At 44.0% G+C, this 60,948-nt stretch overlaps 1 protein-coding gene across 2 annotated transcripts; it reads right to left on the bottom strand.

The window, feature by feature from the left end:
• Nucleotides 1–30,922: 30,922 nt before the first annotated feature.
• On the bottom strand, nt 30,923–58,367 carry barhl2 (BarH-like homeobox 2). 2 transcript variants are annotated; one of them, XM_030727443.1, is made up of 4 exons: nt 58,312–58,367; nt 33,120–33,757; nt 32,311–32,536; nt 30,923–31,541 (listed from the first exon to the last, which is right to left on the bottom strand). In XM_030727443.1, the coding sequence occupies exons 2-4, from the start codon at nt 33,670–33,672 to the stop codon at nt 31,229–31,231; spliced, it is 1,092 nt and encodes a 363-aa protein (XP_030583303.1). In that variant the 5' UTR covers nt 33,673–33,757; nt 58,312–58,367; the 3' UTR covers nt 30,923–31,228. The 2 variants fall into 2 exon arrangements, with proteins under 2 accessions (XP_030583303.1, XP_030583302.1); XM_030727442.1 differs by lacking the exon at nt 58,312–58,367 and having other exon boundaries at nt 33,120–34,056.
• Between the last annotated feature and the right edge of the window lie 2,581 nt (nt 58,368–60,948).

The following is a 60,948-nucleotide window of genomic DNA, read 5'->3' on the forward strand; positions in this document are numbered from 1 at the left end:
AAGGAAGTAATCTTAATATAGATGCAGTTGTCCTGCTCTTGCCATAGTGTTTAATACTAACGCAGGCAGCCAGGCTTGCTCCATCACGACGTCTTCCCCTAATGAACAGTGAAGCGCTCCATTGACCAGGAGAGGGGAGGGCACTGGTTTGAGACCGCAGCAGATCTGTCTACAAGGCTAATGATCATTGCAGTTAAATTCAACTAATTAGCCACATGCATGCCTGCTGAATCTGCTGCTGGTTTCAGATATGCGACAAGAAACACTGAGCTGGTGGTTTCAAACACGGAGACATGTTCAAGTGCAGGAAAAGATTTCCCCCAAAGGCTCCTGTGGCCGTGTTCATGGCACCCAATATAAGTTAAAGACATTCTCATGCTTATGAGAGAGAGCGGGCAGTGTAATTTAAATTCTGTTGACATTTACTGTCAAGGAGTATTAATTCAGAGGCATCCTTTGCTGCATGGGCTTACTCAGCACCAGCAGGCCGCGGGCTCTGGAGAAAGACAAGCTCCCTTTACTGTACTCTTAGCAGATTCCCCCTTAGACTGTGATCAGAGGCACACAACCCCCAACCCATAGGTCACTAGAGGAAAGCGCAGGGATATAGCCCGGTGGAATGTCATACATACAGGTTGTGTCCTCTAAGCACAGAGACACCTTCAGACTGCATTTCAGGGGCTGTTTCTCATCATCTCCAGTCACAGTGAGTCCATCTTTGGTTCCATTTAGAGGAAAATATCCAGCTACTTCTCTTTGTGTGTGATCTGTTTCTGGTCAAACATGACTATTATTGGGCTAAGCGTTGCAACAATTTCCACAGGGTGAAAGTAACACAACAATGCATCCATGAAGGGCTCGCAGCTACGATCTGCTATCTGACTGCAGCTTCAGCTTGTGGAGGCTTTTTTCAGCAGAGCTGGAGAGAAAACGTTCAATGAGATTTGACCTGATTTGATTCCTTAAAAAACACCACATGCAGATCAATTCTTTGAGCTCCTGTTGCTCCCATTTATTATTCCATTTTATTTACTTCTTCCATCCCATTTTTTCATCAGACTGTGGCCGTGATATGTCCCTAAACAAAATACGCATGCTCTTTACAGCACAATTTAGGGCGTGCACATGCACAGTTAAGCACTGAGATAAAGTCCATTGGACAAGGCTCGTGCACGCTTTAGCTTCTAGCGATGACACAACCTCGAGTGAATAATTCAGCCTTAATAAGCAGATGATCTGGGGCTAAAAACTTGAGGGGAAAATCACAAGCTTTTAAATGTAACGGAGAGCAATTATTTGTTTGCGCAAGGCTAATATATAATTGATATTTAAGGAAATGTGTATTATATGTGTAAAAAAGTAGAGCTTGGAAGGAACCAAAGAGCATGGGGCTCCAATAAAAGACGTGCCTTTGTTACTTAGACACTGTGTATTTGAGCATTTAAACCTTCATAGCCAGGAAACAGGGAAATATTAAAAACCAAAGCTGATAAAAGCTCATTTTTTAACTAGCGAGGGGAATTGTGCTCATTCAATTTTCTTAAATTAAGAGGCTTGTGAATATAAACCAGCTTTCTTGCTGTTGAATTGTGACCTAAATGGAAGATTAAACTGCATATAACAGAGCCTTTAACTGCCTGTGCTGGAGCTGTGACAGGTCCTTGGGAGATACACAGAGACTGCTTGCAACACATGTCATATATCATAGCTTCAATCTGTACCCCAACCAGTACCTGCAAGCTACAAATGTGCACTTCTCCTGTCATTTCTGTGGAGACAGAAGAGGAGAGAAAAAAGGGGAAGGGGGGGTTGTGAACTAAAAAAGCCAAATAGCTTTGCATTGTTTGTTTTTGTCTAGCCGGCACTGTTTGAATCTAGGAGAACGCTGTGATTTGAAAACATAACCATGCATTTATGTTTTTCACCAGAATGATGCCTCCAGACTTTGTCTCCTCTGTGAACACTGAATATAGTCGCTTAGATGAATCACAGTCATGAGAAAGAACAGTTAACATCCATATTGATTGTCTTCATTTGTCTTTATTTTTCTTTTATGATTCAAAAACACTGCTGCCCCCAGCCTCAGTGTGTGCAAATTAGAGCAAAGATGATTCAGGGAGAATTGTACATGAAGCTAAGTAAATATGATTTTTCATTCCTTATCTTCATCACCATTCATCACAACGGTAATTTCCCATTTTTGCTTCATATATAATGTTATAGCTGTTCAACTGCTCAGTGCCTCCTTTGTCATATTTTTCATGTCATAATGTGCCAAATGTTTTCAGTGTGTGGCAGATCTGCTCTTCTGAGTCATGCAGAGTGCAGAGTCTGGCTGGAATAAGCCTTTTGCACTCTTCAGCGTAAACGTGGCCTTCACACATGTGCGAGTTAGTAACAGCTTATCATGTTGTACCACCATCCAACCATCCATCCATCCATCCATCCATCCATCCATCCATCCCCCACTCCATCTATCTATCCATCCAACCCCCACTCCATCCATCCATCCATCCATCCATCCATCCATCCATCCATCCATCCATCCATCCCCCACTCCATCTATCCATCCATCCATCCATCCCCCACTCCATCCATCCATCCATCCATCCATCCATCCCCCACTCCATCTATCCATCCATCCAACCCCCACTCCATCTATCCATCCATCCATCCCCCACTCCATCCATCCATCCATCCATCCATCCATCCATCCATCCATCCCCCACTCCATCCATCCATCCATCCATCCATCCATCCATCCATCCATCCATCCATCCATCCCCCACTCCATCCATCCATCCATCTATCCATCCATCCATCCAACCATCCATCCATCGATCCATCCATCCATCCATCTATCCATCCATCCATCCATCCATCCATCCATCCCCCACTCCATCTATCCATCCATCCATCCCCCACTCCATCTATCCATCCATCCAACCATCCATCCATCCATCCATCCATCCAACCCCCACTCCATCCATCCATCCATCCATCCATCCATCCATCCCTCACTCCATCCATCCATCCATCCAACCCCCACTCCATCTATCCATCCATCCATCCCCACTCCATCTATCCATCCATCCAACCCCCACTCCATCCATCCATCCATCCATCCCCCACTCCATCCATCCATCCATCCAACCCCCACTCCATCCATCTATCCATCCATCCATCCCCACTCCATCTATCCATCCATCCATCCCCCACTCCATCTATCCATCCATCCAACCCCCACTCCATCCATCCATCCATCCATCCGTCCATCCATCCATCCATCCCCCACTCCATCCATCCATCCATCCATCCATCCATCCATCCATCCATCCCCCACTCCATCCATCCATCTATCCATCCATCCAACCCCCACTCCATCCATCCATCCATCCATCCAACCCCCACTCCATTCATCCATCCATCCATCCATCTATCCATCCATCCAACCCCCACTCCATCTATCCATCCATCCATCCCCCACTCCATCCATCCATCCATCCATCCATCCCCACTCCATCCATCCATCCATCCATCCATCCATCCATCCATCCATCCATCTATCCATCCATCCATCCATCCATCCCCCACTCCATCTATCCATCCATCCATCCATCCCCCACTCCATCTATCCATCCATCCAACCATCCATCCATCCATCCATCCATCCATCTATCCATCCATCCATCCATCCATCCATCCCCCACTCCATCTATCCATCCATCCATCCCCCACTCCATCTATCCATCCATCCAACCATCCATCCATCCATCCATCCATCCAACCCCCACTCCATCCATCCATCCATCCATCCATCCATCCCTCACTCCATCCATCCATCCATCCAACCCCCACTCCATCTATCCATCCATCCATCCCCACTCCATCTATCCATCCATCCAACCCCCACTCCATCCATCCATCCATCCATCCATCCCCCACTCCATCTATCCATCCATCCAACCCCCACTCCATCCATCCATCCATCCATCCATCCAACCCCCACTCCATCCATCCATCCATCCATCCATCCCCACTCCATCCATCCATCCATCCAACCCCCACTCCATCCATCTATCCATCCATCCATCCCCCACTCCATCTATCCATCCATCCAACCCCCACTCCATCCATCCATCCATCCATCCATCCATCCATCCATCCATCCATCCATCAAACCCCCACTCCATCCATCCATCCCCCACTCCATCCATCCAACCCCCACTCCATTCATCCATCCATCCATCCATCCATCCATCCATCCATCCATCCCCCACTCCATCCATCCATCCATCCATCCATCCAACCCACACTCCATCCATCCATCCATCCCCCACTCCATCCATCCATCCAACCCCCATTCCATCCATCCATCCATCCATCCATCCATCCATCCATCCAACCCCCACTCCATCATCCATCCATCCAACCCCCACTCCATCCATCCATCCAACCCCCTCTCCATCCATCCAACCCCCACTCCATCCATCCATCCATCCATCCCCCACTCCATCCATCCATCCATCCATCCAACCCCCACTCCATCATCCATCCATCCAACCCCCACTCTATCCATCCATCCATCCCCCACTCCATCCATCCATCCATCCATCCATCCATCCATCCATCCAACCCCCACTCCATCCATCCATCCATCCATCCATCCATCCATTCATACTGACCTTGTGACATCATGATTCAATGAATGTAATAAGTAGGGGTGGGACTTTAATGCGTTAATTTCGATTAATTAATTACGGGGAAATTAAGGAATTAAAAATTTTAACGCATTTTAATCGCACTTTGCACCGAACGTTTCTCGGTGCACGAGTTCCAGGCATACAGATTATATCGACGCACGATGTCAAAAATTCAGGGGCCACATCCTTCGCAGCCCACAAAGACCACAAAGGCCGGAAGTGAGCGGCTAGCCTTCATATCAGCGTCACCTGCCCTCACCTCTGTGTAGCTCATGTCGCCTAGCAACCGTGAGTGCGAAGCACAGCTGTGTAAAAACAGCTGGTTAAATGGAGAACGAACTTTTTCTCCTTTTTGTGGTTTAATTTAAGTCTTTAATTCAAAATAAGCTGTTAAAACAAGCATAACACATTTCAACATCAAGGAATACAGCTGAGAGAATGATTAATTTCCAACTATATTAAGTGAGACATTAATGTTGACTAAAACTATCCAGTTATGATGCTTAACTTTAATTTCAGGAGTTTGCTTATCACAGGAGCACTTCCACCCTTCATTGGTCTGTGTAGCAGACTGGTGGGAAAATAAACTAAATTTTGAAGTTTAAGCTTATGTATATTGATTCATTCATCAACCAAACTTAAATTAATATTTATCCTGTTAAATATTTAAATGTGATTAATTTTGATTAATTAATTACAAAGCTCCTAATTAATTAGATTTATTTTTTTAATCGAGTCCCACCCTTAGTAATAAGATAATATATTTAGGCCTTAGACTGAAGACTAGGATAATAGTGTAGTCAGTCATCTAACATAGCTGACCTAATTAGGTGTGGGGTGTCTAAAAGGTGTTGCTGGCATCAAACCCCCACACCCCCCCAATCAGCATATTTGATCATTTCTGTAAAAACTGTTGTGTATCAGTGAGAAGAGAGCAAAAAGATGAAGGGAACTGAACGGTCTGAACATCTGGCGATCACTGTGTGTCTGAAAACTTGAATTTGTCACATTTGAAATGAAACAGGATGTTTACCCAGATCTGCCTGACAATCACCCAGAAAGGACGGCTGTGAATGACGACACTCTCAGGTCAGTTTGTGATGTTGCTCCGCAGCGTAATTCACCGCTGCCACACCTGCAAATGAGATAATTCACTAACCAATCATATCACTCAAGCTTCGAGTGCAACATCAGTCACACTGAAAATCCCAATCCTTTCTGGCAGACCTTACACCTGACAGTTCACTTAACATCTCACTCAGCATCCAGGAAGGGCCATAAATATATCATTTCTACGGCTGGATGAACAGGTGTTATGGCTGAGTATCATCGCAGCTTCAGACAGGGACTTCAGGACTACACTGGAAAAATTAAGCTGGTATTTTCAAAAACATAATTAAAGAGACGCCTTTCAGGAGGTCCTGTGTTTTAAACAGGAATAAAGATGCTGATTTACAGTCACTCTACTGTGTTTAAATGAACATACCTTTAAAATGATGCTCCCGTCTCTGTCTTGTTATATTGTGCTTAAAATGATGGCATGTACAATGAGATGAAGTTATGCTTATAATTTAGAAGAGGAAAAGCTTTGGTGGCATTTACCTGAAGCCCAGGTAGTGCTGTTTGTGTGTTGCTGAGACTCTGCAAACTCTACTGGCAAAATGATAAAGTTACAAGCAGGTGAAAAACAGAATCTGAAGTCCTGTACATGCCAATACTGTTTTACTGAGAAGGATAGTTTAATCATTTTAATAGTTTTTCTTTATTTGTTTATATTGAGTTTTAAAAGCTGATGCCCCCGTATCCAGCATGCTGGTGTATGGTGGTCCAACTTCTTTTACCCTTTAAACCCTTTCTAGTGAACCTGTAACATAAAGCATGGGTTTGTCCATCAAACCAGAATCATGATCTAAATGTCCTCAGCAGGTCCTCATTGACACTTCTGTTTGGTTTGTAATACTGCTACCTGTGTGTGTGAGAAGGATCATCCACTAATCAAAGTTTTAAAGTGAGGGTTGTGGTTAGTTCTGGTTGGTTCTGGTTGGTTGCTCCAAGCGTTTTGCTGCCTGTCTCTTCAGGACAGTCTCCGTGCTGCTGTGTTGAACTGAGGTTTGCTGAGGTGGGTTTGAACCCAAAACCGAGCAGAAGCAGCTGATCTACAGGCACTCAGACACTGTCCAGATGTAGCAAACAGCAGCGTATTTCAGATGCACACTGGTATGTCTGAATGACCTGTAGCTGTGTGTCAGGAAATCTTACTCTATAGCAGGACGAATTGCTAGCTTGAGTCCTGTTGCCATGACTGTATGCTAGTTTCCTCACAGCCTTCATATTCTATTTTTTTAATTTTAAAGCCAGGTGATAAGTTGTCTTTAATCCTTGTGGAGACAAACTCACTGACGCTCTCTGCTCTGAGACACATACCAACCTGGTTCATATCTGTTCTGCTTAAATCTGTTTGTTTTCTACTTGATTTTATTTGTTGTTTCGAGCTTGGAGTTCAGATGAATTCTAACATTTGCACACAGTTACAGTAATCTGAGATATGATCATTAATTCAGTGATGCTGCCTTTCATAACGTTGCACAGGAGCGACTGTTCTTATTTTAATTAAAGGCTTGAGTGACACGATGATCATCTCGTGGCAGAAAACTTGTATTTCATGAATTCTAATCTGATCTCTGCCACAGAGAATGAGTAGGCTCACGCTGGCTTCTTAACTGCTGACACTGCTGGTCAACAAGACCATTTTTTCCCTCTCCACGGGTGTTTCCCGCCTGGAAATGGAGAACATTGGCAGGACTTAAATTGGTGGCATTTTGTGGTCTTTAAAGAAAGGGGACTCATTAAAAGTAACCCGGAGAAACCTTCAAGTTTCCTCCATCATTAGCCGATGTAACAGCATATAAAAGAAATATAATTATAGATCTGGGTAACTTGTGTTGTCAATTTAAAAGTGATGGAGCTGCATAATCCCCAACCTTGTAATGTGACCCTCTACCCTGCAGTGTTACCCTTGTTTTAATGAGTGTTAGCCTGAACAGAGGTATAATCACAGAGATGGTCACTGCAGACAGCATGCATGATATTACCTCTGTCATAAATCACAGGCTGCTCATTGTGTCACATTCAGGTCGTGTTACATACTTTGTTTAATAAGGCAAAATATCTTTGAATGACAGACTGTAACTGTGTGCACGGGTCCAGAGTGATCTACATGAAGTTTACTTTAAATGATGCTCTGCTCTGAACACCGAGACTCTGTTTGATAATCAAAAACATTTTTCATGAACACGGGCTAGGCAACCACCCGAGAATTCAAACGGGACACTTCATTCATGCTTTTCTGCAGTTTGTGAAAGCAGCATCAGTCAAAAATCATCATCTGCTCCGTTTAGACTTTTAACAATTATATTTTCATTTTTTAGGGCAAAATGTGAAATTCCTAATAAAATCAGCTCTACTAAGATTAACTGTGATTATTTTACAGTCTGCACACTGGACGACACAAACAGAGATAAAGCCGAGCTAAAATTCTGCCATAACTGGATCATCCTGATGCCCCTGCAGCTGGAGCTATACAGAAATGAATCCAAATCAAAGAACCTCCTGGGAACGTGTTACTTCCTGGTTCTGCTTTGGAAGGAGTTCGTTCCATTACTGAGCTGTGGTCCAAACACGCTCCGGTCAATGTATGTGCACGAGTAAGACGAGCTGAAACTTTGCTTCTCGTTTGTCCTAAGCACACATTTATGTGAGTCAAAGGTTATGATCAGTGAAAGCACTTATCAGAATAAAAGCTTCTGCTCTTTCTCTGCCGTCACCTCATGAGGAAACAAAGAGGAAGAACGGGGTCTTTCAGAGTCCTGAGAGTAGGAAGGTTCAGGATTCATGACAGGCTGCATTTTTATTAAACTTCAGTATAAATATGAGTTAATTCAATACAGAAAGTATTTACTGCTGCAGTTTATTAACTACTAAAGATATCAAGAGTTTTTCATGCTACAACCAAATAAGCTGTCCCACTACAGACTGCATTTAATAACACAACCCATATTAAAATTTCACATAAACCCGCCTCTCGCCCTATGACAGCTGGGATAGGCTCCAGCCCCCCCACAACCCTGAAAAAGAATAAGCGGAAGCGAATGGATGGATGGATAAAATGTACCCCGCCTCTCACCTTGTGACAGTGGGATAGGCTCCACCCCCCTATGACCCTGAAAATGATAGGCTGAAGAAAATGGATGGATGGATGGATGGATGGATGGATGGATGGATGGCACCCATGGAACTTATTTATTTATTTGTTTGTTTCTAAATAAATGCACCTTAGCTCAACTCTTATTAAGAAACAGGTTCAATGGAGGACCAAACAAGCTGATGAAATTAAACCATCAGGATGCCATTAATGTGCAGATTTAATTCTTGCATGATTGAGGTGTTAGACAGCTGGTCTGTCCTTTCAAAGTCTAATCTGCCCTTTCTATTCTTCAGACTGATCAGTGCACTCTGCAGTAAACCCTCTGTATCTGTGGCAGACTAGGACAGGTCCTAGAACCAGGTCCTAGAACAGGTCCTAGAACCAGGTCCTAGAACCAGGTCCTAGAACCAGGTCCCAGAACCAGGTCCTAGAACCAGGTCCTGCCATCATCCATCGCTGTGATCTTCTGTTTATTTCGTTCTTTTTCCAGAATGTACCTAAAATGTTGATGTTCCCATTCTCTCTCTCTCTCTGTGCTGTTTTTGCAGCTTATACATGCATCGGCCCACTAACTCTGAGAGCTCATTTGACACATGTTGTGGGTTCCCAGAAACAAATGCAGATGTCACATGTGTAATCCAGACCTTTTACCTGCATCATTTATGAAGCAGGTAATGTAGCAACAGCTCACACCTGTCTATGAAGCCGCAAAATGAAGCCCCCCCCGTGCTTAAAATGGTTTCAGTTAATCAAAGTTACTTTAGCCTGAACTTAAAGCAGCACTTCATTTGCATTTTGATCATGTAATTTCAAATTTATGGTGGTTGCATAAAAAGGAAAACTTGTCCTGTCAAAATAAAAAAGTAAGTGTTAAACTACACCTACTCGAACTTATTTCCTCACCTAATTTGGGAAACACTAAGCATGATTAAACATTAGAGGATATGGCTCAAGTAGGCATTTTAAACCCCCCCTCCCCAAAAAAGATCAAAAAGACAGGAAAAAAGGAGCTGCACAGTAGTGCCACACATGTGGTCGAGGGTTTAAAACATTAGCAATGCTCAACTGGAACGGAAGTATCTTGTGGTGAGAGTTCCTCTAATCATATGTAACATCTACCTTTGGAACGTAGCTGAGAGACTTTACAATAAGCTTAACCCCTACTTTGATATTGCACTCAGCAGGTCTCCCCCTCCATGTTGGGCACTTTGAACACTAGTTTGTTATTCTGACTTCACTTGCTTTAATAATCCGCACTTCCCTGGCAATACTTTTTTCTTTTAAATCATAACTTGAAGGCCTTTGATGTTTTGTGAAAACACGCAGATGCTGCTTTAGCGTGCTGCTGTTTGTGGGGTTAACTCATGATTTAATATCGAGGTTCAGTTTTCTGACTTTTCTGACTGGCTAAAATATAACCAGAGTAACATAAGCGTGAAAATGGAGTTTTTTGTCCGGTCATGGAAGTAATTTGTTGATGTTGAGAGAGTGCAGGAATTAGGAGCGTTCCCTCCCACCAGCCCATTTGATACCACACAACAGAGGCTGCTGGAGAATTTGGCAGCCGTCATTGTGCGGTGCGTTTAGGAAGGGCTGAACTTTCAGGAGGTCTGAGTAAACGTGGGAAAGACAGAGAGAGCTGTAAAATGGACGTGAATGAACTGAAGTCTGTCCATAATTCTGCATCAATGGCCTCCTCTGTCCCCGCGCTGGGCTCTGAGAAAGAGACCGGACTCCATCGCTCAATATTCATCTACATTTTTTTTCCCTGGATGGGCACAATATGGCAGGCTTAATTAACTTCTCTCAAAGGTGAAGCAGTGCGCACCATCTGCTGTGAGACAATCACATTTGTATGCTTCTCTGAATAATCCCGTTACTCCATTAAAGCAAAGCAGAATGCAGAGAAAGAGAAGTCTGCACAGAAAAGACTAAACTTCTCAATTAGATATCACTTTGGAAAGCTTAACAGCATTTGCTTGTGTGAGGATCAATTCCTCAAAACCAACTATCAAAAAAATAAAGTAGAAAACTCCAGCAGTTATGGATGAAATGTCCAGCTCAGATCGTTCGTCCGGTCATTTCAAACATGTTACGGAGAGACAATTTCATTCTTTAATATATCTGAAGGACCACACATCGTAATCAAGGGCCTGCTGAACTTGCCCTAAAGCCGGGTCATTATTTGATCTTTGTGCATCTTAATCTGATTATCTCATTGTGGAGGTAAACTTCAGACTCAATCTTGTTAGCAGCTGGCCGAGATGGATTACGATGGCCAGTGAGGTGGAAAATGAACTGAGCAGTTCAGCTTTGGCCTTGCTTTCTTTCAAGATACTCACCAGCACTACTTCAGCTCCTTCTGCTTTTCTTTCTGCTGGCCCTTCAAACGAGATATTATCCTCAGGAAAAGCATTGGCGACCCCCCCCCGCCCGCCTTCCCCACACCCCTTTTCTTTGTCTGTGATGCTTTAACTAAGTGAGCACAATAGAAAAAAATGCTGACCTCTCCTAAAGATTTTCAGCGTGTTATGAGGAGACCCAAAGCCTGGGCCTGGAAAGTTTCGATATGAAGACTTTCTGTTTTAGCTGTCGTTGGACCAAAACACGCAGTAACCCGATAGGTCGACAGAGGTATGCATCGCCTTGATTCTCATCTTAAATGAAGAGGGTTGGTTTTTTGCCTTTTCTCTTTTCCCCCTCCTTAAATTATGCAAATGCCTCAGATGTGTGGTCCCGCTTAAGACACTCAGTTTTGCTTGTGGTCTTATTGCGGCATTGAGTGCCTTTACAGTGAATGCACACCACAGTCCGCAGCACAAAAAGTCCCCCTAAAGGCTGAAAGGAGTTCAAAGCATTCAAAAGACAAAAAGGACTAAGCTGGGATTTTTTTATGTACACTGAAAAGAAGAATAAAATATAAGTTCCCTATTGGTGCCTGTTATGGCTGTGGCAGCCATATTAAAGCATTATGTTAGGACATAAAGGCTGCCTGAAATTTTTCTTGAGCACCATATGCAAAGAAGAAATGAGAATAACTTAGAGAAGCGGTGATTTTGTAACACGAACCACTGAATGCTCTTTTTGACACACCATTGAGGGAACAAGGAATTCAAAAGAGGTTATATTCGATCAGGTTTTCTGCCTCAATAGGTTATAATCACTCCTAAAGTATTGAGCACTACACAGAGAAGAGAGCTTCTAAGGAGGCTAATCAGCAGGTTTTCTCCCTATTATCGTTTCCCATCTGAGGGTAACAGCGCACAGAAGTACCCCCTTCTATTGATTATCTGGACTGGAATTTAAATATTAATACACTGCCCGGCCCTGCTTGGCACTCTCTCTAGAGCTGGGCTGCATGGCAAAGCACTCATTCCCCAGATTAAAAACCCCTTCTCTCTCCCTCTCTTTTAAAGCACAATCCTGCTCTCTTTTCAGCTACAAGAAAAAAACTTCAAGGGGGAAGTTGAGAGGAGAAAGGGGCCAGAGCTCTGTGTCTCTGCAGTGAATTCAAAGACGACACTTTTCCTTTAGGCCTGGCTCTGCTGAAGATGCAGGAATCACATGGCAGCCATTTAACCACTGCTGTCTGCTGCGGAGAAATGGAGACTGAGGAGCTAGCTTCCCTTCTTGGCTGGTTCACTGAGCTTTTACCACTTTATATCACACAAATTATGTTAAAAATAAGGCAGGTTTGGGGCAAAGGTTGGTGATGTAAGTACCCTCCACAAGAGCAGGTCACATAAATACAGCACGATAGCTTTTCATATTTGCTGTGCATTACATCCATGAACCCAAAGACCTTTGTCCACTCGACCTTAAGAATGTGCACATTTGCCTTCAGGGCTTCAGTCTGCAAAGAGGGGACAAAAGTGCAATGACATCAATACTGCTGTGGAACCCAAACACACAAGTTATGGCCCCACTTGACACGTGAATCTTGAGCCACAACACAGGAAATAATATGTGACACAGTCTGAACATGAGCAGGAACGTTGGGAGTATGCTGAGATGAAGGCACTTTATTCTTTGCACTTATCTATCACAAACAGATGGATGCACTGGGGACAATTTGGAGTTTACGTGTCTTGCCAAAGGGCAATGTGGCACATGGACCAGAAAAGCTGTAGATCTATTCTATCCTTTTCAATTACAAGTCAGACAGATTGGTTAAATCCTAGAGTAATCACCTGAGAGCTATATAATGAAGAGATCAGCCCAGAGCACAAGGCAAACAGTTTAGCATGGTGTTAAGTCCCTGTCTCGTATAGTGAGAGATATCCATTAATATACCTGCTGTGATTTGCATTCATTGTAGCTGGGCTGCAGCGTCAGTCAGCTTTCTTCACTCTGAAATTGGTTCCTAAGATACATAAAGACAAGTATTTAGGCTGGAACAGAATCTGCTGCTGAATTTGGAACAGCAGCCTCCCTTCTGCATCACACAAGGCTTTTATTATAATGAGAAAAATAAATAAACAAGCATAAAATCTACTTTTCTACACAGAACCTGCCAAATGCACACTGTAACAGGATCTCTGTCAGTCACATGTCTGTGCTTTAAGCACTAAGCTGAAGTTTACATGTAGCTAGCCTGGATTAGCATTAGCCTGGAAACAGAAGGCACTACAATCATCAGTGTCTCCTGCCATGTTATTTAGCAGTATGAAAAAGGATCCCTGCAAAACAAGGTGGGGATCAAATAACCTAGCTAGCAGTACCGCTTGTCGGCTAATGTGTTAGCATGTTTACGGTAAGCTGATTATTACAGGGACGTTTTATATACAACAGGAGAGATTTAAAATGTTTTAGAGACAATGGTGACATTTCTTCAGCTGGAGAGAACAGAGCACATTAAAGAATCAGAGGATTCAGAAATGCAGAATTTGGAAAATTGTATGTGCGGGTAAACTGCGGACAGATGCAGGGCTAAAGGCCTTTTTACAAAGGAAGCAGTATGCACTGCACTGACTGCAAGGGTCAGTCAGCAGTCCAAAATTGGCATTGTGCTGCTTGTGCTGCGATTACGGTCTTCACGTGCCCGTTCTTCATCGTTCTGCATTTGTTTTGGCCGCATGAATGTATTTCACACTGCACCGCACATGCGAGTGCTCCCCAGCTGGTGCAACAGGAAACGTTATTGCATGGTGTAAGCAACAGAAAAGAATGGGTTGCAGATCACAGGGCACCACATGCTGCTTCCTCTGTGAAAAGGGCTTTAACACAGAGACAACCATTCACGCTCATGCTCATACCTACGGCCAATTTAGAATCACCATTTAACCAAACGCACGTCTTTGGACTGCAGGAGGACGCCGGAGTTGCCGAGCCCGCGCAGTCGTGGGGAGAACAAAGTCCATACAGTAAGGCCTCAGCCTGGATTCAAACCCAGAACCTTACTGTGAGCCAGCAGTGCTAATCACTGCACCACCAATCTTGGTGTGCTTTTAGAATACATTTATTCAAGTGTTCAAATATCTGTAAAGGATGTAATGTCGTATTTTGAAGTTTTTCTTTCTCATATCCTGGTTGCAGCTGCAGTGTTGGTCCACTGTAATGTGATTCTGCACTAATGGAGCAGCTAAAAGTTACGTCTAGGCCTTCCTCTGTTTGTGCCATGACCCTAAAGCCTGTGAAGGATGGTGAACTTACAGGTGCATGATGGCTACCCCACTGGATCACTGCATGAGTGTGTGTCCACATTACCAGTGTTGCTGCTGCCTTTCTGGAATGAGTTTGTCTTTGCCAACAGATATCCTGGGATTCTCCTAAGATTAGGCTATCCAGTCCACACACGCAGCCCTCACTGTCATAAGAAGAGTCAAAGACTGGTGCTGAGGGTGTTAATGCAATACAAAAGCTAAGACAGCGAGGCTTGCCATCTCTGCTCACTGCCAGTCTTTATCCACAGTATTCCTGACTTCGCGCCATTACCCATAATTCATAGCGGAAGCCGGTACTTTACTTCCGTTTGCGCTGTTGTTCACGGTTGCGGGCTTACACACCTGCCGTTCATTGAAACATTTTGACACTGCAGTTTCTTCTACCTGCCTAAATGGTACCACATCAGAGGTGGATACATTGCAAGGATGTTTTAAAAAGCAGCGAGGTAACAGTGCCTCACCCGTCACTTGTGTAAATGACATGAAATTATGGCCTGAAGTCGCTACATCCACATTATCAGGTACCTTGTTTTTTCCAAAGGTGTTGATGGCGAGGAATCACGTAATTATAAGAGCACCAGATTAACTTCAAAGCAATAAAATCAATAAAGTAATGCTGAACAAACATTAAGGGAAAGTGGACCGATGGAGACAGTCAGCTGTTCCTGTATGGCTGATCAGGGAAATCATGCAGTGATGCTGCAGCTATTCTGTGGAAGGTAAATCACTGATCTGGATATCAGAGTGTTCAGATCACTGAAACAGAAACACTGGACTGGCTGAAGGCTGTGATCGAGGAGACACGCAGCTGTCATCCTGCTACGTGTTTACATGAAGGCAGGCACTGTTTAAGCTTTGTGTAGGCTGTATGCTGTAGTGTCACACTATAAATAAAATAACGTAAAAAAATAAGAGGCTGTACATTAAAGGAAAACTTAAAATATAAGGAAAAAATACAGTAATAGGATGTGCAACTGGGTAGTATAATTTGGGGGAAAAAGAACAAATTTACAGAATAAAATAATTTGAAAAAATGTACAGACTGATGTAGTGACACCCAACAACAGCACAAGTTAATCCGAGCTCATGTTCCAACTAATAAAGCCGCCTGTTACAGCACAAAGTAACCGAATTTTGTCATTAACTCTGGCTCTGACTTTGGGTAACCGGAAGTATAAAACCGAACAGTGGAAGTAGCCGTCTGTCATGGCAGCCTACGTATGCTCTCACAGAAACCTGTGGATAAACTCACTCCCTGACTCCAGCATAAGGAGTATAACTGCTCAATATTAAGAGCTAAGTCTGCTTATTACTGAGGAATCATGTGCCCTATAGCTAACTCTATGGTCCTAAGAATATCCTGTCTCAAACACTGTCTGACTCTGTTATAGGTGATTATGTGAACTTTTGGTCTATCACCGTCATCCCTGCTCATCCCAAACTTCTAACCTCATTCCGAGCACGAGTAGAGCTTTCCTGCTTAAACTGTTTCAGAGAGGTGAGCACCTTGCCATACACATGATCCGCCACATGTTAATGTGACAGCAAAGGCCATTAATGCAAGAGCATAGAGGTCATTAGCATCACTCCATGGTGTAGCATAAAGTAATCACCTCCTGAGATCCGTCTCCTGTGACGGCTGTACTGTCTGTTCTCCCCCTGTGGTTATTCCCTACATGTGTAAGGTCAGTTAATGATGGTGGACAGAGATATCTGACCAGGGGAGCCGCTCTGGCAGCTGATTATGCTCTGCGCCTGACACTTCTTAATCAGCCACGAGATGACAAGGCCGACACTGTTAAGGATTTTAAACACTGCCCGCTGCTCATCAAAGATTTTGCAGCGAGGGCAGGCTGGCTGTAAATTGAACAAAGCGTGTAGGTGTGAAACTCTGGCTTTCCTTCAACATTTCTGCCTTTCACGAGGCTTAATGAACAAAGCGTGAGCATGCCAGGACATCCAAATATTATTCCTGAGGAATTATCATGGAGAAATAGAACTGAACCCTCCTACCACCTGAATTGTTGTTTCTTTGTTTTAATATAACATTTTCAGTTGGATTTGAAATAAGCAGAGGTGGGAAGTAATGAAGTACAAATACTTCGTTATTGTACTTAAGTACATTTTTCACGTATCTGTACTTGAGTATTTTCTGACCACTTTTTACTTTTACTCCCTACATTTTTACACAAGTATCTGTACTTTCTACTCGTTACATTTTCAAACAGACTCATTACTTTAGCTTTAACGTCTCTGGGAAGTTTTTATTTCCGGTCAGTGCGCCATCAAACATCCAACGATCTGAGCCTAAATGGAGGAACAATAACACATAAGAGACCATCGTATCCTCCATCACTTCATCGCATACAAACAGATTAAAGAGGCAAAACCGTATAATTTATGTATCATTTATAGCTCTATAATCAGGGCTAACAGGGGGTCGAACCAAGTCCGTAAGTTGTGCTTGCTGTACTTCAGCATTTAGCTAGCGCTACAGAAGAGGGGCGAGCATAAAGAGAGTAACGTTTGGCAGGTAATTTTAAATGCAGTGTTTCTAAATGCTCAACAAATATCAGCAAACACACAAAGTGTGTGCAGTTTGTCACACAGTGTGTCTGCTAGCTAAAAGAAGAGCTGCTGTATTTCAGGGAGAGCAAAGAGAGAGAAGTTCACTCAGAGATGGAGAAAGAGGAAGAAGAGAGGTTAGATTTAAAGGTAAGGACTGCAAAACAAACTGAAGTATGCTGACTTTGTGTTATTCAAAGTGTGTAAAAAAAAGGTTAGCTTGTTGTACTGTATTTACAGTAAAGCTCTGTGTTGGTGCACAGAGGCTGTGTTCATGGTCAGAGTTACAGGTTACATCAGTGCAGCAGAGATGAGTCTGAATCAAAGCTGCTGATGCTGAGATTCATTCACTGAATCCAACATTTCTACAGCCTGTATGCTGTCAGTGTAGGGGATGGAGATCAGCTCAGAGCTGTGAAATACTGGGTTACATCTTTGTGAGTTCACTTCATCCACACAGAGCAGTAAACCTCAGAGCAGCAGCAGCAGGTCAGCTGATCACAGCCTGCACACCAACATCATTTACTGCAGCTACAATAGAAAGCTGTGATTCTTCTCCCCATGCAGAGCCACTACAGCTGATCTTAGGGTTCCTCCACCTTCTGAATCCCACTGTAACCCCTGAGTATCCTCATGTTGGTGTTTAGGTGGAGGCACAGTCACCCTCTACTATGGAGGACACAGAGAACAGAGCTGTGTTTAAATTCCCTTTAACAGTTTGTGTCCTACAGAACAGATTCAAGCTGAGAGCATTCATTAGGATTAAAATTTAGATGGGAATAAAGTTTGTGTTCTCATGTATTATTTTATATTATTACAATAATATATCATGAGGTTCAGTTAGCTTTACATTTCAGAGCCTGTACTTTTTACTTTTACTGCAGTAAAGAAGTTGAACGAGTACTTCAACTTTTACCAGAGTAGTTTTTAACACAAGTACTTGTACTTCTACTTAAGTATAAAATGTCTGTACTTTTGTCACCTCTCAAAGTAATACAAAAACGATCCACAGGATTACAGACACCAAATTACATCTGTATTGGACTGTTCCAGACTTCATTTTATGTCCGACATTCAGTGGCAGCACAGGAAGTAATGCACCCCACATGCAGCGAGGTGGAGTGGCACTTAGTGACAATGAGTTTTCAAAGTTCACATCCTGTCGGAGACCTTTTTATCAACCATAACCACAATAACCTTTTCCCAGTCTTAAACAAGTACTTTAGTTTCTGGAGCTTTAGGGAAAAGGAGGCGAGATGCACTCACATTTACGGTCTGTGCTGGTTGGAGAGCAGAGCCAGAAAACAAAAATGAAAAATGCAAAGGTGGGACCCTCAAAAGTCTCGTGCAATTGCTGGCAAACAGTTTCCTTCCCGATCATTCAAAAGAATTAAGTTTAACCTCAGACTGCATGTAAAGACCAACCAGAAACAGGATGAAGGCACATGGACACCCTGAGCAGACCTTTGGTCTTTAAAACAAAACTCTGGTGTCAGCTTTGAAAAGCTTTTATGCATTTCCTCCTGTTTGGTTCAGGATTTATGCAGATATGTAAACAAATTATGTGTAACACATGACACCAAAACTGACCATAGTTTAACTGCAGTTCTCCATATTTCAGTTTTTCATGCACTTCACTGCTTCAGTTTTTATTTAGCTCATGTTTCCATCCTTGTGAAGAACAAGGCCTTCGTAAGTTTGAAAAACGTTATTGGCAAATAACTAAAAGTTTAGTTTTGGTAGTGGTGCTGCTGACTGCAGTGATCAGGACCGTCAATGAATGAATGATGTGGAGGTGAATGGTACCTAATTGTATAACGTGCTGAGCTGATTGCATAAAGATTTTGATGGATTTGTGCTGCTTTAGCTGTAAAGGGACCGATCAGGTGGCACCGTGGCGTGAAGAGGGTGATCTAACACCCAACTTCCTTTAAGCACCTTCAAGAAACCCAGAGAGGCGTGTTACCATCGGTGATGCTGTGAGGAGACCAAACAAAAGGAGACAGCAGTGACAGTTTAAGCTCGGATGATGAACAAAGATACAAAAGACAACATCATACCAGAACCATATATCACTACAGCTGATGTTTCTCCTTCACACACATGGCATCGCAGTCATTTTTCTGTGAGATGTGTGAATGATGTTTGCTGCCATCCATCATAAAAGGACATAATGGAGGTTGGGGAAGTCTGAGAGATTTGGACACTCAGGGGAGCTCATTACCGGACCTATTAATCTGTTATTTGACCCCTGCGAGAGCATTCCCAATCTAAGAAAGACCTAACCTCTGCTGTGTCTCAATGCTCCAATTCAGACAACAAAGCAGAGAAACAACATCAATGCCTTAGATTGGCTTGTTCCCAATGTTGGATAAAAGCAAGTTCATACAGTTTTCTTCATCTAACTGAGCCCTTTGAAAATGAACTCCAAGCAAAAACTAAATTATTGATATTCAAGAGAAATCTTAATGTTGATGTTGATGCTGAACCAGTGCAGTGCAAATATAAGATGAACTGAGTATGAAAATCGCTGTCCGGCAGACCTTTGTTATGACGGAGGAACAAACCACGGGAGGATTAAGCAGTGAGTGCTTTCCACTCTCCCTTTAAAGACGAGTCCTGCTGCCATTCTGTGTATGCATCCTTCCTTCAGGGGTGATTGTCTCCTTGTTAGTGGTCTGCTGTTGAGCTCAGCACTTTGCCAAGTCAAAAACAATGTCATGCCTTGGAGGGCTGTGTGTCTCTCTGTCCTTTTGTAAGGCTTCTGCAACACGCAATTAAATATCCGACACACAGCAGGCAACAGGCGCAGGTATTATAACATAATTCATATTTTCTATCATTTTTTCAAAGATCTGTTACATGCACTCCAATAATTTAATCCCAGCAATGCTTAAACTCATATTCTCCTTTATCTGATCTCCTTCTGAATTTTATGCAAATTCAAAACTATAAATCTACTCAGATAGGCCAGTTTCCAAAAAAGACGGTCCAGTTCTGTGATTTGAATTAGCAGAAACCTACAGACCTGTGTCGGGCTCCATCGTTCCAGCCTCAGCTGCACCTTTGAGTGTTACCAAATGAGTCACCTATAAAGACCAACCTGAACCTTTTCTTTCTTTTAGCACCAGGCTGCAAACATGCTTATTTCTGCTGTAAAGTTGGACTTTCTAACGCAGGAAGATATCGACACCAAAGCACTTTGGGAGTCACCCTCTAGTGGCCAGTCAAGGACCTGCAGTTTTTGGCACTTCCCTCAGTGGCTTCATTTCTCAGTCGTGGATGCTGCAGGTTGTACGATGTATAATATATTCTTCTAGAATTAGGTTATGTTAAACTCTTGTTAAAGTATCTTAAAGGATCCATATAAATGGACACACTTTCTTCCAATAACGCAAATTTATTGGTATCATAGCTGCGCTAATGGTTGCTGATTTCTACTATGATAGCAAGTTAGCAATAAAGCCTTTTGAAAGCATGGTTTTACTTGGTCTGCTAAGCTACAGTATATTTAAACTGATACATCATGAACAGAAGTAGTCAGAGTGTTTTTCCAGACTGTGAATCCAAATCTGATTCCCACCTCATCACATAAAGATGTGTTCGACCTCTTAGCATCACGTGCTAAAGCACTGTCCACCCTTTAATGTAACGTTTCCATGTGCAGAGTGAACACTGTGAACATTTGAACCCAAACTGATCTTTATCTAACACTCAAAAATCACTTTATATGTGTAAAAATAACCAAATAACAAAGAAAAGAAAATGCACCCCCCCCCCCCCCCCCCCCCCCGTGTGGACAGGCGCATTTGCCTCTGCAGTACCGCTGTCTGTGTGGCAGACCTTCTCCCTGCTTCTTTTCTGCAGCAAAGACAGAACTTCAACGTTTCTTCAATGGAAGCAAAACACCTTCATGAACCTTCAGGAAGGTTTCTGTGAGGAAGAAAGGAGGGGAAACTAAACATCTTCATGTCTTAAAGCACACATAACGTTTGAACCATGTGGAGCACTTTGTGAGTCACATCATATCGGCTCGTCGGCCACGCTGGACTCTATGAAAAAGTTTAGATTTTTCTTCAGACCAGAGCAGGTGTGTGAACTCTGCAGCCTTCCTGAAGCCGTCTGAAACGTTTGCGCTCCAATAAACAAAAACACTTTTTTTCCATCAGAGCTTTTTGCCCCCTCGTCGCTGCTTCCTGTATGTCTGTATATATGTGGCTATCTGCTGTGACTGTAGTCCACGCTCATGTTTTGAAGGTCACAAAGGGTTCTGTAGGTATCAGGTTAAGAAGTGATGACACCATATGGACACTCCATTTCAAACTGATTCACACAGAAACTTCTGGCTTTGATTTCCCCCTCAGATGGCTTCAATGAAAAGGACAGTTATACATATTTCAGGGCCCAAGGCTTTACAAAGGGACTTAGGAATAAAGAGGTACGAACCTTTGAACTAAACAAAGGTCCATCACCCACATTTCATATCAGATGTGCTGTGTAGCCCTTGTAAAGACGTGGATGTGGAAGAAAAGAAGAGAGGAACCAGCATGGCTGTGCAGACAGGTTGTCTGAGTGTTGTCTGCGTCTCCGTGACCCCCATCTTCCCCGTTCCTCCATCTAACCCCCACAGCACTCGTTGGCTGGCAGAGGTCTGCGGAAAAGCCTCCACAGCGTTGTCCATCTGTGGGCCTCTTTGAATCGGACCGGAGGCTCATAACAACAGGCAGTATCGGTTGCATTAAGTTGATTAAAGTGGTCGGCGTACACAGGCACTTGTGCTCTCACAATGCTAGATGAAAGAGCCGCGTGGCGGCGGCCCCTCTCCTGGCTGAATCCGCCTTTGCTCTCAGCAGAGGTCAACAAAAGACCAAATAATACCAGAGTGAAAGCAATCGAAAGCTTCTTTGCCAAATGATCTCTAATTGGCCCTTTCTTCCTCGTGGATCAGTCGTATGATTTTGGCGGTGACTGTCGACTTACCCACAATTCTACCTTTAAAAGCTTCTCTTGAAAGTGGACTACTTGAAAGAAGTGACCATTACCTAAACTACAACTGTAAGAGCAAAAAAAAAGATTTCCTCTGCTGAGTTACATCCATCAAAAGCAACAGATAATTGAATGCATTTATCAAATAATAAAAAGGGAGCAGATGAATTACAGTTAAAAAAAAATCCTGAATTTGATCAAGATGTGAAAGTGCTTCGGCTTCATTTATGAGCGCTGCGCGGTAATTTATTCCAATAATCACGATGCCAGATGCCATCCCCTCTTTAACCATCAAAACAAACTACAAGCTTTGTCCCTCCCATGCAGCTGAGGAGGTGTCAGTGAGGCAAGCTTTTCTTCTTATTACAGCTACCATTTGAGGAACATGCCATCTTCCACTTTTAGAAAGAAGTCGAGACAGAAGCTGACAGTATTGTTCTAGTATCAGCGCAGGAAAAAACGGCAGCAAAAACAAACACAAGCTTTGGCACTAAGGAGCTGTTCCAGGGATGAGAACAATAAAAAATGAGGGGTGATCAATGCTGTTCTGGATTTTGATAACACAATGCTCATGACTGAGACAAATGATGGAAATTCTTAAGGAGAGAGGGCCTGCAATATGCCAAATATGCTCCAAATTAGCCTTCAAGAGCAGCTCTCAGCGTGTATATGGAAGCTGCGCGCGTAAATAAAGGGCCAGCATAAATTACCTTTGGATGTCAATCGTGATAGCACACCCTGTTTTCTTTTTGTTATCGTGTCGCCTATTCGTCTCGCTGGCGGATGACATGAAATGAAAGTATTCTCTCTCTAGCACCAGCACCAGTACTCAGAGCGCTTTCTGACACTTGAAAACGCTACGGGTTGGTGAAACCACAGCTGGGCCCCTGCTGATTGGCTCGCACGCAGCCTGCCACTAAACTTTGGCTGCTTGAGGAGTTGTCTGTGCCGGGACAGGTGGTGCTTATGCAGATGAATGAACACATTACTGTGTGCTCTTCCTTTTGGTTTAAACATTAGCGTTTCAAATGTGACAAATCAGATGTTCATCTTCTTCTATATGCAGCTATTGTGTATGCTACTAGAAGACCTTTGTATATGAATCCTCTAGGTGTTGATGTGTGCATCCATAAAGCATGGACAATGCACAGAGACTCTGATATATTCAGGGAATTCTCTTTGAATTTTTGCATTCGGGCATATGGTAGTAGCACTTTTTTTCCAGCTAGTATCTCACATGAACCTGATCTCACAGCCACGGTTCAGTGTGTTGCAGCCTGGCTCTGCAGTCTGCAGGTACCTTTCATTTCTCACAGCGTCTCAGTGAAGAGCTGCTGCCTCTTAAAATGAGCATTGTGAACATCGTGCAATTATCTCCCTATTATCGCACATATGTTCTGCTGTAATTGGGCCTCTCCCCTGTCAGAGGAGCGGATCATTGTCAGTGAAAGACAGACTCTAATCATATTACAGCATCCGAGGTGTTGGCTTGGCATTCCCTGGATGGTCTCTGCATGCACGGAAACCTGAAGGTCACACAATGAAACGCATGTCTGTGTAGGTTTATGAAAATAGGTATGGGAGCTGCTGATGATACGTTTATTATCTATTAATTTACCCGATCGTTTAAAGCAAAACCGCCCAAAGTCACCCATCCTGTTCTGCTGGCCGAAAATAAAGTTACAAAATTAGATTCACACCAGTGATTTCTCAGCATTTGAACCATTATTTTTTTAATGGATTCTATTTAATATGCTTTCTTTTCTTCATCATCAGGATTTAAATGAATTTTATTCATGTTTAAGAAGATAAAACATTTCACGTTTCAAACAGAAATCTTTTTTTTTTACTTCAGTCAGAGAAAAATGTCAGAATCATTACGGCTTTACTTCAGTGAGAATCAAATATAATATGAGACCGTTTCAATGCTGCGAGGCGTCTTATGGACCCTAGTTTTTGTATCCATGGATGAGTAAAATGACCAAGCTTGGAAATAAATGTCCTGTAATGTAAGAATCTGATTTGGAAGAATAATTTTCCAAATATTGATATCTATTCAAAGTGCAGGAATGGATGAAAGGCCTGCTCGATGAGAAATAACAGATCAGACGAGACATTTATAGACTGAGGCCAGGACTTCATGAAATGTTTGCTCCACTTGCTGCGAGCTGCTTTGTTTCTGCGACACTCGGTGCTGTGGGTGAGACACTAAAGTCCCTATTGTCTGAGTCAACTTGACCTGACCTAGCTGGTTAAGCTGAGGCATTGTGAACAGCAAATCGCTTCAACCAGGGGGGTAGCTGCTTTGTGTGACTGTGGGGAGAAGAAGTATATAAAAAGCCCATAGCCATAGTTAATGCAGAGAAAGGCCAGTTTTGTCCCTGAAAAAGCTCTGTTTATTTCCAGCTGCAGTGAGAAACATAACCATTGTTCTGCTGGACCGATCCGACTCCCCTGGTGATCTGATCCTTCCTTCTCCATTTAGCAACTCTGTGCGCGCATGCATACGTCCAAGTTTCTCACCACTCTGCGAGTATGACATACAGACGTATGCCTGCATGCATGTGTTAGACTTCTTGCAGGAGGAGATGCTAAAAATGCAGCGCCAATCAACAGCTTGCATTGTGAAGCCTGCAGCAGCGAGAGGGCCAGACAGTGCTTAACACGAGCTCCTAATCACATCTCGGCACTCGGCGGGCCCGAGCTTGCACGTCGCAGGTACTTCTCTTCACACCCGGCGCTGCTCTTAATGTCGATCTTCACCGAGTTGATCTGGAGGCAGCTTTCATTTAAAAATGTAATTAACTGTGGCGTGACACGACCTCCGGCGAGCGCTCGCCGCTGCGATTGCAAACAAAAACAAACGATGGAGACGAGGTTAACAGCATCGTCCTCATTTTTCCATCTGCAAAATCCCATCACAGGGTCCTCATTAGGACCCGTTTAGTTATCGTTAACAATCAAAATGCAACAAATCACCTTTAATCACTTTGTCCTTCTCCATCAAACGGCGGCCTTTAGAAGAACAAACCTTGAAGAAATGAAACCTTTATTAACAGCAGCTGTGTGTCTTCACACGTACACACCTCAGCTGTGAAAACCAGCGAAAGCAGAATTAACTGGTGGTTTTGTCTCGACCAGTCCGAACTTGCATGCTTGTCTGAACTGGGCACAGCTCTTGTTTGTGGTCTCCCACTGAATACCGAGTGGGCCCAGAAGGAGGGCAGCCTTTTTCTCCCCATAGGCCCACTGCCACCACCTCATTTCCTGCTGGACCTCTCTCCTAGACGCCTCCCTGACTCTAATTACCACAGTGTTAGTTGCAGTTCCAGCAGCAGCAGCCATCCTCCCCAACAGCACCTTATCCCTGCCATGAACCACGCTGGTAATTGTTCCATTACATCAACAATAACGCATCTTAAGAAGAACAAAAGATGAAAAAAGGAAAGAAAAGCAGTGGTAGGGACTAACTTGACATGCTAATTTTCATTAACCCTGATCTCTCTGTTCTTTCATCATCCGCCCGCCTCCCCGTCGTCTTGCTGTTACAGGGTGGCGAAGCACTCAAATTATCCACAAGCATTCCAGCTATCACTAATTATCCAAAGAGTTCCTCATTAGGCTATTTCAGATCCAACCTTAGATCAACACTTACTCAGACCTCAGGGATTCTTGATTCCCGGCAGCGGTTAAACAAACAATCGGTTCAAAGGATCAGGTATTCTCCTCTAAGAGGGGGGAAAAGCCAAGGGTAAACAACTGCTCAGCTCAAACGACTGCAGCAGACTTCTCCGCCACGCACGCCCCGATCCATATTTCATTTTGCTCCAAAGCGTTCAGTTTCTGTCTTAAATTGGGGTCATTAAGATATGAAAAGGTCTAAATGTAAGAGCGTTAGCTTAGCCCAGACAAAAGCTGGAGCTCTCAGCTGCCTCCACTTCCTGCTGCCACAGTCGATATCTCACATTAAGAAGGGGTCACATTTGATTGTCTGTATGCAAAATAATGAACTGCAGTCTTTTATACTGTGGCGTCTTTCAGCGGATTGTTTTGGTTGTCGTTCCTGTAACTTTATCCCCTTTGGTCACGAATTCATCTTCTGCCTACATAATCTGTCAGGAAGGAGATGTCAGAAAATGTAACTACAGAAAATGACGTACACAGGTGTGTACACAGGTGTGACTGAAGGCGTTACACTTTTCGTTTGGTCTCATGGATCTTATCGTGCTCATATCACCCAAAGCAGGAAACTGCTTTCAGTGACAGAGCTCTGAAAACCCGAGAAAATGAGCACGCCTGATGGTGAGCAGCCGAGGACCCGCCCGGGTTATTATTTCTGAGGACCCGTCCAGGTTTTTCTGAGGAGCTGGTGAAGAGCTAAAATATTTCAGTATTTTGAAAATATTAGGCCAAATGAACGTTAACGTTCCTCCACATGCTGGAAGAGTGAAGTTGCCGATAATTGAGCCGTATCAATATAAAGATGATTTTTAGAGCTGTTTGCAGCTGATTTCTGCTGCTGAGAGACAAAAATGGATGTTTTCAGGCCGACATGATCATTTCCCATGATGGTGGTCACAAACTCCAGAACCTGGATCACAATTAATCTGCTGGGTCCTGATATTTTAGCTCAGATAAGAATGTTAAGGATCAAATTTTTGGAAGATTTTGTTGTTTTGTTATGGCTGCTTCTCTCTGGTATCATTTCCTGGGTTTTGGGATATTATCTCACGATGTCGTCTTTAATAAATTTTGACAGAGTCGATGTCAGGAGTCATTATCTGAAGGTTTGTGAGGTTCTCAAACAGGTAATAAGCTAATAATAAAAAAAAATCAGGAAACTTGCTTCTTTCCTGTGAACGTGTCAGTCGGGGTGGAGGGGTCACAGTTTACTGCTGTACACTCTGAGATGCAGATATTAGAGTTTCCACTCGGTGGATGCTTCATACCCATGAGAGCAAACAGACAACTGCAGAATGATGTTGTGGGAAATGTGTGTGCAAAGTACAGTGTTACATTGTCCTTTGTTTCCCCTCACTGAGAAAGACCCAAACAGCAGTAAGCAGATGTTCCTCGGAGAGTTCCTACCACTCTAACCAATCACAGTCCTAATGTGCAGTAATTTCAGTGCTTCTCAGCCCCATCCTCCTGAGCACGATGTCAGAGCTGTGCTCTGTGAAACACCAGCAGAATTTGAGTCTGTCACTTAAAATATAATGCCGTCAGATCTGTTACTTTAACCTTGAAGCAATTAGCTGTTGCTGAGCCGTAATGAATCCTGACATCACTCTGCTGTGATGAAACCCCTAATTGCTCTGTAAAAATTGAAGCTTTTGACATCACTGCTGACAGACTTTTTTCTTCCTGGTTGTGCGGTCGCATGTGACGGCGCCTGGTTGAAACTTGAAAGGTAGCGGAGCTTCTCTGCCATCAGCTGTCCTGTCACTTGACAAAAAGAGAGAGGGAAACTGGCTGGATTTGCTGAAATGATGAGGCCATTTAAACTATGATATGTCGCAGCTACACGGCATCATTCAGACGGGACTGTTGCAGATGTCCGTTCCAGTCTAGGCTGAGCCGTGAGGTGGGTGTTTGTAAGGATGATGAGTGGATGATCTGCTCGGGGGGCGCTCACTGCTCTTAACAGCCAAACTTTAGTTTCATTTCAGTCACAGAAAACCAGAAAGCACTTTTTAAAAATAAAGAAATAACAAATGCATCCTGTCACTAATTTGTTACATCAGCACTATGGAGGGAAAGGAGGGGAGCTTTAATCTCAGCTGCGTGCATTAAAACAGCTTCTACATAAACTTATAGATTTCCAGACATTACATAGGTAATAAAATAATGTGTGTGAGGTTTGTCCTGTTTTTGAACAGAAATCCTAAAATTTCATCCAAAGATTTTCTGAAACATTTTCAATTATCAATAAAAACAAATCATTTAATGTTTAATGTGAGTGAAGCTCAGCAGCATGTGTAAAACCATGTGAGCTGTTTTAGCCTGTAAATGAACATAAATCTAATAAAGTTTGAAGTTGGGAGGATTTTTCTGTGGATTTTAAATCAAATATATTACAAATATATTATTTCCAAGCATTTTTCTGATCAGTGGGAAAAATCATCCGCTGAGTAAAAACAATAAAGGCCGGCCTTTTTTTTTTTTCTCTGTGTATTTGCTGTTTCTACCCCCCTGAACAGCCCCCACCCTCAGAGTCCCACTGAAGCTAAAATCTAAATGTGACCTTCTTTATTCTCCTGCAGGCTGTTAAATAATGAACAGTGTTTTACTTCCATCAACACATAAACAGAAGCTGTGGTGAGGATGTAGATGTACAGATCTTAGCCACCAAGATTTTCTCTTTTTTTTTTTTTTTTTTGGAGAAGGTGGTGGTGCTGGGATGGGGGGGGGGGGGGGGGGGGGGGGGTAAATTTGTGTTTAGTGAGTGATGTAGGAGCTGTGATAATGAGAGGCCAAGGAGAGCAAGTGTTACCTCATTATTGTAATGAAAAAGATATCCCACCATTACATCAGTTGGAAAAAGTGGCAATTAAAGTGCCCAACGAGGTTCCTTGAGGCAAGAAGAAGACGAAAACGGCTCTCTAAAGCCCATCTGTTCTGGATAATATGCGCCATGTAAGAGAAAGGCCTAATCCTCTTTATTCAAGTCTGCTGCCCTTTTTTCTCCAGCAGTCACTGTGTTTCCTCATCTTCGCCCCAAAAGTCCGTTTGGCCTCACAAGCAAATTCACGGCCTAAATAATAATAATATTATAATCTTGTTCCATCCGGACAGTTTTGGGAGACATTTATATTTAGAAAATATTCTTAAATGTGCTACAAACGTTTCCAACCAAATTAAAAGCATAATAATAAATCCATAACGAACAAATAAAATGGAAGTAAATAAATGCAGAACACACTCGGAGTATCGCAGCCAGCCTCGGGCTGCAGTGCGCTTTAAACTGGAACAACTGCTAAATACAAATCCTGAAACGTGATGAAAGCAACGCCAGAAATTAGCAGGTAGTGTAAGATGGTAGGAGGATATTAATGCAGCGCTGCTGTATGGTTCATCTTATTATTAATGAATTGGAAACAGCCCCCACCCCTCCCACCCGCAGAGTGCAATAAATAAATAATGCCGTAGAAGTCATGCATATGAACAACATGCGTCGGCACTGCACCGCAGTAATAGGCAGAAGCTGCAGGTCAATATGCTGGGCTAATATTTTTCAGCATTGCTGATACAGGACACACTTGTTTTTGCAGTCATTGCTCACAAGGCCGAGCGGGGGGCGAGTTCTCCTCCATCGGCCCCCTCTCCGCGGCTTCACCACGGAAACCCGAGTTCTGGTGAAAGTGGATGCTGTGTTTGCAGGAATTACTCTGCACGCAGGGACCGCGCTGAGAGTCAATCAGCATCCCGGCCTCGTCTCAGGAATGTGATTAAAATGGGAAACACGCGTTAGTTGGTCTAACAGGTCCTAACGCGCTGCTGTCCACGCGGGACTGAATATGTGAGAGATGCGGATGGTTCCAACACGCAACATTAACAGCTGAACTGAAGCCGCGTTTACGGCCTCCACTGGCAAAGTGACAGTGCTGACCTGTGTGTGTGTGTGTGTGTGTGTGTGTGTGTGTGTGTGTGTGTGTGTGTGTGTGTGTGTGTGGTGTGTGTGTGTGTGTGTGTGTGTGTGTGTGTTAGAAGACAGGAATATAATAACCCAGGAGTGGGATTTAAATGCGGGACTGTGGGCCGCTTGTCTGAAATGCGACTGAAATGATCAGAAATAAAAGAAGTAAAAACTTCCGCGTTTCTCTGTAAATGCGTTTGAAATAAAGGCGAAGCTGCGGCTGCTGCAGGTCTGCACGCACCGCGGCAGCAAAGGTCACTTTGGCCCAGATAAGTAACCCAAACAAACGGGCCCCGAGGCGTTAATTCACACCGAGCGCCCCCTCGCCTTATTCTCCAGAGGGCCCGCTTAGATGAAGCTAAATAAAATCAAAGTATTTTGTTAACATTTCATTTCAGCCCATCTTCACTTTGGCTCCTGCTGCTTTCAGGGAACGACAGAAAAACACGGCTCCCCACCGCAGAAACGAGCGGAGGCTGTTTTTAGTCAACGCTGCAGAGGATTTAAGACTGATGCCAAACTTCTAACGAGGTCACCGGACATCATTTCCCCACAAACCTGCAGAAATCAGCTCACTAACGGCTGCTGCTTATCGACAGCGAGTTTTTCTTGTTGCTGATCCGCCGCACTGACCGTTCACGCTGAGAAATTCAGGCCCATTGTCTGCTGCTCTCCCAGGGAACAGCTGCTAAGCCAAGGCCGCATTCCCAGTATTCCCAACTCATCAAAACCATTCATCCCACCACCAATCAGCTGCTGCGCATCCATATGCATATGTGCTGGTAAACATAAATATAAAGGGGTGGAAACTGACCTCCAGTCGGTGATCACCAGTTCTGTGTTTTCCAATTTAAAGACCATATGTTCCTGTAACAAATTATTTACCGTTAAATTATGTCCGCGGAAAAAGGATTCAATTCTGCTGCCGAGCCACCGCAGTGATGATGGCACGGCAGATATTAATGTGTGCACTGGAATAAAACAGGCGCGCATAAAAGCTGCAAACCTTTTTCTATGATGTGGGAATGAAATGTAACTGCTGTGAGTCCGGCATCTGTCGCTGTTTCAAATGCGCTTTAGAAATTAATTTCACTCGGGTTAAAAAATAATTTGGACTCAGGTTTCAATTAAAGCTTCTACAATTCAATTAGTATCATTACTTCTTTATTCATTCAGTTCTTCTCCATCTAATAAACTTTATAAGTTTATTTGCTAATGTAAGTGTATTTGTACAAAAGACAAACAAACAATCAGACATGAGCAGTCCTCGCGGCGTGTCTGGGCCCGGACAGGAAGTCTTTAGGACCGGGTTCGGCTGTTCGGGCCCATATTAAATACCTCCTTTACTTCTGTAAATGTCTTTAAATGTGTCTTTTTGGGTGGAGAGAAAAAGTCCTGCAATGTGGTTCCGAAGCAGTTACTCACATCACGTGTTCAACCAGCTTTCTGGTCAGCGTCTTAATTTGGCGTTTTACCGCGGGTGCGGCGTGCCGGGCATGGGGTTAGACATGGGGTTTAGTGCCGGCTGTCCCCCGGGCCCAAGGCCGTGAATGAGCACCCTCGGGACAAGAGGTCTCTGGAGGCTGGGGTGCGGCGAGGAAGGAGTCCGGTACATACTGCTGTACATGGCTGCGGCCGCCGCGGCCGCCGTCGTGCTGTCCACGGTGCCCAGCAGGCTCGGGTGGTAGAAATAGGGCGACGGGAACATTCTCTGTAAGGCCGAGTAGTTTCCTGCTTCCGCCAGCAGCTCTAATCCGACCGCCGTTTGCCTCTTCCACTTCGTCCTGAAACCAGATCAAAATACAGCAGATGAATTATTTAATCACTCGCTGATTCCCCGAACGCGCCTTTAATTGGTATGCAGAGGCCTAATTATTGCGGGCACGAATATATGGTTATGGTTTAATTAGGCAAAAAAAAAAAAAAAAAAAAGCTTCAATCCAGTCACGCTGAATATACTACAAAATATAATACACGCAGCTTCTTTCATAAAGTTCAAATAAAGATTTATTTTGAAGGCTAAAATGTAAAGAGACGTTTTTAGAAGCGCATGTTGAATATTTACCGCGCAGTAAAATACATCAGGACACTGTAATTAAACAAACGCACCAGTTCATTAACGCTGACATCGTTTATGCCACAAGACTGCGTGAAGCTAAAAACTGGATACAAATTATATACTTTCATATAATCTGTAACTCAGCCCCACACGTGTCTGCAATTATTCAGAAAATCAAACTTAGCGGGGTTTGTGTCGTTTCCACAAATAAAAATAAAACGTGATCAAAATCAGCATTTTTTTCCACAACAAGAATTAAAATAAATTTTTTTTAAATAATATTTTGTCCGTGCACGGGGATTAGAAAGATCAAATATAAGTATATTAGTGCAGGTCTTTACAGCTGGAATTTAAGTAGCTTCAAAACAAATTCTTGAAAAACAAACACGAATAAACGTGGCGGATTTATTTTAACTCTCATCTTTAAGATCCCAGCCTGTGAACAGCGCCATGAATCTGGTTATTGTGTCTGAATGAAAACGGTGCTCGCCTACCGTCTGTTTTGGTACCAGGTCTTCACTTGTGTGTCTGTCAGGTTGAGAGCCGCGGCCAGGTCCATGCGGTCCTGCACGCTGAGGTATTTCTGTCGCTCAAAGCTCCTCTCAAGCTGGTTGAGCTGGTGGTCGGTAAAGGCTGTCCGTGCTTTGCGAGGTTTTTTCGTGCGCACCGGTGGACTGTCTCTGCTACTGGAGATTTCTCGATCACCCTCTTCTTTGGCTCCTACAGGCGCAGAGCAGCGGATTCATTGTGGTTAACCAGAAAAGGCCAGCTGGAAACTTCCTTCACACATCAATATTTTTTTCCTTCGTTTTTTTTTTTTTATTTCGTTTTCCTCTCAAATAAAAACCTGGCGGAGGCGCGCGTGCACCAGCCCCACTCAAACTTTGACCAACTTGCAGAAAGACTTCCTGCCGCCACATGTGAGGCAGAACAAGAGCAATAAAAGAAACGTGTGTATTTGTTATCTGAAGTTTTCTTCTATCAGAAAACGAGAAATCAATATATCAATCCATCTCTATTTGTAGTTGTGTTTCAGTGCGCCATAATCCCCCCTCCAGGAAGAACAATAATCTCTCTAATTGACCCACTAGGGAGGCCCGCGCACGGGGAGAATCACCAGGCTTACATCTGTTTTCATATCTATTAGTCTAATAAAGCAAGCTGGTCCTAGGACAAAATTATTATTATTATTGTTATTATTATTGTTATTATTATTATTCAGTCCCTGGCTGCTCATTAAACTCAGCTGCACTGAACATAGGATCTGATGTTTCTGTGTCAGATGGAGGTGCTGAGCTCTCACCTTTGCATTTCATTTCCAGCTGAATCTCGTCTCTTTTGTCCAACTTGCTTCTGTTCTCGTCTTCTTCCAGCTTGGGCCTGAAGCCGTCCGGAGCCGTGGCACTTTCTGGTTTGGGCGTGTGATGGGGTGAGGATACGCTGGTGCTGTAAGGTGCGCAGGCAGCCAGGGGTTTGCTGTCGCCTAAAATGTCTTTGATTAAAAACGAGGAGGTGGCAGTCCTCGGGGCGCAGCCGGCCCCAGCGAGCGGCGGCTGCTGCTGCTGAGGCGACAGCGGCAAACTCTGCGGCTGGTTGTGGTGATGGTGGTGATGCTGAAGGCTGTCCTGGACCAGATGCGGGTCGGCGGCGTGCTCCATGGTGACCGAGATGGGGGACGAGGGAGCCGTTCCCACAGTGTCTATCTCCGAGCATGGCGACGGGGTGGCCTGGCTCCTGAAATCCGCTGTCCTGCTGTCGAGCCGAAAATCTCCGTTCATTAGCACAGGGTTACCAGAGTTAGACGCGCTGGATAAAATAGTGTCTATCCCAAAACTCGACCCGCTGGATCCTTCCATATTAAGAAAGGACGGATGAAGTCTTCATAACAACAGTGAGATGCTTCTCCTCCGGCACAAATCACAGGAAAGTCAGCGAAATGAACTGTGAGTGAGAAAAAGAATAAAAATAGCTGCGAAATAAACCCAGGAGAGAAGCCAAATCCACGTTTACAGGCGGCTCACACAGCCTATGGTCCAAGGAGTTACATTCAGGGAAAATGCGGAAAAGCAAAGTGTGGGTCTGCGTAGTCCACGTCCCTTTTTGTGTTTGGATATTGAACTTTGTGTTAAAAGTTGAGGCGTATAGAGAGATATACATAGGGCTGACTCCTCGACATCAGGCTCCCCCTTTTTGCTGCTAATCGCTTCAGTGTTGCTCTACAATGACTTCCTATACTGACGTCACGGCCCACGGCAAGGGGGAATTAATATTTTCTCCTTTATAATAAACACTCGACGCCTTTTTCTCTCCCCCACTCCGCACCCACCTTCCTGCGCTCCCATTGGCTTGTATCCTGACCGGCTCCGGCACCTCACCAATCAGCGAGTTGTTTCTTTATCTCGGTAGTTCAATCCAACCATTGCACTGAGTTTAGTGCAGCTCTTTAAAAAAAAAGGAGGAAAAACACAGGCGTGAGCTTTAAGGCCAAGCTGGGAACATTTTAGATTAAATCCTGGCTGCGAAGAAAAAGCTACAGAGGTGGGAATTTAAAGGAAAAAGACTAATTTAATTCAGAGCTTGAAATAATTTCATAAAGCGCAAAAAGTCCTCAGTGGCAGCTCCAGCGCGCTCGGACGGAGAACAAACATTGACTTAATTTCCAGACGTCAAACAGTTTTGAAATCTTTCCTGTTAAAGGTGAGAGAAACGTTCAAAAAGCGCAACTGTCGCCAGATTTGAACTCAGCCAAATTCCAAATTTATAATTTTATAAATAGTTTCTGTGGATGAGAAGCAGATATTTATCTGCTCAGATATTTACGGCCGCGGTGTCGTCGGTGGTATCTGATCTGTCTGTATGGATGTATTCTGAGAGCCGCAAGGTCGACATATTTAGGAGCGGGAGGAGTGGTGACTGTCATGACAGCGCATCTTGTTAATAACCATGTCACCCTAATTAGTAAAGTAATTATGAGGTGCTAATGAGCGTTCAAAGGCAGCAGAAATTCAGCACTTTTTCCCTCCCGATGCGGATCTGAAGGATGTGGAGAAATAAAAAAAAAGTCTGCGGCTGGAGCTGTCAGAGTCTGCGGGGAGAGGCCGACAGTCTGCGGGGAGAGGCTGCACGCTCTCCGGATGATGTCAAAGGTAAGCGCGCGCAGCAGCACAGGTTTCCCTTCCGTGTAATTCCTCTCAGATGGATTGTTTTCCTCTCCTCACAGCCGCTGCGACCTGCTCCAGAATTTGTTGCTGGGCCATCGAAAACGGTCCATTTATTATTATTATTATTGTTATTATTATTATTATTATTTTCTCTACTCCCTCAGCAGGTTGGCATTGAAGACTGTTGATTCTTCCTGTGAAGCGGATGAAGATTTTTGCTGTTAGGTTTGTTCATGTTTATTCATTTTTAAAATTCTTCCAGGGACCTTTACAGTAAAATTATTATTTTTTTAATTATTAAATTGAGCTCTGAGTTTAATAAATTCGGAAGAAATTTATCCTAAAAACTTTGCTTAATTACAAAATAACCAGAACTATATTTAATTTTTTTTCCGGGGCTGCGTCATAAACTAAAATTTAAATGTTCATATTTATTAGCAATTTAAATACTTATTATTACCGTCAATATTTTAATTATTCACGAGCTGAAATGTTCAGTGCTGTAGTATTTTCATTCCACAAAAAAAAAATGTCGATTTTAATTTAAGCCCTTTACACATATATATTTCCACATACACACACACACATATATATATACAGTATATATATATAATATAGATACAAATTTTCCATGCTTTTAAACAAAGTCTATGAAATGTTCTAACTCCAGTCTCCTGAAATGAAATGTCTCGGGCCGCCAGAGGACTGAGATGATGCTGGGTGTGTGGAACATGTCCGCGGATGCGCGCCTCCTCCTGCAGGCGGAGTTTGAGCAGCAGGCGGCGACAGAGCGAGGCCAGCCTCTGCTGCTGCACTGAGGCTGCTGAGCGCACCGGGGCCTCAGCCGCCCTTTAACGAGCCGAATTTCTTCACATTTAACTTACACAACTTCATTTTAAATAGTTATCGACCGCTGATGAAGCTCAACGACATCCTCAAAAACACAGATTTGGAGAGAAGCATGGCACACATGCATCATCCCGCAGTGGAGAGCCAATTAGAATATCCTGTCCGCACGCAGCCTGTAATCAGGCCTTTTCTAAGCCTTATTCCCTACAAATCGCTCAGATCAGATCAAAGCGATGCTTAAACACGTCAGTCAATGCGTGCAGAGGCGCATGGGCAGCTCATCAGCTGCAAACAGGAACAATCAATCGCTTTATTGGGTTTAAGGCGCCGCGGGAGCAAATTGAATGCTACCAGTTAGAGTATCGTCTTATTGGCCTCAGCTGATGGTCGATGATGGGACGGTGTAACGGTGGCTGGCACCATATTGATTCTCTGGCGGCTTTGCGTGTAAGCTGTCACTTCACCGCTGGCGACCTTTAGGTTGCACAGTTGCAGCATTTACGCAGAGACACCCCCGCATTTAGGCTGTCAGTCACTGCGGGACGGAGGTGGTGGCGCTGGGGGAGAGGAGGAGGAGGACAAGTTAAAAAAAAAAAAAAGTTAGCTGTAGCGTTTCTGTAATTAGAATAAATTCATGGGCTGCTGCCTCGCGACCATCTCACTCATTTATATATTTTTAATTTTCATGAGCGCCGTCATTAACAGCAGGATCCAATCAGGGCGGGAGAGCCTGCTACAGGTTTTAAAATGTAAAATGAGATGTTTCCATTTTTAAAACTAAATTTTACATGTTAAACGTCACACTGTGTCTATCAAACAATAAGAAAATATTTTACGAACATTTAAAAATTCAGGGGTCATAAAAAGGTTAAAGAGCAGCTGAAAAAAACAGGAACTGAATAAATTTACAGTTAAATTTCAAACCGACTTCATGAGCTGCTAAACTGATTAACAGGTCATTGTGTGTGTTTGTGTATGATCTAACCTGCTACTGTTACTCACCAATAAATACATCTGAACACGAATCTGAAGCATTACAATCATTTTTGAGAATTTCACTAAAACAAAGTGCTGCACTCAGACCTTCACGTTGTTATGGCATGAAAATGGTGTGAGTGTGAGTGTCAGCAGGCTGCGACTGCCCGAGTGGGCTGGGAGCATTACACTGACTCAAAGCTGCAAGAGGACAGCAGGTATGCATGAAGCCAGAGCAGCACAATGATAAATGAAGCCTTTATTGTCACCGATGTTTTTAATCTTTGAGTCCTCAGAGGACCAACCGTACGAGTCCTCACAGATCCTTCCCCAAAATCTTTAAACGCTGGAGCTCGTCAGCCTGTTGCAGTCACAACTTCTAGGAAAGTATCCAGCAAATATCACACACTTAATCTGTGTGTGTGTGTGTGTGTGTGTGTGTGTAAGATAACCCATGAGAGGAAAAAAAAAGAAACAGGTGAATTTAATACCATAAAAATCAGCTGCTTTTCTCAAAGTTTCTCCTTTTTTATGACGGACAAAAAAATATGTTTTTAGTCTTTTTTAAATGAATGTTTTGGAATTTACAGCTGTTTCGTTTTCTGATGACAAACAAAAACATCTGGATATAAAACCTCCACAGTTACGAGCACGTTTCTGGTATTACTGTGTGGGTTTGGAAATAAATGCAGGCACACTTGAATCTGACCCGGCCTGACCCTCTGTGAGCGACGCTGTGACCTCACAGCCAGCTGACAAAAATGGCACACATGAACTTTTGACTGCTGTTGTTCAGAGACACACAATAAACGTGTTCACAAAGTTATGCAATCAGATCTCAGAGCTGCAGAGATCAGTAACACCTGGTTAAAATGTTACCGTCTCCATTGAAAAATACACAACAAATGGTTTATGACACACGTTGTTACAATGTAGCTGTAATCACATATTACATAATAAACACTAAAGACATTTTTGCTGTGTATTGATGTTAGGCTTGTCTATAAGCATGAGTAACATCTGCAGGACTTCATATTATTAAAAAACATATTAAATAAAAACATAAAAAAAAACGTTTTTAATGATTTATTTGATTTTTGATTAATTTTTGTTTTTTGAGTGATTTTTCCCGCGATTTCAGCCAAATCTAACGGCATCAGAAAATGGAGTTTATTCACAGAAATATAAAAACAATGATATATAATAAATGAAGACTTGGACATCTGATATGAATCCAGCTAAATAACAGAAAACATTCACGACTGTTTGACATAAAAAGCAGATGAGTTATCCAGAGAAATGTGTGGGAATGTTCACAGCAGTTCCTGGCTGTGAGCCCACATGGACGGCCCTCTCTGGGAAACATTTCTCATTCTGGAGGAATAAGGCAAAGATGAGATGTTGCTATTTCAATGCACAATGACATCCTGGGAGCTCTGGAATTAAAGGCTGCACAGTTAAAGTGGCCTGACATTTAAGATGGACATACTGCATATTATTGCAACTTCTCCACGTCCTGCAATAACGAAACATGTGACATTCAAGTTCAGAGCTGAAGTGCAGGTTAGCATTATTATTATTATTATTATACGCCGTGACTGATACAACAGGAAGCAGAGTAAAATCCACTTTTATTCATTGAGTGCGAGCGGCCTCGAAATGAGCATTTTTGGCCTCCTGTGATAAAAAATCTAAACGTGTTAATTATATGTACGTGTATGTTTACAGCCATATTTGTGCCACGCTGAACATTCGAGGAAGCAGCATCAGTGCACGGTTACAAAGAGAGAGGAGAACACAGGGTCTGAGCGTGCTCCAAACACAGACTGGCCCTGACAAGGTTGTTATAACAGTCGGAGGGGTCTATACAATCACTTAATTACCAAAGCTGTCAGTCACAGAGGGTCGCTGCTGGCTCCATCCATGGCTGCGAGCGGCGTTCCACTCGCAGCCTCCCTGAGTGATTGATCCATGCTGATGGCATCGCAGAAATAATTACAACTCGTCTCCTGATGTGTGATTCCATACCACGTTCACGCTTCACAAAGGTAATCGGGGGGATCAGGAGGGGTCAGTGCCATTTCCTATTACCTGAAGTCCGAGCAAAAGGGTAAAACAATGCAAACAGAGACAGAGGGGGAGAAAAGACAGAGGGGGAGGTGGACGCGGACGCAGGAAGCTTATGTACACTTTGTCAAATTATGCTGTGATTTTTTTCCCCCTCCAGAAACGGCACATACCGCAACAGATTGATGTTGTCCAACACGGGCGAATGGAAATGCAGAACAATCACCGGGTCATTAAGCTGATTGGCATCACAGTTGTCAAGCTATTGGAGGCTAAATGGGGGGGGGGGGGGGGGGGCTCATTCACAGGAGTCTCCCGCCTGAAGTCACTTTGAAAGCAGTGATGGAGTTTAGTTTGAGAATGTGTGCCAGCATTTCCACCTCTGCAGGGGGCACTGAAGAAATGTGATAACACCCGAATCATCTCAAACTTCGGAAAGCTTTCAGTAAAACAGCGGAAATTTGTTCTCTTCCTTTTCCAGAGAATCCAGTCAAACGCACTTCAGTCTCAGTGCCACCTGTGATTTTCTCCTCTGGAGGGTGTTCAGAGGAAAGTGGCCACACATCAGTCCACAAACCCTCCTCAAAGTTTCTGCCTTCCAGTTTCGTTCATTATTATTCGTGATTATTCTCTGACAACATATCGATCTGATGTTCTCTTCATAGATGCTGAGAACGAAGCATCGCTGGCTCTGAGTTAACTGACAGCGAGAAGGAGCTCAAATTATGGAGTCTGCCACACAGTTTCAGAAGCTCTGTGTGGAGGCGTTCATACTGAGAGTGAAGCATTAACCAGTTTAACGGGTTCCCTGGGACGACTGGCAGAGACACGGCGCGTGTGCGCCATCCTTCAGGTCCCGACAGCATCGTCGTCGTCACCGCGGCGCCGTAAACAAAAAAAGAAGGCGCAGTAAACACAAAGAGAACAATGTAAACGAGTAAACAATGTACATATGCTATCTGCACCTGAAGGGCCCGTCCCGGTCTACCTGTGTTGCTGTGAGCAGGCAAAGAGGGGGGATGATGTCACTAATGAACCGTGCAAAATACGGCGGTGAATAATGAAACACAACACTGCATTTTGCAACAGAAAGAATAAAAGGTGAGATCATCAGCAAGCAAGGGAGGCAAGAGTGAAAGAAAGCAAGCAATGATTAAATGATCAAAAGCTGGCAGAGCGAGTCTATGTGTCACTGCAAGGCACACTCATCTACCCACAAGTGAAAGTTAGGTTTCAAGCACAGTGTAATTATAGCTGGGGATGTCAGTTTGACATTAATGCAGCCAGCAGAAATTCTCTAATTGGCCTCAGAGGAGAAAGTGAACCAGAAAATATATTAACATTTTAAAAAAGCATATTTTGCCTAATCCTTTCACTTTCCAACAATATTTGAAGACCAAAATGCCCCAGGCATGAGAATTTAAATGAGCAATTTTGTTTTTGAAGGAAACGGCCAATGAGACAGAAAATAGACTAAAGGGAAATCATTAGTGTATGAGAGATCCTGACAGGCTCGCCTTGCTGACTGGCTGGCCTGTCACTAGGAGTCTGTGTTCTTCAGCTCCACGCTATGAGCTAAGCTGATAACATGAAAAGACCCATAAACGTGCAGCCAGAAGTCAAAGCCTATTATCTAGAAATTCAAATGCAGGGGTAAGGATGAGCGGAAAAAAAAAAAGAGAGAGAGAAGTGAGGGGTAGGCGGAGCTCTCCGTGTCTCCTGTAGGGGGAAACTGGCCAGATGGAGAGATCTTGTAATGGGCCCTGTTATCCGACACAAACGTGTGGCAGCAGCACTGCCAGAAAATACTGCAGCAAATCACAACATCACTCAAAAAACGGGGACATAAAAGCAGAGAGAACGTGGATGGCAACAAACTGCTTAAAGTTAGGGAGCGATGCAATGTCACATGTGCCCGGGCTGATGTGATATGACCATATCAGAGAAACACAGCTAAGTGCAGTCAGGAGACGTTAGCCCGGTCCCCCAGTGATGAAGCAGCTGAGGCAAGCATCGCCCCTGGCGTGGGACTGCAGGGCAAACTGCTCAGGCTGGAGAGCCTTGCCCTTTTGAAACAAAACAGAGAGGAATGGCCAGGGGAAGCTAGCCGGCATCAGCAAAAGGGGCCAGGTTTATTTCCTCCAGCAATAAAGAGAAAAAAGAATGATTGAGAAGACAGAGGAAAGTGAGAACAACAACAGATCTCAGAGCCTGCGTCTCTTTTTGTGCGACAACAAAGGGCATATGATATTCCAGCTTCCTTACAGCTGGCTGGTCAGAGGTTTCTTCTGGCACCTAAACGTGGCCTGCTTTATTCTGCTCACAATCATACAGGACTGCTTGCCAAGGTATGGGGCTTTCACTTTCCTCCTATAAGGCTGTTACCCTGAACACAGCAATTTAATCAGACCCTTTGATAAACATTTGACACAAAGCAGTGGGCTTCTGTCTCTGCTGCCTACAGCCCAGGGCAAGAGATTGAGACTGACGAATTTTCATCCACAATTTTCTCTATTTTAACTCCACCTGTCAAATAGTATGCCAGTCAGTGTGACACAAAGATGGGGGAAATCAAAGCCTCTCTCATCTTAAAGGAACACAGGCGAGCAGAGGGCTGCGAGTTTAGTGGGGATTACATCCTGATGACGAGCACATGCAAATCAAATGGAATTTTGGGGGCATGAAATATAAATGAAGATAAACAGTGACATAACGCTAATCACCAATCAGCACTCGGCTCACGCTGTATTCACAAGCAGCACAAACAGAAGCACAATCATCACCTTGAGCAAAATGTCAGAAACATCCCAAACCCCTCCCTGCTGGAGATCGCAGCCCAAATCCTCCCTGTTCTCAGCACTCATTTGCAACAAACATCTAACCAGAGGAAACTACAAACTACAGAAGCATTTGACCCTGAAGCACAGAGTATAGTGCAGCCCTTCCTCACCCAATGGAAGCAGGCTCAGGTCACCAGGGTCAACACCTTCTACGCTGAGCCTACAGCAGGATGGAAGCCGCAGACTCGTGGAAGCATCGGGGGACTTAACATGGCCTGAGAGCTTTGTGGACCAGCAGCAAAGCTCCCCGGACACCACGGAGGGAAAGTGGGCTACAGTAATGCAACACAGGCAGCAAATCTAAATGCAAAATGTGATTATCTGTTCATTAAGTCCCATAAATGAGGTGAGCAGCGCCTCTTACTAGACTGTCATTGCAGCAGCTCTGGACCCAGCCTGCACAGTAACACCAAGAAGCATCATATCCAGCATTCCAGAGGCATCAATGCTGAGAATTAAATGATATGACCTCTGGCTATGCTATGGCCTTCAAATCTAAATCCCTACCTGACCAGCAAGAATCATCCTCCTTTAGTCATTCCTCCTGCATACCAAACACGCTCGGCACTGAATCACATCTCCATGAATCTTTTGATTCCTTTCAATCAGTTTCAAGGACTGTAAACAATGGAGCCGCGAATATGATGGGGAAGTAAATCTACCTCGGCTCAATTAAGGAGCTGCCCCACAGCCTCCTGCAGCCCTCAGAGACAGAGGCTATAATTAGAAGAGGGCAGTAAACTTGCAGACATTATTGATGATCTGCTCCTGACACTTTCCTCGTGTTAGCATTAGCATTTTCCCTGAGCTGGGGCTCATGTCGAGAGAGGCTGGTCTCTGAGAGTCCATGTCAGCAGGGGGGCTATATACGAGCTGCACAGCAAAGCCACATTATGGCTGCAGAGGAGAGAGAGAGACAGAGAGAGAGAGAGAGAGAGAGAGAGAGAGAGAGACACCTGGGCTCTCCTTCAGACCCCTCTCCGAGCTCGTCCACCTGATGGGAACACGGAGACTTGGCTGTTCTCCCTCTCATCAATACAGCCGGGCTCTTTGTCAGTAATTTGCAATAAGTGTCCACGCCACATCTTAAGGGACCTGGAAATCATTACTGGCTCAGGCCCTACTCTGCTACTAATTGGATGCGTTGGGCCTTATCAGCTGAGGATTTTCGAGACCTTTGACAGATACCAATTCGAAAATCATTGTTCAGTTGTCAATTTAAGAGACCGTTAAAAGAGCTTATTTTAATTTTAATTGGAACTTCCTCCTGCCTTCACAGTGAGCTGTGAGGATTAAAAATGAGCTCAGTGTGTGTGTGTGTGTGTGTGTGTGTGTGTGTAGAGGTAAACTATGCAGGTTAAATTGACGGGTAACAGCTCTGACCAGGGTACGAATGAAGACAGCATGCGTGCACATTTAGTTTACAAGAATCTCACCGCCTTCCTGGGACTTCATCATCAACATCAAATAAGTCGGAATCTGAGCGGCAAAGCTCCCAATTAAGCAAAAGCTGCATCCGCTTAAGATGTTTGTGCGAGTGTGCCGCGACCATCATCGATCACCCCCAGTAAACTGAGCGGCTGATAGTGCTGCCCTAACATATTTATGTGGTGCGCTCTCTCAATGACCCTGAACTGAAACTCTCTTGGTTTTAATAAGGCCTGGGAAGGCTCTGCCCTGACTAGATATGCAGCTACGCGGGGGAATCGCTGCGAATGCGGCCAGATGAGGCAAAAAAGCTAATATGCATAAACAGGCGTATGGCCGGGATGAGCCGCTCGTGGTGACACGGCCACCCAGGAGCAGAGGCCACGCGACCGAGGGCGACAGGCAGAGGCTCGGCAATGAAAGGGAAGCGAATTGTTTTGACACCACTGATGATTTAGGATGCCAGAAATCCCGTTTTAAATCATGGTGACTTTATTTGTGAAGTCAAATATCACCCCGACATGCTGAAACGTGCAGCGCGGTTCACACAGAAGAAAGTGTGCAATGTTTGAGAAAAAACCCTGTTTTTATTTTATTTTTAAGTAAATAGAGCTGTCATGTGATAATAAAGCTGGCATTAATGTTAATTCTCCCATCCAGTATTTGCAGTATTAGAGGCTTAGAGCAGAAGAGCAGTGCTGTTCAGAGGGTAAAAAGTCTCTAATTAAGGAGTAGACAGGAGGAAAATTGCCAAGGTATAAAAGAGCTTTCTTCCTGCCTCTCTCTCCTGCTTTTTCACAACCACGTCTCTGGGAGCCGGCGTTGTGTTTGCCGGCTGTTTTACTCGCTGTCAGAAAGGATTTGAGGCGAGGAGCCATCTAAGCATGCGTACGAGAGGATTCATTTGACCTCATTATACATCAATAAAGAAGGAAGCCGGTTTACTAAATATCACCATGCTGCCCACACTTCATGTCAGATCAGGCAGGAGTGTGCGAAAAAGATGATTCCAGAAACGTCTGGTGAGCGGGGGGGATGGGGAGGGGCGGGGGGGGGTGGGGTGGGGGTGGGGGGGGGGTTGAACCCTGACTAGCCAGGAGGGATTCTGACAAGCACAGGAAAAAAGCAGGAACGCAAAGCCCTGTTTAAGAGCAGAGCAACTGAAGAAAAAGATTTATGCTTTTAATTAATGGCAATTAAACCATGCCTGTCGGGCTGGCCTATGGCAATTGTTCTCAGTAAAAAGGAGGCCGAGCTGGTGACAAGCATTTGAATCCACTAAGTTCTACCAAGGGAGCTGACACTGCAGGCATCAAACCTAAACTAAATCAATAAAAGAATTAAACTTTCATAAATTGCATTTTGACAACTATCAGATAGCACTAAGCTTTGATATTACGAATTCCTCCGAGGTGATGCAAACAAGGAGAGGCGCACTTAGAGATCCAAACAATCAAAGGGTCTCGTTAGCATGCGCTGTCAGATGCAGCAGTGCTATTAATTACTACAAATTAATGTGACTCTCTCCACCTCTGCTGATTGGAATGATAATCAAGCTCGGCTCTGCACGGGGAACATATGCAACCCTGCCAAAAATAATAAGGGCAGAAACCAACAGACGCTCCTCTATGGGTGTGTTTACAAGCCCGAAATGCTTGTTGCTTTATCCTGCAGCCACACACACACACACACACACACACACATACACACGTGCACGCACACAAAGCTGCACTGCTTTTTCTAATTTGCTGTGTTTGTACATACATGTACATAATGTTCTTCTTCATTTGATTTTTCAATGCAGCCCTGCATCAGTCGGACACACAAACAAGACTTCAAGTTTGCTGATCATTTACAGCTTCTCTCCTCACACACACACACACACACACACACACACACACACACACACACACACCATCTATTTGTAAGAAGAAAAAGTAGCAGTTAAACTGAGCAATATGTGTTCAGACAAATGTAGGCGTGACACCGTCTCGCAGAGAAAGGGAAAAAATGGGGGGGTTAGTAGGAAGTGCTCAGAGCTGACAGCTCAAACATCCTGTCACTTAAATCAGTGTTCATATCTGCGCATCACGAACCCAGAAACAACAGCATCCAGCGCCACTGTGCTCCCCAGCGCCAACAGGCTTCCTAAATGAGACTGAAAGCAGTAATTACTGCACGCCCCCACGCTAAATTGTTTACCATGAGACTGATCCAGCTTGCTGGTGCTGCTTACTCACCCAATTTTTCATCCTTAATATCAAACATCTTTCATGGCATTCAGCTAACACTAATGCACTGGAGCTCACACCAGGCTAATTTGCTCAGCGGTTATGTATTATTCATAATTATTCAATGCATTTTCAGAGTCAAATTTGCAAAATTCTATCAGTATACTTAAGTTTACACACATAATACAAAATGTAAGATTTTATGTTTCCCTACAAGACACAATCGCTTTAAGGGAAATACATTTTACAGAAGTTGGCAATGTAAATTTAATGGCACAGATAAATGGATATTCTGCCTTGTGAGCATTAACATGTGGAAATTATTGTAATAACTGTAAATGCCCAGCAACGCATTTTAAGGGAACAAAGCGAGGATGATGAGCTGCAGTGGAGACAAATGTCTTCACTCTTTATTGGCAGGTGAGTGCTGTCAGTGCCACAGAGCAGCAGCTGGCCTGCATGCGTTTGCCCTTGTTGATGCTACCTTAAAGTGTAGCTTACATGATCTCACTCCCCTGATAAATTTGTCCCAGACTCCACCTGCCTTTGGCAGCCCCCTGACCCCGGCCTGATCAGCGGCGCACCCCCGAGGACCCTAATCGTGACCTGATGGCAGCTGGGAGAGCGTTACTGGCTGCTGTTTGTGTGGCGGGTGAGACTGCAGCCATTCGACCGGGTAAAACGGAGCCCGTCGAGAAGCTAACCTCTCCTCATCTGAGGAACGGGACGGGGATGGAGGCACTCACTTCAGACTAATTTTTATGCAATTCTCACTCTCTGATCTCAAGTTAAAAGACAGTGTCGACACTCTTAAGAGCACGCTCAACTCTTTTGTGCATAATATGCCTAAAATTCAGGTCATCTGTTGTATTTTTAATTTCTGACAAAGTATTCCACCTTCATGAGGAAATATGTAAAACAAAGGTGTGACACTGTGCTCTGTGATTAACCTGTTCCCACCGTCACAGAGGGATTTTAAGAGTCGTGAAATGTGCTGCGATGCAAATGAATCCTGCAATATTAAGTGAAGAACCTATGGACAGATGTATAACGGTGCCTGGTAATAAAGAATGTATTGCATTATGTGTAACCCCTTCTCTGATTTTAATGCTCAGCATTTATATGCAGTTAGACCTCATTATGATAATTTGATATTTTGACTGAATGGCTAGAGGCAGGATTATAAGAGAAGTCTGTTTTAGAATGTTAATGTCTGCCTTTGAAACTAATGCATGTATTTATTGATTTTTCACTCCTAAATCTATCCTTCTTAAGTTGTCATGGTTTAGTTGGAGGGGGTGGGGGGCGTGATGGGAGGAGGGCTTCTTCTTTAACAAAGTGGTCAGGGCCTGAAGTGAGGAATGCAAGCTATGCGTAATCATTAACAGCGAATCCCTCACAATCGTGTTTTACGCCTCATCTTTGTCTTCTTCTTTTTTGTCCCCTTCTTCAATGTCACATTTCACAGATGTAGCATTAGCTACGAGACACAAGCACAGGCAGGAACAAGGGAGGGAAAGGGTGGAGAAAAACCTGGCGGAGGAGAATCTGAGAGACAGATTAATGCCTTGCTGGTACTTCAGTGTATCAGGACAAGGATTACGGCGGTAACAGCTGTGCCCATGAGTCCCCTGACTGAGAAGAATTACAAGTATTATCACCTACATCATTAAAGTAGGGTTCATAGATGTGGAATGGCTTCAATCAATTCATCCCCAGATAACACCGAGCCAGCTGGACCCCCTGCGTGAGAACTTGACTTAATTGGCCAGTAAGTGGCGGGGAAGGGTGCATGCTATTTGATCAAATTACGGGGGCCCTGACTAAGGGATTACAATTTTCAGATGAGTGCAGAAGGAGGTGATCTGCGATGGAGACAGACTGCGGGTCGGGGCTACGGTTAGCACGGGCCCGTATAAGGCTGTCCGTGGCTAAGTGTGAGGCCAGTGAAAAATGGTGGCCCACTTGGCACTGGGGAAGGGGAGGAAGAAAGCCGTATCCAGGTCAGCCGTTTGCTGGGGGAAATATACTCATTCATCATCCCCCCTTGGCCTCATTTCTGGATGGTGATACTTGTAAACTAATAAGTTCCTTGTGCTATTTAGTTTGGATCCTTATGCTTCGAATCCAGTTACTTTTACTCTATTCAGACAGGGAGATGGGGGGTAAAAAGATAAAGGACGGTATGACCAGAAGAAAGAATGAACTCTAAAAAGTGCCAAAAACATTTGGGACAACAACAATGGATTTGTCTGCCTCTAAAATCATAGTTCTGATTCTCACAGAACAGAGGGGCACCCCCTGTGCTGAACTTCCCAGATGATTATTCAAATGTTTAATTAGCATTCAGATGTATGGTTAGGCTCTTGTGGCTATAATGCATACACAACTAAATCTGCTCCAGTAACCATAAAACCAGCCAAAAGAATTGGAGAGATAACAGGAATTTAAATTAGTTAAAATGCCAACGCTTCGCTGAAATTACCTCTTTGCAATATTCATGGCTGAAATGGCTTGGCTGAAAGGCATTTTCATTATCATTATTCCTAAGTAGAGTACAATTTAGTCATCAGTGCCCAACCCGGTTGCAGTTTTATTTCGGAGGTGGGAAGGAATTCACCTTTACAGGACATGAAGGTAAAGAGACTCTAATTAGTCGTGGGGCCTGAAAGGCAACAGGAAATCTAAAAAACAGGCGAACTGGACTCTGTTTACAAAACCGGCAACTGCAGCGTGCACGTTTGGGAGCGCGCACGTTTGGGAGCATGCACATTTAGGAGCGTGCACGTTTAGGAGCGCGCACGTTTGGGAGCATGCACATTTAGGAGCGTGCACGATTAGGAGCGCGCACGTTTGGGAGCGTGCATGTTTGGGAGCGTGCATGTTTGGGAGTGTACACGTTTTGGAGTGTGCACGTTTGGAAGCGTGCACGTGTAGAGGGGAAAAGAGTGGAGAGTGAGTCTTCACGGCCATTTCTCAGGATAATTCCTTGCTGGAGAGCATGTTTGTCATCGCCGTGAGAGTGTGGTGCACATTAATTCTAGTTTCTGCTGGAGTGTAATTCTGGCAAAATGAGCGGCCCTCCAGGGGGCCCTGCATGTCGACTAACTACTGGACAGAATTAGACTCCACAGTGCCTGCTATTCATAATGTCATTAATATAAAGGCAATTAAATGAGTTTTTAACCTCCAACCTCTTATTGTTATTAATGAACAAGCGGATGGAACAAAAACCCACCGAGATGAAGCTGGTAATTATCTTTTGCATCAAGCCTTTGAAACAGGTCTGAAAATTAAAGCTTAGCGAATGAATTGTTAGGGTTTGTTTCCAGGCAAACCCAGAGGGAGATGATGTGGTTTAATTTAATCACATGATGTCATACCAGGAGGGTTAATTAGATGGCTTTTTACTGTCGCCGGGCTCCTCAAACAAACACAGCATCTCCACCAACTATCAAACTGTCACACTGGTCATTAGCATCTCATCCTGTTTCACTGTATGCTGTAATAAAAAAATGCTGTATGATCAGGGTAATTAAAAAAGTATGGAGACAGACTGCCTGAAGGTCATGTGTCTCGATATGCTCATTATGGCTTTTTTACCATAGTAATTATGTAAGTGATTGTGCAGCTCAGCCAGTGTTAACAAGTTCCTCACACGCTGACATTATGAAGCAGCCACGGTGGATTTCACACACCGAGAATGAAGCGATTCCTCCTCAAGAACATCTGAGAACGCGCCACAAAACTTGTTTGACCAAAGCAAAAAAAAAAAGCAGCAGTGAAAGGGCAGGTTCTTATCCTCTAACCCTCCCTGCTCCCCAGACGGCGTAGGCAAAGGTCAGGGGTCATCGTCACTGTGTACCCGCTCCTGCAAACAGCTCATTAGTGAGTCGGCAGTCTCACCGCAGACAGCACTCTTGGGAGCGGGGTCACGTCGGTACCTGCTCCACGCCCCGTTTATTTAGAGGTCTCTTTAGGGACCGCTCTGTGATTTCCTCACTCCTGCTTCTTGTTTAATTAATAATTAACTCATGTCAACTGCTTGTTTACCCACACGGGGTAAGGAAGAGGGAGATGAAGATGCTGCAGTGCAATGACAGCGATATTTCACATTTATTTGTGATAACTGAGCCGTGCCAGCCTTGTAATTACTGCTCTTTAGCTGCCACATTTAAACAGAAAATCCTAATATCTGCACATAATATCTTTGCTTCACGGTCAAAAGTAATTCTTCTTCTGAAAAACAGGAGATCTGCCCAGTGGATACTGCAGCCGAGCTGAACCTCGCTTTAATCTCACAATTTCCAGTCTCACATTCTCTGCATGGCTCCCAAATTGGAATAAATATGAAGTGTGATATTTCACAAGTCCTTGGACTGCTAACTAAGCTGTCAAATGGGTAAACTGCTCTCCATCTCGCTGACAACAATCTGCAAATGAGCTACAAGCAATTTACTGTGATTATTCTGGCAAATCAGTCCAGCAGTTTTTTCCATCCAATCAGTCGTCTCTGAGAGGAGGACAGAGAGGTTACCCATCAAAGTCTTCACCTTAGCTCATTTGGCTAATGCATTTGTTTGAAATCTGGCTGTTATTCAGCAATCGTGACAATTACCGGTGAAACGAAGAAAGACAGGGGTTAAAGCCTGACGTCTTTATTACGGTCGTCTCCGACTGCAGAAGCCGCTGCCGTGGTGGGAGCGCACAGATTTGACAGTGGATAAATCTGTCTGTCTGGAGGTCAACAGAAGTGAAGAGGTTCCCCGACCTTGCGACCCACAGGTCTGACTTGACATCTCTATCTATAGCCTGTGCCGTGACAAAGGCACAGCTGACAGATCGACAGAGAAAATAAAAGAGCAGACTGCACTTCTGATGACCTGACCGGGATCTGCTGAAGGACGATAATTGCACGGTTAAGTGTCAGTCCTACGGCTGCTCCTGTATGTTTATGATGTTTGGAATATTGATGTGTTTCCCACTTTGTTGGGATATGCTGGAATCATACAGTAAGTCTGTCAATGGCAGAAACATTTCCACTTTATACAATGTTACAGCTTCACTTCACTTCACAGAGCTGGTAGTTAGTTACTGTGGTTACTGGTTACTTTGAGTCAAAACCTGAACCTAATTTCTTAAATATGTAGCATTTCAATAGGTTAAACTTATGTTTACATGTTACTGTGTTACCAATAATATTGCAGTTCCATAATAAATAGCCCGAGACTGACAGGAGTAATTTCACTGACAGTACTTCTACGCCTGCATTACTGCATAATCTTGTATAATGTATAATGTTAGCATCACAAACTGGTAAAGGTACAGTTGGATTGGACTGTGCAGGTACACAGCAACATTAAATAACCTGGTTAATTTTATAACAAAATACTGGAGACTGATGAAATCACACCTTCTCACAGTGATGCTCAAACATCAGCTGGTTGTTAAAAAATGAAACATGGAGGTCAGTCCTCGGCCTTCAGGACTCCCGTTAGCCATATTTGAGAAATCGTTGATTAATTGCAACCCCGCTAAGAGCAGAAAGTGTCCTCCGATGTTCTTCGTGTATCACTTTGCCAGTGCACGCGTCTGGCTCAAGCCCCCGTGGCTCTGATGGCATTCATTGACTGTCTTGCTGTGATTAATGATCACGTGTTAAACATGCACATTGTGGACACTCTTACACAGATGTGGGAGAGAGGCCATCTCTGGAGAAGCACTTATCTCTGACTGTGAGCTCAGCATTTGGGATGGGATGAAAGAGAGGAGCACGGCTCCGGTCTGCAGGCCCCAGAGCCGACCTACGCTGCATCGCAGTGACATTGAGGATATTTAAAGACATGGCCTCCCCCCACTGGGCCTCAGACAATGGGCTTGGGTACCAAGGAAATTCATGGCTGAGGCATGATAAAAGATTGGAAAATAGAAGCTCGAGCAGATACGGACTTTTTGTGTTCAAATAGAAGATAAATGATGCCAATAAATCAATTTAGGACTCAAACTGAGTCATAGCGCGGTGTTTTAGCTCAAAGCTACATTTAGTGTCCCTGGAAATCCCCAAACACTGTCAAGTTATGCATGTGATCATAGTCCTGTGATTCCCTACATGCTTCCTTCTGGTCACCGCTGCACATTGCAAAGCTCACCACTGATCTAGGCTTTAAGGAACTAAGAGATTCACTGCAGTGACAGTGTTTACACAGTGGGGTCCACATGGCAGGCCTCTGTATGGAAGCACAGGCCAGCATCAATCAACCAAGCACCAGGCAGCCACCAGCCATCAGGACCAACCACTGTTCAGACTGATTATCAGAGAAGCTCTCCAGCTTCAGCCCAGCCCCCTGCCCCTTTACCCCACCTCCTGATGACCAACAAGGCTTGGCAGGCTGCAGCTGAAATGTCTTGGCCGGTACAGCCAAGGACCCACCATTACCAGGAGCCGCGTGAACACCAAACAATTTGACCCTGTTAGCCGAGGGGCAGTTGAAGCAAAGTGCAAGAAAAAGGCACCAAAGAAAAAGCCCTTGAATGAGAGAGGTCAGTATTGGAGCATGTGATTGAGCTAATTGAAATCAACATTCATGATTGGACACACAGGCTGGGGCATTTGGCAGCACATCTCATGCCAACATCAGTCACCGTTCGACGCTGCCCTGCCGGCACTGAGGGCGGCCTGCTGAGGAGCGGCAGGGGTTGCACGCCTGTCACAAGTTTAAAAAGGGAGGGATCGCAGAGGGGCCGCTGCTCTGTGCATCACCGCTGCTCTGTGCGCCTGCATCAGCGCTGCTTCACAAGGACATCACAGATATGGATTGGAGGGAGCTCTGAGCTTTCAGCCTGAGTCGAGGCTGGACTGAGTGTAGAGCACTCTCACCTCTCAGCAGGCTGCTTTGGGCCAGTGTTAATGGTGGCTGCTCTACAGAGCCGTGCCAGCCCACACACACACACACCCCCTGCAACTCTACGCTAGCCCAAGGCTGCACACATTAATGCCACACTAATTAGCAAAGGAGCTGACCAACCATTATGCACAGTTCAGTCAAGATTCAGAGGTTAAAGGGTACTCTAATGCTGCATCACACACTTCAGCATGATCTAATCTACAGTACAAATGAGGCAGCTGTGTATGGGTTGGGATGGAGGGGTTACATGCAGTCCCTAAACCTACTTTCTACACCCACTACTCCAAACCCACTTTAAGCTGTGAGCAGTTTGTGCGACGCGTTAGCAGTCCGATCATGGAGCGTCTGCCAGTTCGTTGTGTTTAGGCTGGATGGAGAAATTGTTTGTTACATAAATTACACAACAAAAGCTGAGTTGCCAGCAGCAACCTCGCGGTATTAGACAGTCTCTATTTGAAATTTTAAGCTGCACTGTGATTATTACAAGCCACATTAATTTAGTTACTGCCTGCTTCACATTCGATACAAATACACAAACCAATACTCATCTAAACAAGAGATCTCATTAGTGAGACACGATTATTTCACTGGCTTCTAGTTGGAGACAGAAAACACTGCTGCCTCCTCATCGTCACCATAACCTGGAAAAAAGGAGCGCAGCTTTATTATCCGCTCACTGCTTCATTTAAGATCCAGAAAAAACAGTGACCCATTTTCTGCCACTTGCTTTTGTCAGGGCGTGTCACACACTAAAACCCAACCAACGCATTAACAAAATGTGACAGGACACATGCTTTTGTTTGAATCTGCTGAGTAACAACTGGACAATTTCACACAGGATACACTCGGTGATAACCTCCACCTGCTGGTTGCTAATCATATATGATTGCATATGCACCATGATGGGAAGCGTTGAGCCTGGATCGAGTGTTTTACCACTGCCTGAGAGAAGTCTCCAGATCCTTAAGATTTTAGTTTTCACTAAAACCTGGAGATGCAGATGACAACTAAACAACAAGAGCCAGGCTGTCAGCAACAACCCGGCAAATGAAATCAACATTTTAGATACGCCATCCCCAAAGTGCTCTCAAAATGCCAGTTTATCAATCACTGAGGGCAGAAGTGTCTGCGTCACACAGAAGAGGAAAGCCTCGCACAAAGAGCCGTCACCTTTGCTCCTGTATGAAGAAAATGTTACTCCTGTGAAAAGAAAGTTGGCACATGGATCCTGTGAAAAACCAAGTTCACTCAGGACTGAATACTTGGAGAAGTGCCTTCATCAGCAATAACTTGGAGTAATCACTTCCTGTATGACCTTATCGGTCCCTCAGGACGCTGTGGAGGAACTCTTCTTCATTTACTCATAATTACGGCATTTCAGTGGAGGTCTGGACTTTCTTCTTCTCATTTCATGTTTTAAGATAATTATCTCTGATAATGAGAAAATATGAGATGTGTCAGGTGGGCGATGACGGGAACGGCGCGATGGGACTGACAGTCAGAGTCGTGTCATATATTCGAGTATGCGGCTCATATCCTGATGGAATGTTACAATAGTGAGATGCTTCTTACTGCAACACACGAGGATGATGTTTCTTAGTCCAGCTCAAACGTGGCCAAAAATATGATTAAATGGAGTTTCCCACATTGAAATCAAGTATCCTGGATCAGATCCTGATGATGTTCAGATATCAGATCAATCCGGGTTTGAAGGAGACATGATTATTATTTTTTTTAATTTTTTACCTTGACCTTTGACCCTGACCCCTCTATAGCAAAACTGTAAATCATGTAATCATTTCAAATTTGTGCGTGCTTAGAGAAATGCTGCTCTTTCTTCTGTTCGCAGCACAGCTGCTGCCTTTAACCGTGAATCAGAAACGCGCCCGTGAAGCTGCTGTCTGTGAACAAATCCTTTATTTTCATTTATCTTCTTCACGTCTGCTGCAAAACAACAAATTCAGCCTCACCTGTTTCTCAAACTCTACAAACAAATGTGGCAGCTTTACAATAAAACAGCAATATGAAAAAGCTGCCAAAATCATCTTTGAGCTGCTTTGACTGTTACACATTATGTTACCATTAGATTCTGCCACTCATTTCTAAATTATTACAAATATTTTGTGTGCAAACTGAGCAGAGTCGTTATTCTGCACTAATGCAGATTTGCTTCCATTGGAAAATGTTCCACACAGGTCTTCGAGCCTGCTGCCTTCTACATTATTACCCACATGTGTGCAGATTTAATGCAGTATGCACATGCATGAATTTTTTTCCATCATTTGCGTTTAGCTTCTAACACGGGAGCTGCACAAACTAAACCCATACACAGCACACAGACCAGTAACTAATTAATACAAACACATTCATTTAAATCGTGTCAGAAAAAGAGATTTGATGAGATGAATCTGTAGGAAGAAAAGGTGCCGAGAAAATAAAGTCCTCTTTGCTCAGCATTAACAAATGAAGCCTAAGAGCAGCACTAACTGCCGTTATGTCGTATGTTTGTAGCCACGCTGTAAGAGGATGTGCTTGTAACAGATCAAAGTTTCTGTCTGGCACTGGTAACCAGGGGAGAGCTGGTTCTGAAATCTACCCACAGCCCAATTAGCAAGGATGTTTAAAAGAGCAGGCTTGTGACCAGAAGGTTGGAATCCCAGCTGGGACGCTGCTGTGTATCTTAGGTACTTAACCTGAATTGCCTCAGTAAATATCCAGCTGTATTAACAGATACAGCACATACAATGGGAACACACTTACCCTTCATATGGGATTTAATGGGCAACATGAGCACACTGTCAGTTTTGCAGCTTCCTGCAAATAACTTCAATAACTTTGCACAAATGAAAAGTTTGCTGCCATAAAATCACCAAGTGCAGCAGGCTCTGTATTGTCCCAGAGGCGGCCATTACCGTGCCTTTGTCCTAACAGGATGCACAGTTTTGGGGGATTGTCGTGTTGGACTGCAGTCATTTGTATTCCATTAACGCGGTGCTGATCATCTGCCACCATCTGCATAGTTTTACTGCTTGTGATGATGGCGCTGTCATTATGCTTTACAGCATTGTTAAAGCCTGTCTGGGTGGCAGTATCAGAAGAAGTGGCTCATTCAGACGTGGCTCTCCCCTCTGCTTCTCCTTGTATATGCCTGGATCAGAGGTTACAAAGTACACCTCCTGCACACGAGTGCCCGAGGACAAATCTGACCAGCACTTTGCAAAGTGATGCACGGAGCCACTGAGGCAGCGCCGGACTTAAAGGGTCTGCATTGTTAACAGGCACCTTTGACTTCTTATTAGACACAACAGGCAAGTATAAAATATCCCCTCATGCAGCTTCAAAACATGTAGTTACTCACATATATGCTAAATTACCTGGATGTGAAATACAGCAATCCCATCGTTACTATATGTAATACCACATTCCATATTCAGTGTGGATAAATCATGTGTTTTAGTGCACTATAAAAACAAAAATATAGGCCTTCTTTGAATAATGACTTTCCAGTGATTTAATGCCAAAGTCTACTTCCTCCTGAGAGTCCCAGGTGATAGCACTTTGCATATTGTTGTGAACAACATCCGTTTGTGTGTTGGGGGAGAACGCATCGGCCCCTTGGCAATGTAAAGCAGTTCTTTAGTGTGAATCACATAGCTGGAGGTTATCACTTCATATTCCTAAAGTCAGAGGCAAATCAAAGCTCAGAAAATATAATTATTCAAAATACCAAACACAGCTATTTTGTACGTGTGGGTGTTCATTCAGCTTATCTGCAGTGCTGCTTTTAATAGTTTGAATCATATTCAAAGTATGTCATTAGTAATGTTACGCTTATAGCTGAGTGCAAGCTTCTTACTATGCAAGCAAGAAATGCTGTGCAAGTGTACTCTGCAAACAGGATGGATTTCCTTCATTAAAATCGCCCTCATGAGTCGGCAAAGTCGCCTTTGCTGCTCTAAGAAAAATAAATGTTTGGCTCCTATATTAGCAGTTACAAATTCCCAAACAAATTAATTAGTTATCTGTCACATGGCTGTGCCTGTTACTTAATAATCATCTGTTTATTTGGCTTTGTTATTGTACTTCAGATAAGGCAGTGATCTCAGGAACACAGACTGCACTCTGTGTCTGAATGCTGTTGATTTTTAAAGACGTCACAGCCTGAACGCCGTCGAGATCTCACAGATCCCTTCTTCACACTCTTAACCGCTGCATCTTACTGCAACACACTAACAGACGCTGCAACATAAGAGTGTGTGTGTGTGTGTGTGTGTGTGTGTGTGATGTTGGAACATGCATTTGCTTTTTTCTCCTTCCAACAACAGAGAAAATCAGGATGAACGGGCCATCGTTGACCATCGTTGGACCACCCCGCCTCTCCAAAGACAAACGCGTGCTGTCATCATGGTGGCTACAACTGTTCCTACAGTTAGCTAAAGTCTGCTAACATATATTTATATCTTTATAGTGAACGATGAAATATTAGTTGAATCTTATATCTGTTTAAAGTGGCATACTCCTGTAATCTGATTATACACTCCAAGCCGATCTGCATAAAAACTGAATCGATTGAATTCTTTTAGCCAACAAAGTTCCTGCAGGATGAAGTCAGACTGTAAATGAATCTGTTCATGAAATCAGCCGTTCAGAACGATGAGGCGTGGCAGGCTCAGGAAGGCCCGCTGAGCTCCAAAATACAATCTAAAAGGTCCCGTGCCTAACTTTGTTTGACAGCTGGATTTGTGAAGACTTTGAACTCCTCCAGAGCAAGGCTGCTGAGATAACTCCTAACAAGACATCGCTGGTGTGGCATGGGCTAAGAGGGCCTTGAGGCAGACTGCTTTAACCGGCGTGGAGGGCCAACTGTGGGCCACAACCATTAATGGTATGGGAGGGTGATGGAAAACTGCTTGGCCCAAATTTGCATGCTAAAAGAAAAAAAGAGAAGAAAAAACGCCAATGGCACATTCAAATAACAAGACAACAGAGGAGGAGGAGAAGAGGCATGGTGGGAAGAGTCAGCAGCATCTTTAATAATACGAGGGAAAGTCAGAAAAGGAAAACTCTGCCTATAGGTATGGGGCTAATTAACAAAGTTTTGTCTGAGAGAGGAATCCGGGGCAAAAGAGAATGGTTAGATTCAATATTCCCCAAAGATTGTCTTCAAAGCTTAAACCGAGGATATTAAATGCATCAGAAATAATAATAATGCAAGCATGCGTGTCACTGCTGCCGGCTTCTGTGTCTTTGAGTAGGCAAGATGCGTCTGTGCGTTAATATCCACTGCGCGGGAAACAGGCTTTAAACTTCTGAAATACTGTAATGCTCACAATCAGCAAACAGCAGTTTTCATTAAAAGGAAGAAGATTTCCATATATGCATATTTTCACACATGCCTCCTCCTCCCTGCAGAGCCCCCATTACTAATTAAAACTCCTGACAAACTGTCTGTCTGTGTGGGACACGGTCATCGCTGCGCGCTGATGAGAAAATGAAGTTTATTTTTTAAACACATTGTTCTTCAGTCACAAGGCATCCACATTTATCTCCACCATAACGAAGCTCCTCCCACTTTCATCTCAGCAGGACGGCCAGTCTCATTCCTGCTGCTCAGTCCACACACTCACTACTACCAAAGACTCAGTGATACCCACAGTTTCATATCTGACTGTGAGACAGAGATTAAAGACTCTTAGCGCAGTTATTAAGTCGACAATTGACAATAATATTTGTTTTGTTTTTTTAGTACAACAAATCTCCCAAAAAACTCTGTAACCACGGCCAAATTCATCACACTAACCAGTGATCGATGGTAACAATGGATAACTGGTCTCCTTCTTACTCTGAGCAGCAGGTTGTTTAACCACTGCAGTTTACCTCATCATCATCTCATGTAAACGATCCAGCTGAAAATAAACACACTCTGTTTGAATCCTTAAAATATTACAGAGCCTCTACAAGAACAGTCTTGGTGGTCAACGCGAAGTGCAACACAACGAGACGAATCACAAGTTTTCTCGAGGGAAATCGAACACTTACTGTACACTGATCCTTTGACTCCATGCATTAAAGGACCACTGAGGCTCGGCGGAGTTCTCTCCGAGTACTTTGATGGTGTACCGTTGACAGGAAAAACACGCCTCACCTTCAATGGCTGCCATCTTGAATATGTAGGGAAAAGGGAGGGGCCAGCAAACATGTGGCGTGGTGATGTGTGATAAACTGTGTCCACTGTAGGATCATCGATGATGTGGCTGACAGTCAGTGACTTCAGCTCTGTCAGCGTGTCCAACTCTGAGAGTGAAGCTGGAATCAGAGTTTAAGGGTTCGATGGTGCAAAGGAGGATTTATTGGTTTGCCAGAAAGATGCAGATCACAGAAATGTGTTTGTGTGTCTCTGAAACACCAACAAAGTTGGATCATTAAGAGGACATACATTTCTAGAAACATGTATTTACTTTTATTGCACTTGGGAAAATGTCAGGTGACTGGGAGATAGTGTGAATGCTGAAAATGTGTTTCGGGGTGAGTCAAACATTTGAGACCCCTGCAGTGAAGTAAAACACACAACATAGTTTCTGTGACTGCAGCTGCAGCAAACACTTGGTGCACTTGGAGTTTCTCCCTTTGAGGCAGCCCTCAAACATTTAAGGAGAATTCAGCATGGCAATAAGTGAAGAATTACCATGGAAGCACTCGTGGTTTGAGCCCTTTAGGTTTCTTCTAGCAACTTGTTTACAGCCGGGCTCGTTGAAGGTTGACCCTGACTCTTGTCAACCTTGAGCAGGTCTCTGACTCCAGGCCTGTCCCGTCCAACGCCTCCATCCATTTGTGGATCTTGGAGGGCTGAGGGGTCAGCTCCGTTCTTACACCTCAAGCCCTCTCGCCTGGATCCTCACTCTGCCAACTCCACTTACTGTCTCCTGCCCCGTGTCCCGCTCCCTCTCCAATCTGCTGCTACCTCCGACCGACCCTGATACATAGCAGAGCACCACGAGACATGTTTCCCTCTCAGCCAGCGAGGAGGGTTATGCGTTGTGTTATCTTTCACTATCTGTGCCTTTCTCCATTTTTTTCCCCTAACTGTCGACTCACATTGCATTACAGCTGTGTGCTACAAGACTCCGAGCCATTGCTAAGGATCAGCTTCTATTAGGGCGCCTATTATCATCTCAAATCAGTCGCATTTTAGCATTTAAGTGTCGAAAGTTCACGCTGAATGTTTCCAGCACCGTGCCTCAAGGTATAAAGGCACATCAGGCAGCCGCCTATAACATGCTCTCTCCCTTTTTTCCTGCTTCTCTAACACGCTGGCTGTTTGTAAAATTACGAGAGATTTCACAGGCCAGAGCTGGGTGTGATGAAATGCTTGCTGAAAGTGGCTGGCACTAGCAATAAATGTTCACAATGTTCAGCCAGGGTTGCACTGTGTAACAAATATTAAGCTAATCATCAGTCACTTTTGTCTTCTAGGCAACACTGGGGTCCTCTTTATAATGCTATTTACCATCTCCAGTGAAGCCACCCCCCCTGCGCCCACTGCCCACCCTCTGAATGCACACACACACACACACACACGTTCCCTGACCCCCTCCCGCCCACCACCCATCCGACCCGCGGCTGTTCATCTCTAATGAAAGAGAAGATAACGCACAGACAGCCGGGATCACACACTAAGATGCCTGCCCTACATCGTGCCTTTTTCTTCCACCAAATACTTCACAGGATGTCACTGACATTATTTAAAGTGATTACATTTAGCAGAAGTGAATGTCATGGAACAGCACAATTACTCTCATGGCAAATTTAGCCCTTCTGACAATCTCCCCTGCAGGTTCGCTCCACCCCGGCCCCCATCCCTGCATGCATGCACACCCACAAACACAAAATGTTGTGTCATGTATACGTGAACCCTATGCAGGAGAAAACAAAGAAAATGCTGACTTATGTCTCAATCCAAGAGGAAATATTTGCTGTCAGGCGCGTTCATTTCAATAACTAATATGAGAACCCTGCTGCCGGCTCTGTTACTGCATGTTTACAGCATGTTCACACTTTGGGGATCTGAACAGCAGAAGGAAAAAATGAATAACAACTTCATTTATAGATGTTACAATGTGTGCATTTTTTTTTTTACCATTAATCTGAATTTCAAAAGGCTTTTTGGGTTCTTCCATCCCAACATTATGAGGGCTAATTTAATCAAATACATTAACATACTGAGTCAATCCACATCACATATCAAGCAAGTGATCACATCTATGGAGCACTAATGGAAAAAGCTGTTTGCTGCATAACATTAAAAATCTAACATCAATGTAGAAAATGTGTGTGAAGCACAGGCAGACATGCCCACACACATTCATTCATTCTCACTTACACTCACACAAATAATTGAGATTTTTTTCACAAGGACACGCAGAGCCTGGAGCCAGTGCTTAATTGCACGAGCTATCATTACACTGAAAATCAACAATTTTAAAAATACACCGAACACCTTTCATCTTCACCCTCCTCTAATCGCACCAGTAAGAGCCGTCTGGAAGGGAGCTTGATGTAGTCAAACTATCTAAACAGCGCCAGCGGGTGCCTCACAATCAGCACCACTGATGCAGATACTTTTGGACACGGCGGAGTGCTGCAACGCCGCCTCGCACTCCTGCCGTCCTCTCGCCA

The sequence above is a fragment of the Archocentrus centrarchus genome, chromosome 4, assembly GCF_007364275.1.
Source record: "Archocentrus centrarchus isolate MPI-CPG fArcCen1 chromosome 4, fArcCen1, whole genome shotgun sequence".
NCBI classification, from domain to species: Eukaryota; Metazoa; Chordata; class Actinopteri; order Cichliformes; family Cichlidae; genus Archocentrus; species Archocentrus centrarchus.

Coding starts and splice junctions, on each gene's coding strand:
- barhl2 (XM_030727443.1), bottom strand. CDS start 33,672: ATGGAAGGATCCAGCGGGTCGAGTTTTGGGATAGACACTATTTTATCC. Junction 32,537..33,119: donor GCTGGAAATGAAATGCAAAG/GTGAGAGCTCAG, acceptor CTGCGCCTGTAG/GAGCCAAAGAAGAGGGTGAT. Junction 31,542..32,310: donor ACCTGGTACCAAAACAGACG/GTAGGCGAGCAC, acceptor ATCTGGTTTCAG/GACGAAGTGGAAGAGGCAAA.